The sequence below is a fragment of the Vicugna pacos genome, chromosome 27 (assembly GCF_048564905.1).
Source record: "Vicugna pacos chromosome 27, VicPac4, whole genome shotgun sequence".
In the NCBI taxonomy this organism is placed as follows: Eukaryota; Metazoa; Chordata; class Mammalia; order Artiodactyla; family Camelidae; genus Vicugna; species Vicugna pacos.
In genome coordinates this window covers 24,836,277-24,904,783 of record NC_133013.1, presented here as the reverse complement: position 1 = coordinate 24,904,783, position 68,507 = coordinate 24,836,277, and the positions used below count along the sequence as shown (strand labels likewise).

General features: G+C 57.7%; 3 protein-coding genes across 5 annotated transcripts in view; 2 read left to right on the top strand and 1 right to left on the bottom strand.

Annotated features, from left to right (window-relative positions):
* Positions 1 to 9,621, top strand: part of SNX33 (sorting nexin 33) — a 10,731-nt gene extending 1,110 nt beyond the window's left edge. The window contains exons 1-2 of the mRNA XM_006208763.4: positions 1 to 1,543; positions 7,488 to 9,621. The exon at positions 1 to 1,543 is cut by the window's left edge and continues 1,110 nt beyond it. Coding sequence (XP_006208825.1) covers positions 73 to 1,543; positions 7,488 to 7,741 — 1,725 coding nt within the window. The 5' untranslated portion in view covers positions 1 to 72 and the 3' untranslated portion in view covers positions 7,742 to 9,621. The remainder of the gene's footprint in view (positions 1,544 to 7,487) is intronic.
* A 12,970-nt stretch (positions 9,622 to 22,591) lies between these two features.
* On the bottom strand, positions 22,592 to 57,808 carry CSPG4 (chondroitin sulfate proteoglycan 4). Its single transcript, XM_015243207.3, has 10 exons — positions 57,544 to 57,808; positions 38,895 to 39,058; positions 33,759 to 37,286; positions 32,138 to 32,620; positions 31,630 to 31,806; positions 29,852 to 30,050; positions 29,639 to 29,773; positions 29,360 to 29,526; positions 25,842 to 26,025; positions 22,592 to 25,544 (listed from the first exon to the last, which is right to left on the bottom strand). Exons 1-10 carry the CDS (start codon positions 57,641 to 57,643, stop codon positions 23,710 to 23,712), a joined length of 6,972 nt encoding a protein of 2,323 aa, XP_015098693.2. The 5' UTR covers positions 57,644 to 57,808; the 3' UTR covers positions 22,592 to 23,709.
* A 9,714-nt stretch (positions 57,809 to 67,522) lies between these two features.
* The window catches only part of CIMAP1C (ciliary microtubule associated protein 1C), a 3,546-nt gene continuing 2,561 nt past the window's right edge, over positions 67,523 to 68,507 (top strand). For all 3 annotated transcript variants that reach the window (XM_072951194.1, XM_072951192.1, XM_072951191.1), the window contains exon 1: positions 67,523 to 67,888. In XM_072951194.1, coding sequence (XP_072807295.1) covers positions 67,768 to 67,888 — 121 coding nt within the window. In that variant the 5' untranslated portion in view covers positions 67,523 to 67,767. The remainder of the gene's footprint in view (positions 67,889 to 68,507) is intronic.

Sequence of the window (68,507 nt, the reverse complement as noted above, 5' to 3'; positions counted from 1 at the left end):
ATTCTTGGATACCCTAGCAAGTGTCTCTGGTTCTGGGCAAGACCCTCTTCTTTCTCTACCACTGGCCCAGCCATGGCACTGAAGGGCCGAGCCCTCTATGATTTCCGCAGCGAGAACAAGGAGGAAATCAGCATCCAGCAGGATGAGGACCTGGTCATCTTCAGCGAGACCTCGCTGGATGGCTGGCTGCAGGGCCAGAACAGCCGCGGTGAGACAGGGCTCTTCCCTGCTTCTTATGTGGAGATCCTCCGTTCTGGCACCAGCTCCAACCATACCGACTACTCCAGCAGCCTTGCAGGTTCTCTGGGCACCCAGGTAAGCTTGTATGACAGCTCCAGTGTGGCCAGCCCTTCCAGGAGTGGTGGAGGCAGTGGCTTCCTCTCAAACCAGGGCAGCTTCGAGGAGGACGATGATGATGACTGGGATGACTGGGATGATGGATGCACAGTGGTGGAGGAGCCACGGGCTGGCGGGCTGGGCACCAATGGGCACCCCCCACTCAACCTCTCCTACCCTGGTGCCTACCCCAGCCAACACATGGCCTTCCGGCCCAAGCCTCCCCTGGAGCGGCAGGACAGCCTGGCATCTGCCAAGCGAGGTAGCGTGGTGGGGCGCAACCTCAACCGCTTCTCCTGCTTCGTGCGCTCTGGTGTGGAGGCCTTCATCCTGGGTGATGTGCCCATGATGGCCAAGATTGCTGAGACGTACTCCATTGAAATGGGCCCTCGAGGTCCCCAGTGGAAGGCCAACCCCCACCCATTTGCTTGCTCAGTGGAGGACCCCACCAAACAGACCAAATTCAAGGGCATCAAAAGCTACATCTCCTACAAGCTCACACCCACCCATGCTGGCTCACCTGTCTACCGGCGCTACAAACACTTCGACTGGCTCTATAACCGCCTGCTGCACAAGTTCACTGTCATCTCGGTGCCCCACCTGCCAGAGAAGCAGGCCACAGGCCGTTTTGAGGAGGACTTCATTGAGAAGCGGAAGCGGCGGCTCATCCTCTGGATGGACCACATGACCAGTCACCCCGTGCTGTCCCAGTACGAGGGCTTCCAGCATTTCCTCAGCTGCCTGGATGCCAAGCAGTGGAAGATGGGCAAACGCCGGGCGGAGAAGGACGAGATGGTGGGCGCCAGCTTCCTGCTCACCTTCCAGATCCCCACAGAGCATCAGGACCTGCAGGATGTGGAGGACCGTGTGGACACCTTCAAAGCCTTCAGCAAGAAGATGGATGACAGCGTCCTGCAGCTCAGCACCGTGGCATCAGAGCTGGTGCGCAAGCATGTGGGGGGCTTCCGCAAGGAATTCCAGAAGCTGGGCAATGCTTTCCAGGCCATCAGTCATGCCTTCCAGATGGACCCTCCCTTTAGCTCCGAGGCCCTCAACAGCGCCATATCTCACACGGGCCGTACCTATGAAGCCGTCGGTGAGATGTTCGCTGAGCAGCCAAAGAACGACCTCTTCCAGATGCTCGACACGCTGTCTCTCTACCAGGGCCTGCTCTCCAACTTCCCCGACATCATCCACCTGCAGAAAGGTAAGAGCCAGAGCATGCTGGAGACGCTTGCAGGGTCTGCACTCTGCTAGGCACTGGGGGTATGAGGATGGCCTAGACAGCGCAGAGCAGCTGAGCTGGTCTTCTCGTCTCTCTTATTCGTTCATTCAACAAGTGTGGTAAGCACCATGTGGCAGGTGCTACTCTAGGTGCAGGGATATTATTATGGACAGGTCTGGTCCCTGTCCTCATGGAACTCACTGTTTACCTTCTTGTTATCCATCCATCCATCCATTCATTCGTTTTCTCTGTTTCTGTCTCATTTACTCATTTACTCATTATACACTGAGCCGTTCAAAGTATCAGTTCTGGGCACACGGAGATGACCAGGGCCCTGGCCTTGCCCTTGAGGAGCCCACAGGCTCATGGGGGACAGAGACACAGGCCCAGATAACAAGGGCACAGAGTGTAGCCTATCTTCCCACTCCTCACAAGCCTGCCTCCCTGCCTTGCAGTGTCAGAGTCTGTTCTCAGCGCTGCATATCCTGTGACCTCCCTATCTGTTTACGGGAGGGTGGCTGTCCCTGTTTTGCAGATTAAAAAGCCATGTCCACAGAAGGGTGGTTGCACAGGGAGTATGTGGCCCAGCTGGGACTGTCCCTTCCTCCTGCACCTCCCCAAGGACACATCCACGTTGGCCACCTCCCAAGTCCAGCCGTGTGTTCAGTTCTCACGGCCCCCTCCCTAGGAGAGGGACAGGATGGGTCCCTGTTACTATGGGGCTGTCAAGGAACTGCCAGGGAAGTGACTCATAGCCGGGTCACCTAGGGGCTCTCGGCCTGGGCTCGGGAAGGAACCAGGGGTCTGGGGCACTACCCCCATGGTCCATCCGACTCCCTCTTCCCGAGCCTGGCTTCTCTTCTTGCCTGAGCAGTGAGTCAGGGGCTGACCCTGAGTCGGGGGCTGAGCCGGCAGGTGGCTGAGTCCTGGGAGTACAGGCAGGGCAGGAGAGAGGCGTGGTCCTCCCCAGGGCTGCTTGGTAACTCAGGAAGAACGTCTGCAGGGCGTGGGGCTGGCTCCCAGGCCCCTAGGCCCTGAGGTCAGGCCTGGCTTGGTGGGGAGTTTTCCTCTGGGTGGGGCCAGGAGGCAGGGCTCTGGACTGAGCTGGAGGGACGGCAAACACCACCCTACCTTGGTCCCCAGGAGAATCTGGAGTAAACCAGCCTTGTTCTCCTTTACCAGAAGGTTAACTTCTAGAACGTCTCCAGTTCCCAGCCTCCTTTCTCCCCTCACTTTCTCTTCCTCCTTCTCTTCTCTGCCCTCTTTTCTCACCTCCACCTTCCTCTCTTCCTCCTTCCCTTCTTTCAGCTTCAGGAGACAGGAGGCCTGAGTTCTAGTCTCAGCTCTGCTCCCAATTTGCCGTGTGTCCTGGGGAAGTGCCTTCCCCTCTCTGGGCCTTAGTTTCCTGGTCTATAAAACAAGGGAGGGTGGACACAGTGAGCTCTTAGGCCTTCAAGGAGGTGGAGTTGGAGAGAGATTCCTGGGAGTATCTGGTCGAGGGCAGAGTGATGCCTGAGATCCCACTCTGAGCTCTGAGGCAGGGATAGGGCAGAGGTGGTGGCTGGGGCCGGCTGGGGCTGGCTTGGTCCCAGTGGGGCAGGTGTCTCCCGGTGCGGAAGTGGAACCACTGCGGCGGCGCTAGGGCCTGGGAAAGCTGGTTCAACCAGCTCCTCCGATGGCGTGTTCCTGTGTGGGCAGGAGGAGAGGGGACGCTGGGGCACAGTGATTAAACAGCTGCCCCTGTGCAGTGTCTGGGGACCCTCACCCAGGGGAGAGCTGGGGGCAGAAAGGCAACCCCATACTCAGGGCTCCCAGGCTCCCAGTGAAGCGGGAGGGAGGAAAGCCAGACTGGCCTTTCTGACTCTGGGGCAGGGAGACAGCAGAGAGAGTCCACTTCTGAGTTTCCACCGGAGGTGTTTCTCGGGTGAGGGGCCAACAGTCCTCTGAGGTGATATATTTAACCTCAGACCCTGCTTCTCTTATCCAGAGGACTCCTCCCCATTAGACCAAGTTCTTTGGGGCTTACTTTTCCTCTTTCTGGGCTTGGCACTGCCACTCCTAGGCCTGTGGTGGGGCAAGTCAGGGAGGCGGGCTTGGAGTCTGGTTGAGACAGAATTGGGCAGGCTGTGGGGGAACCACAGCCTGATGGGGGGAGGCGGGGGTCCCACACTGGCTCTGTGGATGGAGCCCTTTCACAGAGGAAGGAGCAGGAAAGTTGGGCCCTGGGTCCCCAAGATTCTGTCCAGCCTGTTTGTGCATCTGAAAAATGGCGAGCATGCGGGAGAGGCCCTGGAAGGTAGGAAATGGGAGGCCTAGGAGGGGTCAAGAGACCAGGATTTGGACAAACATCACTTTTGAGGTGACCGTGAGAGCATTTTCTCCCCTGAGAAAACTTAGTAAAATGGGACATGCAGTCTGGTTGGTGCTGAGATGAAGCCCCTCACCCTATCTGCCTGCTGGCGCAGCCCCTGAGCTCAGCTTAGGGGTCTCCTGGGAGAAGGGCAACCATACAATTTACCGTGCAAACCAGGGCAACCTTGGGGATGAGAGAGGACCCTTAATAATAGTTACCCCGGGACGACAAGGAAACAGTGGCTGTCCAGGGTCCCTGCCTGAGAACCAGCCATCGCAGGGCTCTGTCCTAAGACTCATCACCAGCCAGGGAGGTTGGTGTGGTCCTCTCCATTTTCAGACGAGGCGCAGTGAGGCGGAATGATAATCAGAGCAGCAGCTGGAGCTCACGTGTCTCTGCCTCCACAGCCAGGCTACTTCCCCTGTGCCAGACAGATGGGGGCGCTCCCTAAGGGGTGGTGCCTGGAAGGGGGAGGGGGAGGGAGGGGCTTGGGTGCTCTAGCATCGGCTCAGCGGGGATCCTCGGTGGGCTGGGGTCAGAGCACGTGCAGAGGGACCAGGGAGCTCACCAGTTGGCCAAGGCAAAGCAGCCCTTACAGGACCAGGTTCTTACCTGAGAGACGGGTGGGTCCAGCCTCTGTTTTGGGCTGTCACCTAGTTCTCCCTCTACCTCCCCACCAGGTTTCACGAGTCATATTGCCACCAGCCACCACCGGCTGGGTCTTGGCTGTGACTGAAAAGCAGTTGGCACATAACTGCACGTAGCATCTGGAGCTCTTACTCTGTCATGTGCCACCCTAAGTACTTTAAACGTATTAGTTCAATTAAACCTCAGCTATACTAGAGGGTGGGTACTACTGTTATCCCATTTTACTGATGTGGAAACTCTAAAGCACTCTACCGCTGTGAGCAGTTGTCAGCAGCATCACATCTAGTCCAACCTGTCACATTTGACAGTGGGGAGACCTGTAGCCCTTGTTAGAGGGGACCCCGTTGGGACTAGGACTCAGACCGCCTGCCCTCAACCAAGGGTGGACAGTAACTACCTCCAAGAGGTAGGGTCACGATGGATTCAGGTGGGCGATTAGGCAGTATGCCTGGGATCCTGGGGCTCTGAAGCTCCAACCCTCCTTTCCTTGTGCCTGGGACCCAGCCTAAGATACAGCTGCCAGGGTAGGAGGTGCCCGCGGGGCCTTGGCTCTCAGATGAGTCCTAAGTGGGATGTAGGGGGACTCAGGAAAGGCCCAAGCCCTGACTCCCAGCCTGTCTCTGGAGCGTGTTAGTGTTAGCTGGTCCCAGCCCTTCATCTGAGTCACAGGGTGGAGGGGTGACAGCAGGGTGGGCCCTCCCCTCCCTCTGCCCCCCAGAGCCTTTGCCCCCCCACCCCTGGCTCCCTGCCTGTCTGTGGATACCTAGCAACTGCAACAGATTCATTCCTATTATCTGGGCCTCAGTCTCCTCATCAACAGAGGGCTTTTCTTTCCTCCAAGGCTACAGGCAAGAGAAGCCCTCTTGACAGCAGGTCCACCCGCCCTGCACCCAGACTTTCTCAGGAAGATGGAATCCAGTCTAGTAGGTTCCATTTGCTGAAGCCTAACTGGTTTCTTTGTCCTACTGTTTTCTACCTTTCTTCTTATGGTTCTTCCTGCCCCTTGGGACCATCTCAGATTCCTGAGTCCATTGTCTGGGCGCCCTACGCCGATGCCTGGAGGACCTGGCCCAGGCTCCCTGCAGTAGAAGTGGTGTCCACCCCCGGCTGTGGCGGGGTACCTCTGGACCAGGCAGCCCCCACTCATGGGGCAGGAAGGAGGCTGGGAGCCCTTTGGCGAGTCCCCTCCCATCTAGTGGCGTGGAGGGTGGGGTGGGGGTAGCTGGCCGCCAGTGCCGCTCCAGCTCTGAAGTGTCTAATGGAGTCCTTATCCTGGGCCACAGGGTGATCCCTCTCCTGCCCAGGCCTGGATGATACGGATGGAGCCGGGGGAAGGAGGTGGTTCAAGGAAGGTAGTGGAAGGACTGAGTGGCTGGCAGCTGGGAACCGCAGAGTTCTCTTGGGTGCTGTGTGAGCAGCCCTGAGATGCTCCAAATTTGAGTCTGTCTGCCCAAAATGTCACTATTAACCAATTACCCACGAAATAGCCATCTAATATGGGTGCTGCTCCTTCTAAAGCATCCAGAATTATTTCCAACATATAGTAAATGCTCAGTAAATTCATTTTGAATGCACTGAACAACCTGAGAGTAAAAGGAATAAATTTCAAAGCCCCCCAACCCCCAGAGTTCTCCTTAAGGGAGAAGTGAGAAGCCCGGTGAATGAGCATGTTATTTATGTGCAGTGGGTGCTTTTGAGGCCCTCAGGGAGTGTGCTGTCCACCGAGCCAGCCCTTCCCATCTCCTTACTCTTCTTCCCACAGTGGAGTCCCTACAGTGCTGCAGGGAGTGCGTGCCAGGCAGAGGCAGACTGCCGCTCCCTTTCAGCAACTGCCCCCACCTGTCAAGTGCCTGTTAATTCAGAACGGAAATTCTTTCACCAATTACTTGTTGATTCAGTCAGATTCTTCCAAATTGGGTCCCTTCCCTGGATGCATCCCCAGCCCCCCATCTGTCACCTGGTTATTAACAATGGTCTCCTCCAGTCCCCTGGGGCCTGGATGAGGAGGGAGCAGGGCCTATATGTGAAGAGACACACAGGAGGATGCTCTGGGGAGAAGTGGCACCTGATCGGAGCTTTGAATTATGCATAAGGATCCAGAAGGCAGAGATAGGAAGGTAGGAAAGAGCAGGGTGAATTTGGTGAACATGGTTATCAGGATAGAATGGGTGCAGGGATCAACTCCCAGAAGGCCTCACAGGCCAGGAGAACGGGGACCCTTGATCTGCAGGCAGAGGGAAGCCAGGGGAGGCTTGGAGCTATGGGTGCCCAGCTTGGCTGCTCTTCAGGTGCTATGGAGAAGCTCTCAGAGGTTGGGGCTGAGGTGGGGAGACCCAGGGGGACCTGTTGTAGCAGTCCAGCATGGTTGAATCAGCTCAGCAGGCATGTATCAGGAACTGCTGTGGGTGCCAGAGATACTGAACTCACAGCCCAGAGGGAGGCAGGCAGAGAAACCTTAGGGTGGTAAGAGCTATGGTGGAGGGAAGCCTGGGACACCTGGGAGTACAGAGAGGCACCGTACTTATGCAGTGGGGATGCAGGGAAAGCTTCCTGGAGGAGGTGATATCTGAACTGAATGGGGAGCCAGGGTAAGAGATGATGAGGCCTGTGGTGGGTGGGTCAAGAAATCAATACAGCTCGTCCTGGAAATCAATACAGCTAGCAGGGCTGTGACTGGGCGGATGCGGGCTGCTGGCAGTGCCACAGGTTTGGAGGGAAGATGGTGCATGTGGTTTAGGATGTGCTGAAGGTGAGGGTTTGGGAGACATCCTGGTGGATGGACCATGGGTCTGGAGCCAGAAGCGAGGGCTGAGTTGAGCTGATGAGAGTATTGTCTGCCCTTGAGTGGTCTCATGGAGGAGTTAGGGAGCAAACTGGGGAGATTGGAGCCCTAACCTCCTTTGTTTTCCGCTCTGCCCACACCAGGCGCCTTCGCCAAGGTGAAGGAGAGCCAACGCATGAGCGACGAGGGCCGCATGGCGCAGGAAGAGGCAGATGGCATTCGCAGGCGCTGCCGCGTGGTGGGCTTCGCCCTGCAGGCTGAGATGAACCACTTCCACCAGCGCCGTGAGCTCGACTTCAAGCACATGATGCAGAACTATCTGCGCCAGCAGATCCTCTTCTACCAGCGGGTAGGCCAGCAGCTGGAGAAGACACTGCGCATGTACGACAACCTCTGACCACGTGTGCCTGGCCCTCTCCCTGCCCCCGGGCCTGTCACTGCAGTGCTCCCTGCCCTCCAGACCTCCCTGCACCAGCAGTGGCTGGAGGGTCAGGGGAGGGCCTTGGAGGAGTCGTGGGTGCCCCTGGGGAAGTCCCCCACCCCTTAGAGGTGGGGGCACAGCAAGGATCAGCATGGGTCCAGGAGCCCTCCGGGCCAGGGCCTGGGCTGCGGGTCAGTCACTCGAGGCCCGGCCCGGGTCTTGGCCCCACCCAAAGCCTGCAGCTCTCGCTCACCTGACCGCCACTCCCTCGTTCATTTAGCAGACATCAGGCCGGCTGTGGCCCTGGGTCAGACGCTGGGCACCCAGGGCTGCAACATGCCTGCTCTTGGGGAGTCCCTAGTTGAGGTGGGAGTCAGACACAGAAACAGGCAGGAGTGATACAGAATGACTGATGGTGAATAAGGGGTTCCTGGAAGCTCGCAGAAGGGACTGCTGATTCTGCCGGTCAGGGATGACTCCACGGAGTAGGTAACGTTCCAGTAGTGTCTTAAAGAATGACAAGGACCTGCCTGACAGTAAGTGGGGGCAGTAGATGGGGAGGGCATTCGGAGGAGAGAAATGGCTTGCGCAAAGCTGAGGAGGCATCAGAACCCTCCCTCTCCTCTCCCTTACCTTTCCCAAGCAAATGTGGTGCCCCCTGGGTGGGGGTTCTGGCTTGTGTGACAGAGGGGAGGGATCTGCCTTGCTCCCATGTCCCTGCTCCTGCACACACCCCCACCCCACTCCCTGCAGGAGGGACTGCAGGCCACCTCGCTCCTGACTCCTCTCCACCAGCTGAGCCCCCTCACCCCTTGGTTAGGGGGCCACGCAGCACCTTTTCCCTGAACTCGAGATGCTGAGATAAGCCTCAGACTCCAGGACCTTGGTGGCACCTTCCTGGAGGGGACACCCAAAAGTTACTAGATATTTGAGTTCACCACAATAGCCCCCACACTCCAAACAGGCTTGGGCCTTAGGCTCCCAGGGTCCTCAGCCCCTGGAAATCCTGGAGACCCCAGGGGAAAGCAACAGGGGCTGGCATACCCACTGCCCCATGGACCCTGGGCCTGCCTGCCCACGGCCAGCCTCACTGTGATGCCAGCCCAGGTCCTGGTGGGACTGTGCTGTCTCCTACCCATGTTTACATCCTCGAGGGGCTGCTCCCACCCCACAGGCCAGGGCGGTCCAGCAGCGGGTTGGGAGGAACTGACAGGTGCCACTGCTGGTCCCTGCAGAAGGTCATGGCTGTTCCTGGCTGCTGCTGCTTGAATCTTCTTTCTTTCCTGTTTTCTTGATAAACCTTTTACAAGTAAGATAACAAAAGCATGACTCCTTATTTGGATTCCAGGGGGATGAGGGTTGGGGAAGGATAGAACCCTAATTGCCCCTGGGAGCTACTGGACCAGATTCTGAGGTCATGATGGGCATATTTACCCCAGAACCTCAAAATTGGGGGGAGGATGGTTGCTGGTGGGAGGGGCTTGAGGTATCCACAGACCCCTGCTGGATTCATGCTTTCCTGGACGTCCCTCTTCTCATCTCTCAAGTGGGTGGAGTCTTGCCAGGAGTTTGGCTGTGCCGCTCTGTGATCCAGGACTGAGGCGCGCATGAGGAAGGGTCAGTCTAATGGACAGGAAGTTCCTCTTCCCAAGAGAGAATGTCCCAGACTTGCCCCCAGGAGAGCCCCAGTCCAGGGGAGGGTTGGGACTCAGAAACTATGTCCTTCCCCAAGCAGTCCAGGGTACCCAGCCCTGTAGTGGCTGCCCGGTTGGAAACTGAGGACCCCCAAGCCATGCCCAGTCAGGATGAACAAGACTGTTTGCACACGGGAAAGACTTTGCACACAGGAGTGCTGTGGGATCACAGCTCTCTCCTGGGGCAATGAGGACTGGGTGGGGGGCAGGGCTGCTGGGACTGGGCATCAGGGGAGGCTTTGGCTGGGCTGGGGGCGGGGTGGGGGGTGTGGGCAGGGCGGTGGGAGGAGGGGCAGCAAGACTCCCTGTTCAGGGCAGAGCGTCCTTAGAGGAACTTCTGGAATGGGCCCCTGGCCCTGGGTCAAAATTAGGTCAGATTTGGGACTTCCTGTGGAATTTTCCCCTCTCTCCTCCCTGCCCTCCTTCCTTCATTTTCCAACCCGTCGTCGAGGACCTTCCCGCCCTGAACCTCTTCCCAGCTTCAACCTGCAGGCGGCCTTCCGCGGCGGGAGGGCACCTTCCCAGTCTGCGCGTGGGTGGTGGGAGTGCTCCTGACACCCAGTGCCTGGAAAGGCCTGTTCAGGCTTCCTGCCCCGGGAATAGCACTGCCTTCTTGTGTCTCTTCCCTGAGAAGGGGGCCACCTCTCATGCCTTCCGTCCTCGGGGAGAGGGAGTTGGTCCTGACACATTTCTCAGGAGAGGCTTGGACCTAGGAAAAGCCTTAAAACGTGAAGTCTTGGATGGGCCCGGCCTCCTCCTGGCATCCTGAGGTCTCCAGGCTGGGACAGATGAGTGTGTGGCGGGAAGTGAGGATGTCGCAGTCTTTGTCTCTGGTTTCTTTGTATCTCTGTGTGGATTGGGGTGCTGGGGGATTCGGGATTGGTCTGGGCTGGCCAGAGCCTCATTCAGCAGTGGCCGGGGACCAGTGTGTGGTGTGGGTATCCTGCTGGTAGCAGGGCCTGCTGGCTGGCCACAGTCACACGCCAGGCAGATGTTCCAGACTGAGCTGGGCCCAGCTTCCTCCAGTTCCCTCCTTGAGGCGGGTGGGAAATGGGGCCTCTCCTTCTGCCCTGGGCAGCTGCCTGGGGAGGGTGGGGGACCCCTGATCCCCAGTCATAGCCCAGCCCAGGAAAGGAGTCGGCTTTGTGGCCACATGAGGGTTGGGGTTGGAGGTGGCCCTCAGACCCAGCATCCTGTTCCTTCCTGGGCACAGGAGGGCCATGAACCACTGTGCCACAGCTGTGCCACAGCTCCAGCAGAGCCAGGCCTGGAGGAGACAGGTGGCCCCGGGCCCAGCTCAGCACCGCCCCCTGCAATCCCGTGGCGCAGCCACACGGTCACAGACACAGTTGCCCGACCCAAAGCAGACACAGCGCACAACCTGGCCGCAGGCACACAGGCCACACTTGGCTCCACATGCATGTGTGCATGGTCATATGGTCATATAGCTGCACTCCCAGCCACAGTGCCATACACTGCCCCACATTTCCAGCCACATCCACATTAGCCCATGCCCACACACGTGCCATCTGCTCAGTGTCTCAGCTATGCCATAGTCCTGTGCAGTCATACCTTCACACAGTGACACACCCCCGCTCAGACACACATGGCCATGAAGCCACACAGGCACACGCAGGTGATCTTGGACTGCACCTGGACCACCTCCTGGGGGAGCCAGCTGGGATCATCCATCATCTACATCACCAAGTCCAATTCCTCATTGCACAGACAGGGGACTTGAGGACTAGTGAGGGGTGGCAGTTGGCTGCATCATCCAGTGGAGCCAGGGGATGCTCCAGGGCCAGAGCCCAGCTCCCGGTAGGCTCTGTGGCCTGGCCTTGCCCACCCCTGGGCCAGTCCCCAGGGCCAGGCTGCCTCCAAAGGCCCCTGGCTGAACTCGTCCAACAAAGCCCCAGGCATCTCCCATCTCCGGAGCCAGAGCGGAGGCTGCAGCGTCCACGAGAGCAGGAGCCAGGATGTGGTGGGCAGGGCCCAGGCCTGGGCGGGAGGAACATTCCTGCACCATCTCCTCCCCAACCCTGCGAGGACTGGCCCGCCCTGCCTGCCTGCCCGCTGACTCAGGCCTCCAGAAGCCAAGCCGGCTTGGCTCCCCCAACCACCCCCATCCACCCCAACCTGCTTCCCCAGCTCTTCGGCTCTGGTACCTCCCCCCGCTGGCTAGGGCAGGAGGAGATGGTAAGCCCTGGTAAAAAGACCATGGGGAAACAAAAATTCACCTCCCCCAGACATAGCTCGGAAGGGCTGATTGTGAAACCCTGCTCCAGGGTTCAACAAAGCTTTTTCCCTTTGGTTTGGTTTTGTTAGTCAAACCCCGATGCAGTCCAGTCTGTTTAAAAAGCAGTGTCTCACACAGCTGTGGCCTCCTCGGTCCGCACGGCAGCTCTAGTGGGCATCGCTGTTCCACTTCACAGACGCAGAGACCGAGACTTGGTCAGAGGGAGCACATGGTGGGGCCACCTCTCTGGCTTCACTCCCCAAAGTCACCTGGATTAGCTCATGTAGGTCTGGAGGAAGAGGGGGTGGCAGAGCTTCACTCCAGAGGTGTGAGAGAAAGGCTGGCACACCAGCTGCTGAAATGTGGGGGAGCTCTGAGCATAGGGTGGGTGCCCCCGGGCCCCCCAGGGATGAGGAGGCTGAAGGCAGCATTGCACAGTGGCGTCAGCAGTGACTCAGGACCGCTGTTTAGAGATGAATGTGTGCGAGGAGTATCGTTTTTCTGCAGCTGACCTGATTTTCTCTTTTGCTTTCTCATTAACCCACATGGTAGGAGGGTAATTTGAAGTCAATTTGGGGACCCCCTCCTTGGCCCAAGGAGGCATACGTTTTAGGGGATGGCCCATTTGAAGACCCTAGGTAGGCCCCTGGCACTTTGAATTTTAGAAGCTGAGTCCTCGGCCCTGTCACTCATGTGACCCAGTGCCCGTGCTGCACATTGAAGGCCACTCATGTGTGCCTGCTTGAGCTGGATTTGCTTAATTACTTGACAGTGTCTTTAGATATTTAATTAAACTATTCATTTTGTTTGCTTTTTCTGCTGGTGTTCTGCTACTTTTCCCCCCTTGGCTGCAAACGCTGTCATGGGTTCCTGCAGAGCTCCTGCACCCTGGCGCTGGGCCTGGGGCGCCCATCGTGGTCCTAGGTTAGCCTCGGACCCTTTGGTCATCTTCCCCCACCTCCTGCCTTCCCACCGCCTGCTCCTCTGATTCCCCACCCTGAAGCCTTTGTGGGTCTGGCCCTTTCTCAGTTTAGGGCACTCAAGGTTCCAGAAATTGCCCCTGAAACTTGTGGGTCTCAGGGAACCTCAGGAGGCTGGGACAAGTCCTTTCTGTGGCCTGTGGCCCCTCTGGGGCTCATAGTCATTATTCCGCAGCTCCCACCATGCGCTCCAGCACGAGGTGCTCCGGGAGGCTGCTTAGAGCCCAGTATATCCCTTTGTCTTCTGAGGTCTGGTTCTACCTGGGAAGGGGCCCAAGTCCCGGCTGCTCCTGGACCTCCCAACTTCTGGGGCTTCTACTCCCCCAGGGCAAGCGGCACGGTGGTGGACACTGGGTGGCCAGTATTTCACAGCCACCCTGTCTGCAAAAGATTATCAACATCAGACCAGGAAATGGGCCCAGTGAGGGAGGTGCGGAGTAACCGCCCACTGTGAGAGGGTACCCAGACCTGGGCCACCTGTGCTGGGAGACACACAGCTGGTACCTGAGGTGGGAGTTGGAGGCTGGCTGGAGCCTGGAGGCACCTGGAGCCTCTTCTGGGCTGACATGATTCCCCTTGCTGCCATTTTGGAAGGAGTGCTCTGGTCGGGGTAGAATGAGGCTTTCCTAGACAGCCCAGCTGCCCCTCGGACAGCAAACCCCTCTTGGTGCCTTTCCCCCCACCACCCTGAGGCAGGAGCTGAGTGGTTGAGCCTGAGTACCAGTCCTGCTCTACACATGCTTGTTTTAAGGATGTTTCTTAACTACTCCATGCTTCCATCTCTCCATTTATAACAGCAGTTCCAGACGGCTGTTACAAGGGTTATGTGAGCAAAACACGGGATCTGGACAGTGGCATGGCAAGTGCCCAGGAAGGAGAAGCTGGGATGACCAGCCCTGGAGAGAGGGAGGGCCAGGAGTACTATTACCCAACTTCAGGAGTGAGAAAACTGGCAAGCCCTTTAAGGCCACACAGTAGGTAGATGCCCCACGTGGCCACCCTGTCTTCTGGGGAGCAGACTCCTTGGGGCTTCCTGGCTGTCGTGGTATTTATCAGTTCAGGGCAGAGGCGTCTCTGGGCCAGTGATGGTCACATACATCATCACGCATAGGATAGCAAGGCCTACGAGTTAAGAGATGCAGGCCCACCGCTCAGGCCTTCCCCCGGGTAGGTTCATTGGGGGACTTTAGGCAAGGGCACCACTCGGCCTCAGTTTCCCCCAATATCACTCAAGTGATGGTCATCCCAGTTACACAGGGGCGCAGGTTCACGAACGTGGGCATGCTCACTGCTCTAGGTGTGCTGTGTCCTCAAAGCCACACAGACCAGCAAGGTGGGGATGGGTCTGAGTGCACAACAAGGACTACTGCATGGCTGCCACGTGCTGCTCTGCGCTGGGCATCGGGCTAAGTACCTCCCCGAGCTGCCTCATTGCCCACGACGGTCTGGAAAGTGAGAACTACTGCCAATATTTTCCAGCAGACAGAGGCTCAGAGGTACTGAATCACCTGTGGGAGGTCATGCAGCTGCTTGGTGATGGACAAGGCTGAGTTCTGCCTGCACACAGGGCTGTGCCCTCCCTGCTGCATCAGGCCACCCCTCCAAGACGGCCGGTCGGGCAGGGTGGGGGCAACTATCCTGTTGCAGAGCAATTGCAGGAGTGCTGGGAATTGAGGGGAATGGGAAGTAGGGGCAGGTGGCAGGGGCTGGGGAGAGGTGGCCATGTGTCATCAAGACAGTCGGTGGAAGGGCAGAGGGCTTGGCCCACAGAGAGCACCAAGCAAATATTGAATGAGTGACAATTTTCTGCAGGGCCTCAGGCTGGGGTGTGGGAGCGGGATCTGGCTATGGAGGAGGGGACTGGACAGATGAGGCCAAGTCCAGGGAGCTGGGGTCAGGGGCAGGATTCTGGTATCTGAGAAGAAAGTGAGTCAGGGGCCTCCTTGCTCAAAGGGCCAAAATGGGGCAGGCGCCGGGAGTGAGAGCTGGCAAGGATGCCAATACTGGGGGTCCGGTGAGGGCTGAGACTGTGCTGGGGAGGGCTTTGATGTGGGGCAAGGTGAGGCAGGCCGAGGTGGGGTGACAGGTCTGTGCCTGCGCCTTAGTTTTCTTCATGTTACTCATTATCAACTGCCAATCATACAGATGTATGTATTTAACTTTTTGCTCGGAACTAACGTCATGGATTCCTGTGTGTCCACACAACTGCCTCAACGATCGTCAGCCCTGGGCCTGTGTTTTACTTCCCGACATCCCTTGCTTCCAGGAAACTCCAGACATCACACAGTCTCCTCTGCAAATGCCCCAGCGCAGAAGTTAGAGTTTAAATGTGTCTGTGTGTTAGAGGGGGCTGGTGTCTGTCTTACTTGGTGCTGTGTTCCCAGTGCCCAGCACGGTGCCAGCTCACAGCCAGGGACTCGGGCTGTCGGTATGGCTGTGTCAGGTGTCTGGGGAGGGGGTGTGTGTGGGTTCTGGTTTGCACAGTTGGGCTGCTGTCCGTGAGTGCATCTGCACATGCCCGTGTGCACGGCCGCGTGTGGCGGTCCCTTGACTATGTGTGCGTGTGCACGTGTATGGGGCCACAGCAGCTGGTGGCTGAATGCGTGCTTCTTCCCTGATGTCATCTCCCACACCCCCGGGACCCAGTGACTTGCTCTGGGGAGTTACTTCCCTCTTTCTCAGCAAGGCATAGAGTGTGAAAGTGTGGGAGGCGGGTATGCACAGATCCTGCCCCCGCCTTCTGGAGGGCTGGGTTCGAGGCCAGGGTGGCCAGGAGAGCCCCTCCCTGTTCCTCTCCGGCTAGCAGGAGCCTGTGCCATTCCAGCTTCCAGCATTCGAGCCGGCAGGACCGCAGCCTCCTCCCTCCCTGGCACTGCAGCCCAGCCTGGTTGGGCTGGCATCAGCTAGAGGGTGTGTGGGGTATGTATGTATGAGGGTGGCGGTCTCCCATCCTGGCCAATTCTGAAGGCTCTTAGGGTGACTTCTGGGTAGTTGGGCAACAGAGACCACTCAAACTAGGGGGCAACTGGGTGCAGAGTTCTGGCCCAGGGCTCAGAGTCCCCCACTCCCCACCCCGGCTCAGCATCTTAATGGGTTGTCCCTGGCAGGTGGGCAGCGGGAAGAAGAGTCTCCAGCCGAGCATTGGGTTTACTCCGGCTTCCACAGGAGCGTCTCTCAGCCTGATCCCCAGAGTCCTGTCTGCTCCAGGCCCGTCTCCTCCTCGCTCAGGCTCTGCGTCATCTTCCCCCCTCCTCATGCTCTGCCTTTACCTCAGTGCTCCCTTCAGGGAGCAGGCGCCTTCTCCAGGAAGCCCTGGAGCTCTGCCTCCCTGAGCCCACCCCTCCTGTCCTGCCCTCCACCCCTGTGGGCAGGCAGGGTCTGGTGGGCCTCCTTCTACTTGGGTCCCTGGGGCCAAGCCTCCTCCAAGGGAGCCAGATGCGCCCCCCCCAACAACCTCAGGGAGGTCCTCTGAATCAATGGGGTGAGGGTGGAGGAAGGGAGGTCAGAGATGGGCTGACAGCTTCTCCTGCCCAGAATTTGACCCCTTGCTGCACACCTCACTCTGGCTGCCAAAGGCCAGCGAAGCAGAGTGCCTCTGAAAGGGCGCAGGACCCTGTGGCTCCCCCCAAGCCCTGCCTCTTGTTTGTAGAAAAGCTGAAGTCCCCAGGCCTCCCTGAGTCGTACAAGAGAAGCTCACACAACTGATTAGGACAAGCCTGCAGGCCCCGGGGGATGGCAACGACTCTGACCACCTATCTCAACGATTAACTGAGATTACTCCTTCATTTCTCTATAAAACTTTCATGGCTGAACAGAATCTTTGGAGATTTTTTTGGGGGGGATGCTGGGTCCACCGGATTGCAGGCATTCTGACTAAAAGCAACTTTCCTTTTTGTTACCAAGGCTGTTGCCCCCAGGATCATACCCCTGCCCCTCCCTCAACTAGAAACCAATTACTCTTACCTCAATCTCAGGAGGCAGCAGCAGAGAAGAAACAAGAACTGGTTAGAAACCGCCCAGTCCAAGATGGTGGAGGACTTGACTTCCAGTGGAACTTGAGCCTCATTATAGGCGCATTGTAATATATTAACATGCTAAATGACACACCTACCAGCGCCATGAGAGTTGACGATTGTCATGACAACAACTGGAAAAGCCCATACAAGGACTGAAAAACAAAGACTTACTGGCTCCATCACACCTGGAACGAGGACATGATGGTGGAAGCCTCTCATAAACGTCCACGCAGCCCGACCTGGGCCAGAGCCATCCCTCCACTCGTCTTGGCTGACGGCGCCCCACTCAAGCACCTCTTCCTTACTCTTGAGAGCTTTTCTTCTCTTCTCCCTGCTGGAGAACTTTCCTTCCATTTCCCCTTCTGAGCAATACAACGGCTGCTCACTTCGTCCCTCTGCCTCTGCTGTGCGAGCTCTTTCACAGCCGGCGGCAAGAACCCACATTTTGGTGGGCTTCCTAATTTAGGGGCCCCTCCACCTGCTGACACCTCCATGCCCCTCTTCTCCAGGTGGGGAACGCATGCATTTGGACTTCTGAGTATTTGTTCAGCACTACTAGGCACCAGGCACTGCGATGGCTATAATAAATTATAAAAATAACAATAATAATGCCAACTTTGAACTTTTGTGAGGCACCCACAACATGCCAGACACATGTGCTAGGCAATTCAATAACAACCACCCTTGTACAGCAACTAATCACAGTGGTCACGTTTATCGAGTGTTTGCTATGTGCCCAGTGCTGCTCTAAGAGCTTTGCCACAGTGGTGGCCCTTTGAAAAGAAGCCTTGATCAATTGCTCTGTTTTGATAGGTCCTAACTCTGGCAGAAGAGTGAGAGCTGGCCTGGGCCTCTGACTAGCTACATCCCATGGATGCTGTACGGACAGGAAATGGGCCAGAAATGAAGAAATTGGGCTCTAGGCAGAAAGCAGGCAGGCTGCTCCCCTAGGCCTGGCTCCATAGTCTCTGGGGTCAGTTATCCCATATGAGTTACAACAGGCGGATGGACTTGAACAAGGTCACTGGGCAGACACAGTCACCACCCCTGCCCTCCCTCCTTCAGTTTATGGGTTCTGTCCACAGATTCTTACGTTCTCAGAATAGATCATGGGGCAGAGGGGCTGAGGTCCTGGGGCCTGGAACCTTCTTGGAGTCCCCAGGCCCTGCCCTGGCCCACCTATCCAGGTGCCCCCCCCTCCACGAGGCAACGTTTTAGGAGGGCTGACTAAGGAGAGGACCTTCTGGCCTGAGTCACTGCCTTCCAGGAGTGCCCAGGCCCTGCCAGCCTCGCCCACCTGCCCGCTTGCTCAGCAGCCCTTTACAATAGGCTCCATCTTCCCCAACAAGACCCAGCAGAGTTCCTCCTGCCGCTCTCTGGCTCTTGGAGGTCTCTGCCCTGGCCAGCATGTCTGGCAGCCCTGGCCCACCCGCACTTGCCCTGGGGCCTCTCTGGGTGCCAGGAATCCCACTGCTGACAGAGGCATCCTTGGTATCTGGAGGGGTTTTGAGCCAGTGAATTGCTGTGTGATTGTGGTAAGTCACTCCTCTAAAGTTGGGACTCTGAGCCCCCGAGTTGAACGCAGGGTGTCCTGCGGGTGGGGTAGAGGGGGTCACCCTTGGCTCTGCTCTGCTCCTTGCTCTGAAGGTTGGGATCAGGTGAGCCCTTCAGTGGTTGCACCAGTTGGCACAGGAGGGTCTGAGGAGGTGCTGGAGAAGCAGGGGGAGGCTGAGTGTGAGGGGTTCTGGGTTTTCACCCCCTCCTGTCCTATTTAATAAACTTTGACTCTATCCGTGGTGGGGTCCTGCATTTGATTTGGTATAAGTGTTCTGCCCATGGAGTTCTGAGCTGATAGACTCCAGGTGTCTGGGTGGCAGGGAGCCATGGGTGAGTGTGGAGGGAGGGAGAGAGGTGAGCTCTGAAGAGTCTGGGAGGCACAGACCTGCTCCTTGAAACTCTAGGTCTGCCTGGGCTCTGGATGGGATGTGGGGCCAGAGCAGCAGTGAGGAGTCTAGCCAGCACCCCTGGGGGTTGAGGGAAGCCAGGGGAACCAGAGTGGGAACCCAGGAAAGGAGGTCTGGGTGGGCTTGGTGTTAAAGACCTCTCAGCCTGCGGGAAAGGAGGGGCTACGTTCTGACAGTAGATGTTTACCAGTCGTCTCTACATACCCAGCACTGGGCTGGCTGGACACTGCCCTGAGGGAGTGCACAGCGTTGAACTATGTTTACGACAAGGTGCAGAGGGCTGGGGCCTTCGCCCAGGCTGGGAGCCTCAGCAACCTGGGATGGGAGGAGAGTTAGGTGCCCCAAAGTCACTCCCAGCACCAGGGTAGCACACAGGCTGGGGGCCACAGCTGGCATTTGTTCTGGAGGCAGAAGGGAAGGTCAGAGTGGCAGCCTTGGTCCAGCGTCTCTTGTTCCCCATCCTCTGCAGGCTGGAGAGCTCTGGGAGGCCCATCCCTCCTTCCTGACCAGGCCTGGGTGGGTCCCAGACTCGCAGCTTCTTCCCCACCTCTGCTGGCTGCTGCTGCTGCTGCTGCTGCTGCTCTGCCCTGGGGGAGACCCTGAGGGTGACCCTCGCTGGACCTGTCCCTTAGTCCCTCCCTCTGCAGATGGGGAGGGGACAGGAAGGGAAGGACCAGTTGGACTGCAGAGGGCAGGGGGCTGCTACATGCTCCAGGGACCTGAGAGGTGAGGGTGGAGAGGGCTCCTCCCTGCAGACCCTCCCCTGGGATCAGAGCTGGCTGCTGGCCTTGCCTTCCTCTGCCTCGAGGACTTAGACGACCCATCTCATTTGGGCTTCAGGACCCAGACACTGGGTCACTTGAGCCCTTTTTGACCTCATAAGGCATCAGAAGGAAGCCTTGGATTGAGCTCCAGGCTCTGGGCTAACAGAGCTGGCAGTTCCCAGGCTGAGGGCTCGGGGAGCGCCTCCAGCTGAGGCTGTGTTTGGGTAGAAAAGTTCCTTCTTGGCCACTGGTTGATTTAACCAAGGGCTGCTTCTGCCTTTAGTGGCTCTTAGGACACAGCACAACCCACCAGTTACCCTGGTGGCCACAGAGGGCTCTCTGAGGAGCTGGCACCTTTTATGAGGACAGCAGCTGTCGGTAAAATATTGTCCCTCCATTGCCCTGAGAATGGAAACGTGACTGGAAGGTAAGCTGGGCATGCTCGGCATCAGCTGCTGCGTGGCTGCCCCGTCCATGGAAAGGCCTGACACTCCCTAAGGAGAGAAGGAAACAGCCAGAGCCAGCTGCCCTCCCACTCTGGGCTTCCCCTCACAGCTAGCTGACGCCACTGGATTAGGACACACATCATGGTGTGGCAGTTACCCACTGGCATGTCTGGGGCTCTTCAGGAAGGGCTGGGTAAATTTCTATCTGCATCTCCCACAGAATTTTTGGCACCAAATGCCCTTGCCAATGCCTGACTAATCCTAGCGGTAACTACCCAGGGATGGCATTAACTGAGAAGAACAAGGAGGGGATGGGGATGTGGAGACAGGGGTCCAACAGGTCTGGTCCCCGTCTCAGTTCCACTCATTTGCCAGGGCTCCCTCACATGTGACAGCCAGGAACAGGAAACCCAGCCAGAGAACCCTAGGGGGCTGCCCAGGTACCTCCATTTCTTTAAGGTCTGGAATCTTCAGGGCCCAGAGGAAGATGCCAGCACCCCTGGCAGTTCCCATTGGTCAGGAGAGGTTGGAAGGGGAAGGGGAGGCGGACCATTTCTCCTGATTCTTATTGGAGGATGATGGTTCCAGCTTTGTGGGTTCCACAGCTGCCGTAGCAACTCCACTTAAAGGGCCAGCTCCTGGAATCAGGAGAGGAGCTCAAAGGAAGCCCCTTCTTCAGTACCTAAGAGGCTAAACCATTGAGGTAGTGGGCAGGGCTTCCAGCTGGGGACCTGGGGATTTGGGCCCCTCTGGTGACCCCTACTCTGCTCCCCACACCCTCTCTACCACCCTTTCCAGCTCTGCTGTCAGCTTGGTTCTAGGGACGAGCAGGACATCCTGGCTCTTGGCTTAACATGGTCAGCTGTGGGGACTGTGAGAGGGCCACAGGCAAGGAGCCCTTAACTCTGAAGTTTGTGTGTGTGTGTGTGTGTGTATTACATAGGCAAGTATTCATCTCGTGTTGTTTCTGAAGGTCTGAGGTCTGAGAGGGCACAGCTGTGAGCACAAGTGCACATGGTGTGTGTGTGTGTGTGTGTGTGTGTGTGTGTGTGTGTGTGTAAGAGGGTCAGAAGCTTCTGGACATTCCCGAGCACTTGTATACAGGTTGGCTCCTATCGTCAGTGCCTGGGAGGAACTGGCTCCTTAAAGGAAGGAATGGTGAGTTATTTTGCAAGGTGGGAAGCAAACCCCTTAGGCCTCGGGTGCATGTGTATCTGAAATCTGCAAGGGATTGACCTCAATCGGGGCCCCACATTTAGAATGGGTCCCGAGGTTGGTGCGCCGGTGAAAGACCCCCCCCCAGGTCCTGGCAGGGCGGCTGGCACGCCGCCTGGCCCGCTGGCCAGCCCTGGCTTAGAGGAGCCGGAGCAGTGCCAGCCGGTGCCAGCGCACTGGGGGCAGGGCAGGCCAAGCTGTGCGGACAGAGAGGGTGTCGTCAGGCCTCCAGGGGAAACCCGAGCCGAGGCCAGATCCTGCCTGGCGGGTCTGTCCCTATGTCTCAGCTTACGCTCCCAGGGAAACTGGTTGCCCTGGATGGAGACTGGCCCCAGATATCAGGGCCCTGAGGATGCAGCCTGGAGCTCCCGGGAGAGGCAGGGCAGAGTGCGGAGTGCGGTGTGAAGACGCCCTTGGCAGGGCCCCTGGGTGAGGCTGGCCTGGGGGTGCTGGAGAGGCCAGGCTTGTGAAAAGAAGCTGGGGCCAGGACTGCAAGCTCTGGGTAGAGCGAGACCTCTGCAGGGCCCCCACCTCCGGGCTCCAGACCCCCTCCGTGAGGGGGAGGCGCTCAGTGTGGCAACAGGAATCGGCTGGGCCTTGGAGGTCTAGTCCACGGCCGTCTTGCTGTGCATGGCTCTGGACGACCCTCTTCTCTCTGACTCTCAGTCCCTTTAGGTCCTCTGGGGGCCCGTTCAGCAGTGATCTATCAGGATTCCAGGTCTCCTCCCAGACCTTCTGAGAGCAGGGAGGCTCTAGGAGGCCAGATGCTGACACATGAAGGGCATTGTCGGGACTGGTCCAGAGGCAGGACCGCAGGGAGGAAGGAATCTCCTCTCTTGCCCTAGTTCCCGGTTCAGATGTTACCGATGTCGAGGCACAGGGAACAGGTGATGCAGGTCAGCTGCCAAAGGCTGGCTGGGGCTCTCCACTCCCAATCCAGCTGTCCCCAGCCCCCCACCCCCAGATCTCACGACGGCTCTCACACTGCTTTTTTTCTAAGGACTTCAACCTACTCCCAAGGCCTGGGGTATCCCCTGGGACCCAGAATCTGTCTCCTCTGCCCTTGGCCCTGGGAGACCCTCCAAAGGCAAAGGGCCAGAGGGTGGTGTCTCCTTAGCAACTCACCGAGGGTCCTCTGAAGATGCTGTGTCTCAAACCCATCTCTGACCAAAGATGGGTTCTTGGGCCAAGTACAGGGGCAGCTGGCTTTTCGGAACTCTTGCTGCTTGTTCTGCCTTTGAGGAGCAACCTTGGTCCTCGTTGAAGGTTAGAGACCGGCAGAAATCTTCCTTGTGAAAATCTCCAGGGAGTTGAGGGGAGGCACTTATGGTGGTCTCCTGCCTCCCCATCAGTGCTATGTCCCAGCCTTGGGACCCCCCATGTCTCTCTTTCTCCTTACCTTTGCTAAGAGGTGGATGGAGAGGCACAGGGATGTGGAGGCCAAAACTCAGGCTAAGAAATCTGTGGCTGGGACTTTGACATCCCTCAGTTTCATTTTTTCCCCCCCTTTAAGCTCTTTGGAGAGAGCCTAGCCTATCTCTACTAAAGCAAAGGGTTTTGGTCCCATCCCACAAAGATTGGCCCACTTGCCCACACAGGTTGGGGCAGAGGAGATCTGAAAGGCTGCAGGAGGTAGAAATTCAGGCCCCATCTACCCTGGTGGCCTGCATCCGGGGAGTGAAGGCTGGTGTGGACGAGGGCCCCATGTGTGGTCAAACAAACAACACGCAGCTGTCCAGAACCTCTGAAGCACCGTTTATCCAGACCCCATGGGGTGAGTGCCCCTAGGTACCCACCCCCCCAGCCCTGCAGCAGCCCTTGGCCTGAGACCCTGCATGCTCCCCAGCCCAGTCCACTAGAGGGCCACAGACCCACGCTTGTTTAGCCGTCAGCCCATCAAGGTGGGGCCAAGGGAGCAAGCTGGCCTCAGCCCCCCTGCATCCCACACCTCAGGTCTCCATCGGTCTGGGCTAGTTCAGCACCGTGTTAAATAGCTCCCTTGCAGTCCCCTTAAATAGATGCATCCCACAGCGACCCACCCGCCTTGCACCTTGGATATATTATTCTACTGGCTTATGCCTTCCCAAGAGTGGAGGGGATCTCTCCTCCTGCCCTCTGCTCCAGGGAATACCATCTCCCAAAAACCCAGGGGGAAAGTTTTCCTCTCAACCCTGGAGCAGAGATGAGGGGAGGCCTGGCTTGGAATGGAAGAGCCAAGAACTCCCGTCTGTCCGTCCCTTCCCTTTCTTCTCCTTGCCCTCTTAGCAGCCTGGGTCAGATGTGACTTACCCAAGGTCACAGACCCAGGACCCAGCGTCCTGATCATCTATGAGGTGGCTCTGGTTTTGACAGCTCAAGCCAGCTCCAGGGCAGGGGACTGACCCCCAGCCTGCCTCCACCCTCGGCCCCTTGCAGTTTCCCCAGCTCGGAGTGAGCTCCGGAGATTTCAGCTCTTGACTCCACTCGGTCCTGGACCCCTGGAACTTCCTCTCAGCGTCCCCCATCCCTGATGTCCCCAGGGCTCTCTGGCTCTGGGGATACTCAGACAGCACCAGGGTGTGGGGACAATGGGGCTGGGGGCTGAGCAAGCCTGTCCCTGGCTCGATCAGCATCTGGGCCAGGCCAGGCCTCACACCCAGTACTGGCCGTTCTTGAGGGCAGGGTTGGATGTCCGGCAGAACTGTAGCAGCTCTGGATCAGGCTGGGCCCCCGGAGGGGCTGCCTGGCCGGGCACGGCTGTGAGCGGGATGGCCTGGCCTGGGTCCACTTTGCGAAAGGTCTCGGTGTCACCGGCCAGGCCGTTGCGAGGCTTGGCCGTCAGTACCTGGACGTCGTGTTTGCCTGTCTTGTTGCGTTTGCGGAGGTAGAAGAGCAGAGGCAAGATGAGCGCCAGGAGCAGGAGGACCAGGCACACGGGGATGATGACGCTGAACATGTTAGCTTCGAGGAAGCCCAGGAAGCCGCCCCGGGCAGTGGTGGGCGCAGGGCTGGAGGCCACCGGGTCTGGCTGGCCTGTGGAGGTGCTGCCCTCTGGCTGTCCTGCCTCTGTCCAAGCTGCCTCGGGCAGACTGAGCAGGGCCACTCTGTAGGGCCGGGCCGCGCTGTAAGGCTCAGTGGCAAAGTCCAGTGAGGCCACGGCAGGAGGGACACCCCTTGCCCGCAGCTCCAGAGTGAGCCTGTCGCCTGCAGGGCCGGGCGACACACCCTCTGGCCTGCCCACCTCCAGCCCCAGCCTCCCATCCTCAAGGTCCTGCTGGGTGAACTGCTCCACTAGCTGGCCTCCCCAGGGCTCTGTCCTGGCCCGGGGCACGCGGACCAAGCGACCGTGCTGGGGTCCCGCCAGAAGCCGGAAACGCGGCACACTGCCTGTGCGGTTGGCCAGCTCCCCTGCATCTAAGACGGTGGGGTCCAGGCGCAAGGTGGCACCCTGGGGCCATGGCCCACCCGTCCACATGTGCAGCAGAGCCCTCACGGTGATGTTCACTGTGGCGGATGTGTTGGCACCCCTGGCCAGTGCCAGAATGCTGAATTGGTCATGAGAGGAGGAGAAGTTGGTGAAAGCAAAGACCACTTCGCCCTGGTCCACCTGGAGCTGGCTGAAGGCTGTGGCGGGCTGCCCGCCCACCAGGAGATGCCCGTACTGGGGCCCCTGGATGAGGTGGTAGGCTGCATCTGGCTCTTCCCGATCAGAAACCACTTGGAGCTGCTGCCGGCTCAGGGAGGAGCGCCCTAGGGCTTGGGGCACCTCTAAGGGTGCCCGCAGCTGCACCTCGATGGCCGAGGGCAAGACGTCCACGGCCAGGGACACGGGCAGGGGCGGGCTGGCCCCATCAGACACGCTCAGCTGGAAGAAGCCTGCCACACTGCTGCCGTTGGCCACGAAGGCCAGCCGCCCTGCGTCCACGTCGGCCTGAGTGAAGCGGGTCCCAGGACCCAGGCTGGCCCCCGCCAGGCTCAGGAAGCCGTTGTGGGGTGCCCGCTGCACCTCGTACTCGATCTCCCCGGGAGCCGAGTCTGGGTCCACCACGCTCAACTGGGCCCGGGAGATGGGGCTGCGGGAGCCCCGGGTGAGCCGGAGCGGGACGGAGGCCTGTGGCTGAGGTGGCCGCTCATTCACGTCCCGCACCGTGATGGTGAAGGCCGCTGAGGTTTGGGGTCCCGCCACTGAGGCCCCTGCTGGTCCCTGGAGGTGGGCACGGAAGCGAAAGCCATCCTGCTGGGTGCCCCCGCCGCCGTGGGCGTACACCAGCTGCCCTGCGGCCAGCTCGGACTGCAGGAAGTGGGGCCGCCCGGTGTGCAGAGGCTCCTCGGACACCAATAGCTGGCCCCGCGTGGGGAACTGCGTGATCTGGAAGAGCACGTCGTGCTCTGCACGCTGGGGCGACGGAACGCTGGCCAGGAGGTTGGAGGCATCCAGGGCAGCTGTGGTGATCTCAGCCCGCTGGCCTTCAGAGACCCAGAGACCTGGGGGTGGGACACAGGCTATGAAGGCCTCCTCCACTGGGGGAGAGCCTCAGACCTGGGTCCCCAAGGCAAGGCTGTGCCTCCCCACTCAGACAAATGCCGCAGGTCAGGGCTCAGGGACCCAGGAGGCCAGGATTGTGATCTCTTGACCTCAAAGCCTCCCCACCTGCCCACCCGCAGTGTAAGTTACCAGGTCCTGGATGCTGACATGAGCAGCTGACCGTGGCCCTGTGTCCCCTCCTCTCTGGGCCTCTCCCAGTGTCTCCCCCAACTTTGCCAGCCCATCATGGTGTTCACCTTTGTTCTTCCAGAGGCGGCTGGGGCGCTGGGGACAGGCAGCCTCGAAAGACACAGACACATCCAGGGTGGCGGCCAGGTCGGGCGCAGGGGGTGAGGACAGCCGGAGCTCCAGGGTGTCGTGGGCCTCCCAGAAGGGCTCAGGGGGCATCTCGTGCTCATACAGAACATTCCCAGCATAGATCTGTGGGGAGACCCCACTGCTAGCACGAGAGGCAGGTCCTGCCTGTGGTGCCCAGGAGCCCCCTCCCAGGCTGGCACTCTCCCTGACCAGCCCTCAGTGCCCAGCCTCCCGAGAGGCTCTCCCCACTGGGCCTCGCTCCATGTCTGATGCCCGGGCTCTTCCTCACCAACTCAGTGGGTCACCATAAACAGCCACGTGGCAGTGAAGAGCCAGGCTCTGCAGCCTGTGTCAAAGCCCAGCTCTGCCACCTCGGGCAAATCACTCACTCCTCTGAGCCCCTGGGGAAGGCAGCGCTCGTCGGGGCTTCTCTCGACAGCAGGTCTCTCCTTTTTTGTGCGAAAACCCTGCCCTCTTCCCCGCTGAAGACGCCGCTTCGAACGTCTCCTGTCTTTCTCCCATGGCGTCAATCTCCCCACCGATGGGACACTTCGCACAACTACGCTATCCTTCCCCCTGGGAGAGAGAGCTTCTCTTGACCTCACTTTTCCCACCAACATTTGCTCCCACCTCCTCCTTTTTTTTTTCCTTGCTCTTCTTTGTAGCAAAACTCTGAAACCAGTCTGTACTCTCCCCTAGGCTGTCCTGAGCGCATGCCCCCCAGGCACCCGCTCCTGCTGTCACAAGGGCATAACGGCCTCCGGGTTGCTGGACCCAGGGGTCCTCAGGCCTCCTCTCACTCACGTGCTCAGCGGCACCAGACACAACTGCGCCCACCCACTGGCTGCAGGAGGCTCTGCTCTCTCGGTTTTCCTCCAGCCTCACTGGTTGCTTTTGGCCAGTCCCTCCCCTTCCCCCCAGTGTCTGCAGCTTGGCCTTGAGATTCTGTCTACAGGCACTGCCCACGTGCTCTGGGGGGGGGGGTCTGACGTCCTCAAATGCAAGCCGGGAGACAACCCCCTTATTTGTATCTCCAGCCCAGGCTGCGCACTCCTGAACTCCAGGCATATATCCGCCTGCTCCCTGGCAGCTCTGTGGGGCTGTCTGAGGGACATCTCAAACTCAGCAGGTCCTAGACGGACCCCTGCCCTGCCCTGCCGCCTCCAGGCTTCCCACTGCAGATGGCACAGCTCTGGCTTTCCGGTGGCTCAGGCCCCAAACCTTGAGTCCCCCCGACTCCTCTCCTCCTCACACACAATTGTTCCCGCCTGGATTATTGCCAGAGCCTCCTAACTGTGCCCTGGCTTTGGCCCCTGCTCCATATCCCTCTACAGTTTCTTGTAACACTGAAGTCAGAGTGAGTCTTTAAAAATGTAAGTCAGGTCATGTCACTCTTGCTCAGACCTTGCCACTATTTGACCTCAGAGACCCCGTGTGACCCCGTTACCCATGACCTCACCTCCTCCCACTCCTCCCATGGCAAGTCCACGCCAGCCACACCCGCCGTCCTCCAGGGCCTCTGTGTTAAACACCGAGGGATATTCTTCACTCCCACCAAGAAACCCGTTCCCTCCCCCTTCGAATCCCAGTGTGTCCTCTTGGCTTATCTTTTGTTTTCCCCTTTCAGGAGACACAGGGAACTATTTTCCTTCTCTCAGAAAAACAGGACTTGCGCAAGAGTGAGATGGAAACTGACTGGGGTCACACTGTGCAGGAGAGTCTAGGAGCACCAGGGCGGTGGGGAACTGGGGAGCCCTGCCCAGTCAGAGGGCAAGCAGGGCCCAGTCAGAAGGGTCGCTGCTCAGCTGATGGTCCTGAGAGGGAACACAGGCAGTTTAAGAAACTGGAAATCAGCGTGTGTGTGTGTGTGTGTGTGTGTGTGTGTGTGTGTGTGTAAATGCATGTGCAGGCCAGATAAAACACATCTGTGGGCCAGATGTGGCCCGCAAGGGCTGCGAGCTGTAACCTCTGGTCCAGGCTGATGGGTGGGCAGGAAGGAAATGGAGAACCCTGGGAGTGGGGGTGGGGGCATCTGGTTGGGGATGAGCTAAGTCACAGGTGAGGTGTGGAGGGCTCCCGGAGCTCTGGGGACCAGCAGTGCCCTTGGGTGAAAGAAAACTTGGACTCACAGTCTGAAGGCATAGTACTGGTTTCACTCAGCTATGGGCTCTGAATAAAGTCACTTGACCTCTGCTAGTCTCAGTTTCCTTATCTGTAAAATGGGGGCAGCTGACCCCTGCCCCACCTAGCTCAGTATAGTGGGACAGTGGCTGCTGTCAGACACTACCCAGTCCTGCCCTGCTCTCTTTGCCAAGGGGGGAGGATGTGCCTGCCACGCAGCCTCCTCCCAACTTCCCTGGGTGGCATTGCCAGCCTGGCCCCCTGGTGGCCATTTAGTCTAGCCCTTCAGATTGCTGGTGTGAGGAAGCACTGCAGGGTGGGGGAGGGGTGTGGCAGCCTTGTCCTGATCCCTCCCCATTCCTGGGCATCCAATGACAAAGGCTCCCAGGGATTCAGGGTGCACAGCTGTTGCAGCCACCAGCCTGCAGAAGATTTCATTGCGGGAGGGCAGAAAGAGGGCCATAGCAGAAGGCAGGAGAGCAGAGAACCCAGGCCTGGGGTTGCTGATGTGAGAGACCTGAGAACTCTTCCCACCCTCGTTAAAGTTACTTCCTTCCCTGCCTGCAAGCCCCGCCCTGCTCTGCCTTCGGGGAGAACCAAGGCTGCCCTGGTACACTGGGTACCTCCCACACTTAGAAGGGACCATAATTTAAGTGATGGCTGCTGGCCCCACTGACAGAGGCTCTGTGATTCCAGCAGCCTAGCAGTCTGCCTATTCTCATGGCTGAAAGTTTTAGTTTTCACTGGTGGCCTCTGGTGTGCTCTAGGACAGCTGTGTCCTGAAGCTGCCGTGATGGATGGATGGATGCATGGCAGCTTCACTCCCAGCTTGTCCTACTCAGTTGCTTCTGTCCACTTATCTGCTTTCAGGGCCCACTCTGCTCCTTGCTGGCTCTTGACCTGAGCCCCAGCCTCACACCTTTGTCCACAAGCCCAACAGCCGCCTTCATCCCAAACTCCATTCCCCCGAACCAAGCAATGCCCCTCACCAGCCACTGAGGTGTCTCATGTCCCCCACGCAGGAGAACTTTCCCAGTCCCTAGGGTCCAACTGCAGCTCCTGGAAGCCAAGCCCCAGACCCCGATCCTGCTGTGGGCCCATACAGCCCTGACGGCTGGCATCCTTCCTCCCCCAGGAACACAAAACCCCATTTGCCCTACCAGCCTGGTGGCTCCTGGAGGTGGGGCACGCAGGGCCTGGACCACGGGGGATCCAGGGAGTGTCTGCTGCCAATGATCCTGAAGTTGTACCCGTGTCCATGTGTGTGTCCAGGGGCAGAGCAGGCCACATAAGGCTGGGTGGAGTCTAAGTGGTGGCTGTAGAGATGGGTCCTTACCTCTGCCTGAGTGAAGTTCACCAGGGCCTCCCCGGCGCTGCCCCGCTGGGTGTGGAACAGCCGGCCAAGCTGGGGGCCCCGAACCACATGGTAGAGCAGGTGGTGGGGGTCGGTGCCTGCACTGGAACTGGCTCTCAGGCTCTGGCTGCTGAGTGGCTGGGTGGAACCTACGAGAGGCAAGAGGGGACTGTCAGCCTCTGACCAGGAGCCAGGGCACGGCCTGTGACCGCTGGAGAGGCAGCATGACCCTGGTGTGCCACCCATGCTTGGCACACTAACCTGGGCAGATGGTCAGCGTCCGGCTGCCCTCCAGCGAGAGGAGCAGCTGCTTCTGGGCCGTCACCCGGAAGAAGTGTCCAGGGGAAGTGTGCTCGCCATCAGACAGGCTGAAGCGGAAGCCTCCGTCCAGGACTCCTAGGACAGGGGTGGATGTGGGTCTCGCTGGCCCATGCTGGCGCCATCCGCAGGGCATCCCCACCTCTCAGCACCCACCTCTGTGTGAGAACAGCACGAGCCCACTGTCTAGCTGGGCCTGGGTGAAGCTGTAGACCTTGGTGCCCGGCGCCGTCCGCAGCACTACCTGTCCGTTGCTGGGCTGCTCGAGGGTGTAGACCAGGTCCTCGGGTCCTGAGTCGCTGTCTGTGGCCCTAATGGCCTCCGCAGGGATGGGCACAGTGGCCCCCTCCCACATCTGGGGATACAAGCCTGTGAGGGTTCTGCCCCCATCAAGCTCACCCACCTCGTTCCTCCCAGGCACCGGGGCCCGTGCCACTCTGGGCTCCTCTGCACAAAGGGTCCTCCTCCACCCCATTCACTTTCCCCTGTTAGCCCAGGGCCCTCACACCCAGGCTCCCTACTCTCCACCTGCCCTAATCTCGCTTGTCCCTGAAGGCTAGCTCAGGCACCCCTACCCCAGGTAGCCCCCCGCTCTCACCCCTCAGAGACCCCCAACCCTGGCTCACAGCACTGTTTAAATGTGGCTCACTGGGAGGGCAGGGGTCTCCCTTCTGACCCTCCACGGTTAGTCTGCGCAGGGGCTGGCACACTGCGGGAATGGTGGTTTTTGTTTTCCGAGAGACTTAGAAATGGTGAGGGAAGGGGCGGGGGGCTTGGCAAGCTGGAGGGGCTGATGCTTAGCGGCAAGGCGGCTCTGTGACGGGAGCCCAGGTGTTTCCAGTGTCGTCACGAGCCCTTGCCTACTGCACTCACAAGCAGAGGGGTAAAGGCTTCCTGGGTGTCGGCAGCCCCTCCCCATGCTCAGAGTGAAGGGGAGCCCCCTCAAGCCTCCCACCTGCCGGCAGGGCAGGATCCTGTTCCCACGGTCCTGTTACATGTTCAGCTGGGTCAGCAGTTTATAAGCAATATTGGGGAGGGGCTCCCATAACTGGAAAACAGCCCTCTGGTATTCCCTCCCCTCGCCCAGGGCTGAGCTCAGCCAGAGCTCTGGAAGAAGGGCCACAAAGTAGAGACAACGAACGGGCTTTAGCGCAGGGCTCCTGGCACAAACGTGGTGGACAGCACCACCTGGTGGCTGAGCTGCCACACAGCACCATCTGACTGTGGTCCTAGGGCAGCCCATAGCCTGCACCTGACCCTCTGCCGGCCTCTCCACCACAGCGCTTCTTCCCACAGGCACATCCTATACCTCCAAAGATTTCCAGTGCCCCATGTCGCAGCGAGTCAGCCCTCTTTTGAAGCCTTCCATGGCTCCTGCTGACCTGGAGTCCACACCCTAGGAATCAGCATTCTAGGCCCCACTCCTTTGCTGTCCTGCTGTATGGCTTTGGTCAAGTCACGTCCTCTCCGTCCCACCAGTAACTACTTTTGTGACCCTGGAGAAGTTCTACCATGTGTTTGGGCCTCAACTTCCACCTCTGCTGGATGGGGAGCCAGGCTGCGCCCTCTGCTTCCTGGGGGCGAAAGTTGGGGGCAGTTGAAGTTCACCCCTAAGGGCTTGAAAGAACTTTCTTCAGGAGTTCTGGTCACATGTCACAGAAAAAGCTTCCTGCTGAGGTTGAGTCCAGGGAACAGCAGGGCCAAGCATGTCCATTCACAAGGCTGTTTACTGCACTTGGAAGTGTCCAATGATAAAGCCTCACACCTGTGTTCCATTTTCACTGCAATAACTCTTGCCTCTTCCCAACAACCTAGTGAGGCATGTGGCGGTGTCCCCACGTACAGAGGTGGAAACTGAGGCTCAGAGAGGGGGAGCTGTATGCGAGACCTCTCTCTGGGAGAGGAGGTAGGAGATGGTCCTAGAATGCTCTTACCTGCAGGCCTGTGTTTGTGGTAAGGACAGGAGGTTGGTCGTTGACAGGCAGGATGGTGACGGAGAAGGTCACGGGATAGCTCTGGCGGTCCATCTCTGAGGCGTTGGCTACTAGAACGAAGCTGTCTGCCAGCGTCTCGCTCCCGTCGTGCACATAGTGGATCAACTGCTGTTCCACCTGCGGGCAGAACCAGGGCTGGAGGTCAGATGCACAGTGGGTGTCAGGCCCAGCACCCACCATGCCCTGCCTTTGGGTGCGGGAGGAGATTGACTCCTTCAGAGCTTCAGTTTCTGCAGGTGGAAATGAGGACAATTATTTCTCCCAGAGTGAAGGAATGAAGGAGGGGAGGAGCTGGGGACAATAAATACTCTCTGCCAGTGAGGAAGGATGAGATAAGGTACATAAAGCAGAGGTGCTCTGTAAATGTGGGCCGCCTGCCTCCTCTGTATGTCTCGCTAGACTCTGCCCCTAAAGCTGCGCTGCACCTGGGCCTCCCTGACAGCCGTACCTCTCTCCAGGAGAAGGTGCTGAGGGTCCTGTCTTGAGGTCCTTCTTCTCTCCGCAGGGTCCCGTGCCGGGGTGGCTCCAGCACTAGCAGGTTGAGGCCTGGCAGTGTGGGGAAGTAGGGCCCGGTGATGCGGAGCAGTGGAGGGGCCAGGGTGCGGGTGCCGCCCTCAGGGACGCTGAAGTTCTCTGCCTTCAGTGGGATGGTGGTGGGCAGCACCTCCAGCTCCATGCGGATGCCCTCAAGGGGAGCACCCAGGCCCGAGGACACATCCAGGGAGAAGGCATCACTCCAGGCCTCAGGGCGGGAGTGCAGGTACAGGACCCTGCCTGCATCCACTGCCTCCTGGGAGAAGCTGTGCACGGGGTCCAGGCTCGGCGGCTTGGCAGCCGTGGCGCCGTGGGACAGCATCACCAGGTAGCCAGCGCTTGGTGGGGTCTTCACTGAGAACACAATGTCTGCTGGTGGCACTGCCTCTTGGGCTGCCTGGTTAACAGAGAGGTCACAGAGGGAGGCCACTGAGGACTCTGAGAGATGTGCACAATCACACATCCTCAGATTCAGTAACATGGACATATAATCTTACCACACGCAGATGTGTGGACAGAGACACACACATATGTCCCATGCGTATGTACAATGTACACACACACACACACTCTGCCCCTGCCCTGCTATCGCTACCCTTTGCCACCAGAGGGCACCACACCCTCCTCTGCAACACAGACTCTAATACATTTCGGGTCCTTTGCAGCTTGCAGACCGTAGTCCAGTCCAAGGGCCTGGAGGGAGGATGCTCCCTCATCTGATGGTCCCAGCAGAAGAGGCTACACACCATCCCCAAACTCACATTCCTGATTCTGTCCCTCTGCCTGGAATACTGTCCCCCTGTTTCCTGCTGTTAAACCCCAGACTCTACAAAGCCTGGTTCAAATGCTGCCTTTTTCAGTGGCAGACTTCCTGATACCAGACATGTATGGTCACCGTCTGCCCACAAGTCCAGACAGCCAGCACCACAAGAGGTTCAGAAATTGAGAGTCTAGGAGAATAAGGCCCAGAGAGGGCAAGTGGCTGGCGTGAGGTCACGCAGCAAGGCAGTGGGCCTGCTGGATGGGCCGTGGTTGCTCTGTGAGGTTCCTGGGTGGTCAGTAGTTCTCTCCAGACCCTGAGGCCTGGTCTGAAGTCTGGGAAAAAGCTGAGGACACAGGAGCTGTGGAGGCAGCCAAGCCTGTTTCCAAGGCTTATAGTCCGCAAAGTCTGTACCCATGAAAACTCTCCAGAGAACTTACTGTTATTACAATGCAGATTCTCAGGCTCCATATCAGAGATCCTGTAGTCTGAGTGGGGCCCAGGAATCGGCATGGTTGGCCACAGCATGTACACATGTGCACATGACACGTAGAGGCACACACAAATCACAGGCAGCCGTATGAACAATAAATTCCACAGAAAACCTCAGGCACACAACAGGTACATGTACAGGCGTGCACCCAAGGCACATACACACACCTGCTCAGGAGCCACAGGCACATCCCAAAGCATACAAACGCACCCAGCATGAAGGCCGCATGGCAGGGCCTCCTGTACATGGCCCGTACCCCTGCTCATGCCCCCAGCCTTTTACCTCCAGCTGGTCTCTTCTGATCTCAGCTGCTTCCCCCTGGAAGACATAGATCTTCTTGTGCTGGACCAGGTGCAGTGGGGCCAGTGGCCCCTCGAGGGCAATGGTCACCTGGAGGGTGGCATCCGTGTGCACAGGCCCTGCCTCCACAGAGAAGGCCAGGGTATCACGGGGGCTGAGGCTGCCGTTGTGGCTGTAGAGAATGGCCCCATCCAGCAGGTCCTGCTGGGAGAAGGCTGTGGCTGGCTGGCCGGCCCGGAGCAGCTGCCCCCAGCGTGGGCCGGCAGTGACACGGTAGTGAACCTCATCCCCACTGCGGATATCTAGGTTGGTGTCCAGGTGGAGCACAGCTGTGTCGATGGTGCCCTGGCCGCCTTGAGGGACCACGAGGCTGGAGCCATTGGCCACATGGAGGTAGGGCTCCGAGGCCTGCACTTCGAGCAGCGCGGTGGCCTGGTGCTGCCCGTCAGACACCTGCAGCTGGATCCAGCCACGGTCGGCCCCCGAGTGCACGAACAAGACTCGCCTCTTCCTGAGGTCCTCCTGGGTGAAGCGATAGATGGGCCTCGTGGGCTCATCCACAGCCACGATACTGCCGAAGAGGAGGTCCTTGCGGGTCAGTACCAGCTGAGCGTCAGCAAAGCCGGAGTCGGCGTCGCTGAAGGCCACGTCGTCTGTAGTCAGCAGCCGCTGCCCACCCCGGGCCACGTGGAAGACGCGGCTGACGGTCTGCACAGGGGCGCGGTTGTTCACGGGTTGGATGGCCACGCGGAAGACTCCACGTACCTCCTCCCCGGCCAGGCCCCCGCTGCCCTCGCCCTGGCGGGCAGCCACAAACGGGATGTCATCTTCTGTGGTCTCGGAGCCGTCGTGCTGGTAGACCAGCCGGCCATGCAGCAGGTCCTCGTTGGTGAAGGATGTCACCATGGTGGTCTTGTCCTGCGCCCCACGCCATGCCAACCTGCCATGGCGGGGCCGCTCCATGACCTCATAGAGGTAGCTGGCACTGTTGAGACTCTTGACGAAGAGGTGGTCAGCAGAGAGGACGCCCTCGCCGCCCTCGGGCACCGACAGGAGGACGTTGGTGAGGACAGGGGCGTCGGGATCACCGCTGATGTGGATGGGGAAGGTGTAGAGCGGGGAGAAGTGTGGCGGGGCCGTGACCCGGAATCGGAAGACGTCCTCCACTGCCTCTGAGGCTCGCGCTGTGGCCCCGTAGGTCACTCGGCCGGCCTGCAGGTCATCCTGGGTGAAGCCCTGACCGTCTGACAGTCGTGTGCCCTGGAGCCGAAGATTACCCTTCCTGGGGGCCTGCACTAGCTCATAGTGGAAGGTGGTGGGGTTTGGGCCCGCATCCTCCATGGCAGCTTCCAGGTGGGCTGTGGTGAGGGCCTCCTGCCGGGTGTTCTGGGTGTGCAGAGGCTCCAGCCGCAGCAGCCACACTGTGGCTCTCTGGACAGTCACTGGGAAGGACAGGTTGCTCAGGGTCTCCTGGCCCACCTGCACCTCCAGGGCTACATTCTCCACGGTGTCCTCGGCACGGTGCTGCGGGTCGGTGCTCAGGTACCTCACGCGGCCCTGCTCCACGTCCCGTTGATGGAACGCCTGTGTGGCCCGCCACTCGGCACCCTCCGCCCCACCTGCCCCCTGTTTCTGCAGCTCCCCAAATTGCAGGGCCCCAGTGACTCGGAACAGCACGCTCACATCCTGCCCCACGGCATTCGTCTCCACTGACAGGTTGGCGGGCAGCACAGGTGCGGTGGAGCCCTGGGCCAGGTGCAGGCCTGTGTTGTGGCGGACCTGAATGGCTGGCCGGATGGCCACCACCTTCAGCGTGGCAGGGGGGCTGGCTTGGAGCCCATCGCTGACCCGGAACGTCAGGTCCTGGGCGGGCCCACTACGGTGGATGTAGACTAGGTTGCCTGCCTCCAGCTCCCGGCAGGAGAACTCGGTGGCTGGCTCCCCAGGCTGGTCTCGGCGCTCCACGGGGAGGCTGGTGGGGACACCAAGGAGCTGGAAGGTGAGGCCCTCGCAGGCAGAGTCTGGATCGTAGGCGTGGAAGACCTCGGGCCCCAGAGGCTTCTGAGTGTGTTCCAAGATCACCATGAGGCTGCCGTGTGGGAAGATGACGCGGGGTGGGTCGTTGACAGGGTTTATCTGAATGGGCAGGATGTAAGTCTGGCCCCTCCGAAGGCAGGAGGGCATGGGCCCCCGAGCTGTCACTGACACCTCCAGCACTAGCTGGTCGGAGGTGTCCTCGGAGCCATCGTGGACGAAGCGGGCCTTGCGGTTCACCACGTCCAGGAGGGTGAACATTTTCCGCGCTTGGGCACCCGGGATGTCCAGCTCCAGCTCGCCATGCCGGGCGCCGCGGGTCACGCTGAACAATACTTGGGATTTGCGCAGCTCGGCCTCGCTCAGGTCCAGTGTGGGCTGCATATGCCGCCACTCCAGCCAGGCCGTGCCGCCCTCGGCCACCACCAGAGGGCTGATGGTCAGCAGTTGAGTGAAATTGGCAAAGACAGGGGGCAGCCCCGGCTCAGGCACGCAGGGCTCAGGCAGCTGCATGGCCGGCCAAGCCTCAGGGGCTAGGGTGGAGAGAGCTTCGTATGGGCCATAGGCGTCCTCCTCATACTCGTCCTCCTCAAGACGGCAGCCGGCCGCCATGTTGCGAGTCAGCAAGGCTTCCCGGAGCCCCAGCCTCTGGCCATTGACGCTGAGATCCTCCAAGCAGCCCAGCAGGGAGATGTTGACAGCCAGGCCTAGGCGGTGTTCCTGGAGATGGCGAGAGGCCTCTGCATCCAGCCCTCCGAGGAGGAGACTGCCACGTGGCTCCAGGTGGCTGAGGACCCCACGGTTGGAAGTGCGTGTTGGGTACTGGTCCACGGAGATTTCCAGCCGGTGAGCATCCATGTGGACACTGACCTCGTGGGGCTGCCCATCAGCCACAGGCACACTGTTGTGGAGCAGTATCGTGCCCTGGCCCTTCTCCACCACAGCCCGCAGGTGGCCGTCAAATATGTCCACGTAGATGAAGTCCCCGTGCCGGCCCCCTGCCTGGAAGGCCAGGGGAGCCTGCTGGCTCCGTGTGGTGAGTGTAAACTCCAGGGTGCCTTCATCCTGAGTGCCCCAGGCCGGGAAGGCAGCCAGCGACTGGGGCCCAGAGAAGCCCAGGGCCACATCGTCACCAGCAGAAAATTCCTCAGCACAGCCCTCGGGCACGTCCGGGGTCAGTGGCCGGAGAAGGCTGCGACCATTGAGGACGGCTGTGTAGAGGCAACCCCGGAGGGGTCGGCTGGCACCCCCCAGGTAGGGCAGGCCAAGGCTCCCAGTGCCCCCAAGGGAGAGTCCATAGGGGACCTCCAGGCTGGCTCCCTGGACAGGGGCTGAGGCGTTCAGGAGCCCGTCGACTGACAGCAAAGCCCAGCTGTCTGACACAGTCAGCCCCACGGTGTGGGGGACGGAGTCGCTCAGCAGTGTCTCTGCCGGGGTCTGCAGCCTCACCTCCTCCTTGCCCAGGATCAGTCTGACCTGAGGAGAGACGGGGGTGTGGGGGATGGGGGAAGCGCACTGAATCCATCACTTGTGTGGTAAAAGCATAGGTGCCCCTGCACGTGGGGTCCCCAGAGCAGACGGCCAAGGGCAAGGGCTTCTTGTGCCACCCTTCTCTCTCTCCTGCCCTTATTTCCTCATTCCCCAAATACTCACCGAAGTGATCTCTGTGCCAGGCCCAGATGGGCTTGGGGGACCCCGATGTGAATCAGATGTGGTCCTTGCCCACAAAGAACTGTCATAAAGCAAGACAGATTTCCTAGAAGTTCAACCTAAATTTGTATTCTTCCTTCTTTCTTTGGATGAGAGGTGCCAGAAAAAATCACCTTGGAAGATGAAAGGTGCCACTCCCGGAATAAGGGGCACCTGGAAATCTCTGGATGAGTCCCCCCAAGTAGAGTAAAAGACATTGGGGTCACTGAGGCAGCCAGGCTCACTGTGTAGGGATAGGGAGCCAATCAGATGCTCTGTGTTTTGAAGGGTGAGTAAGAAAAACCTCCCTGGCTTGGAGTGAGGGGCGATCCTTGGGGACAGAAGAAGGACGTGGTCTGTCTCCATGACGTTGACACCAGAACCAGCTCTGGTGCAGGGCTCCCACAACCAGATGGTAAATGGGTGGTGGCAGAGTATGGAAACTGAAAAAGCAGAACACTAAGAACTTATGGCCTTGGGACTTCAGGTATGGAGCACCTTTCTAGGTGTGTGGCATCAATGTACCTGGCAGAGAGGAAGACCTGGCCTCAGTGCCAGGCCAGGCCAGGTGTCAACAGTGACACCTTGTGGCAGTGAGAAGCAATGGCCGCAGCAGATGGACTGATGGATGACCAGGGCATAGTGCTCTCCCTACAGTGTGTGGAAGCAGACAGCTCCCCCAAATTTGGACTAAGACCTCAGGTTCTCAGACTTATCATGGTTAGAGGGAAGCCTCAAGAGAGAGCTAGAAGTCTCTTTGCTAATGACGCCTATGGTGACTTGAAGGATGAAACAGAAAAATGAGGAAGCTGTGGCAGTGCTCGCTGTTCCATCATCAACAGACAATGGTGATACAGGGCGATTGGTGCTGTGCCAGAGGGATGCTCAGGGGTGCCGGAGCCTGAGAGAGGGGCCCAGCCCAAGAGAGGAAAGGATGTCCATGCTGAGACTTCAAGGAGAGGCTGGAGTTAGGCAGGTGCGGGGAATGAGTGAGGCATGCCCAGGCAGAGGGATCCTTTGCTCCCTGGGGGACTCAGGCCAACAAGCTGCTACCCTCAACCCCAAAGATAGCTGGGAACATGGCCCCAGAGACAAGCAGGGTTGGGCCAGACCCTAGCCATGGCAGGGCATGGCAGCAAGAGACCCCAAGATGGCATGGAACTGAAAGCAGTCAGTGTGGTCAGAACACAAAAGACCAGCTAGGGGTCATGGTGAGAAACATGGCTAGAGAGCAGGAGGGCCCAGCCAGTTCATGGGGAGTCACACCTTCTGGGACACTACTGTCCATCTCACACTGGGGACCTTGAGACCCCAAGGTCAAAGTGACTTGCAAAAGGTCACACAGATGGTTGGCTCAAAGCTAGAGAAGGAGACGAGCAGGGAGAAGCCACTGACCTGCAGGCGTCCAGAGTAGAGCTGCAGGAGGAGGTGGTCAGCCGGGCCTGCCGCCAGGAGGAGCAGGGCTTCGGGCTGGGACGTGGAAAACTCCAGCTGTAGGTCTATGTCGGTCAGAGCCGTGGCCACAGGCACCTCCAGGTGGTTCTCTCCGAAGAAAGAGGCTGTGTGACAGAGGGAGCTGTGGTCAAGGCTCAGCGCCTGGCCGGGAGGAGGGGGGGCGTTGCAGGGCGGCTGGGTGGGCTGCAAGGAGGGCGCCTCTGGCTGGCGCTCCCTCTCGGTTCTCCCACGTGGCACTGTCCCGTGACCTTAGCTGATCCCAGCACCTGCTTGGTCCCGGCACCAGAAGGCACGGCCTTGCTTTGGGTCCAGCCCAGACCCTGGCTCTGAAGGAGCACAGACCCAACACTTTCGACAGTCCTTAGGTTCCTCCTCAGAGGCTTCTGGGACCAGAGGCCCTGCCCGCTCTGGCTCTCTTCTCCTGGGGCCCAGAGGAATTTCCACCCTGGGTCTGGCCCCTCCCAGGCTCAAAGGGAAACTGTCACTGGCCTGATCACCTGGCCCAATTGTCACAGTCCCCAGGAACAATCCCCTGTTCTAGGAGATCACATCTACCCAAACAGAGCCTATTCCTTCTCCTAAGCACCTATGTGGTTTTGGCACCTGGGCAACGCTTTCCGTGCCATGCCCTGCAGATTGGCTGGGGCCATGGCTGGGGTCTGGCCCATTCTCTCTGGCGCCATGTTCCCAGCTGTCTTTGGAGCTGGGGGTGGCAGCTTGTTGGCCTGAGTCCCCCAAGGAGCAAAGGCTCTGAGGCCAGATGGAGACCATGTGCAGTGCCAGACCCAAAATGGGCCAAAACTTCCTCCATCATCCTGTATTGCTTCCTGCTGTGAAGCTATAAATGGTCCCTGGGGAGCGGTCAGATCCGGCCCCATCATTTCCATCATGGCCAGGAAGCCAGGGATGACTACAGCTGAGTTCTCCAAGCCTAGGTCTGAGGCTGAAGACAAGGCCTGGGAGGCGCTGAGGGCCTGATGGACAGTCCAGAAGGCCCCTCAAGGCAGGAGGTCATATTTAGGGCTCCCTCAGGTTAGTGGTCACTGTGTAGGGCCCCTTTTGTCCCAGACTGGGAAACTTCCTCTTTTTAAGTTGTCACCCCCTCCAGGCAGTTTCCCCAGATTAGCCTCCCGTGACCTCCAACCTGCTGCCACAATTTCTGGCCCATTCCTTTTGTGAAGATTAATGCCAAATATAATTTTGACTCTGCCCCCTTGATGTCCAGGGCTGAGGTTGGGGGGAGACAGGAATAGGTTAAAAAGATGATTAATCCCTTTTGGGCTTCTCTTAAATCCTGTGTGAATGAGTAAAGATCGATAGGGATGATCTGGCACCAGCCACACACAGCCTGAGCCAGCTGACATGCACCTGAGGAAGGAGCCACTGCAGGAGTCCTAGACTTGGCAGCCAACACGGCCTGGAGGGATAGAGGGGTGTCCAAGAAAGACGATGGTCTTCCCCTCGGGCTGAGCTGAAATCCCTTCTACTTATCTCCTCTTGCCAGCCCTTGCAGGCAACACCAGAACCTTGTCTGGGAAGCTTAAGGATTCAAAGGAGAATTGCAAAGCCACTCAGGGGGGAACACAGCCCAGGAGGCCCAGCCCACCTCAGTGCCAGTGAGGCACAGACCAGGGAACTCAGGGGCGCCTTATCTGCAAGGATATTGATTCTTAAGGACAAAACTCAGCACACTAAACTGAGGGCAGCCATAGTGCAGAGGGTGGGGGCAGGTGGCCTCTGCAGGATGGAGCCACCACCCTGGCAGACAGGAGCTCAGAGCAGCTGGCAAGAACTGAATGCTACATTTTGAGGAGTTTACAAGCCAGGTGATGTTGCCCAGTGAGAATACTTGTACCATGGAAAGAGGCAAACACTACGAGCCAGGGCTCCCACTCTCCCAGAGAGCTTGTTGCTAAATATGTACCTGCCTACCACGCGTGGGATGGGGGGGGCCCCTCTGCCTCCCCTGTGTGGAGCTGAGCCCCCCCATCCACAGTCTATTTTGCTAAAGGTGGATGTCGACCTACCAAGGCAAAGTCGGGCTCAGGACTGGGCAGGACCTGAAGTAGCTGGCTGGCTCTAACCACTGAACCACCTGCCTCCAGCGCCCTCCCAGCAGAGGAGAGTGGCAGCCTGTTCGGCCTGGATCTCCAGGCCAGAGTGGGAGGGCGGCAGGAAGCAGAGGTACTTTCCAGAGAGCTAGGGGCTGAATGGGCCCATTGAGGGGCTGGGCCCTGCTGTTTCCTGTGGGGCCAGGCGGGAAAGGGCTCACACAAGCTGCCTTGTGCTGCTGGGAGCGCACAGGCCGGCCAGGCAGCCCCCTCGCCCTGACAGAGGCCTCGGAGGCCTTGCTGGCCCAGATTTTGGAAACTCTGACAACGCCACTGCCCCCACCTCCTGGTCCCCTTCTTCTGCCTCTTACTGTCTCTGATGGGCTGCAGCTGTAAGAACCCAGAATCCCTGTCCCGGGAGGGCAGTTAGAGAGGGTCTTCGAGTGGAGAGGGGATACAGGATAAAGAAATGATGAGCTAGGAGTCAATCCCAGAGGAATTCCTGGCGGAGGTGAAGATGGTATCGAGAAGCAGAGAGGGACGGAAATGGGCACTCTCAGAGGGGAGCAAGGCCAAGGGATTGGCAGGGATATATAGATTCTGGAAATGTTGAAGACAGAGAAATAGAGAGAAAAGTAGCATGGGTCATGCCAGGCTCAGCAGCCTGACAGGGGTGCCAGGGTGGTGATGGGGAGGATAGGGGGCATCAGTGCTGCCTAGAGACCTGTCCTTGACTCTCCTGGGTCAAGAAAACCCATGATTCATCAGAATACCAGTTCAGGCCTGCACCAGCTATGGGGGCTGCCCCCTGGGCCAGGAGAAGGGGCCCGATTCAGGCCTCAGCATCACCACTCTGTAAAATGGGCACTCCTTTCCACTCTTCCCTCCTGTCTGTGAGGATTAGTCCTAGAGCTCCCTTTCTGGTCTGGGGGCTGCTCTCAAGTGTGAGTGTGCAGAGGGTCAATGTTGTGTGCTGCTTGGTGGGTGCAGGAGGCCCCATGGGGCCTGGGGGACAAGTAGGGGGGGGGCAGGAAGAGTGGCACAGGTATGGGTTTCTCTGCCTGGAGGAAGGTACAGAGGTGAGTGTCCAGGGCTGCGTAGATGTGTATTTGCACATGTGTGCAAGAGCGTGGGCGGCTGCTGGGAGTGTATTTTGGGTTTGCGTAAGGCTGTGTGTTTGTGCGTGTGCGTGCGTGTGGGCCAGGAGCTGCCAGGACAGAGCACTGATTGTGCCCAGGCCCGTCCTGCCCCTCGGTGCCGCCCGCCCTGACTTGGGTGCGCCTGTCTCCGTGAAAGGGGCAGTGTGTTCCTGGAGGGCTGCCGCCCCTCCCACCCGGCACCCATCCATCCGAGAGGTTTGCTGAAGGTGGAGAATCCCACAGCTTCCCACCCTTCCGGCCCACAAACAGGGCGCTGCTGTCTGGGCCCAGGGCGGGGCGCCTCCATCCCTCTTCCTGAGATGAGGGCTGGGGGCACAGGAGAGCCTGTGTCCTTCCCCACCAAGCCCCTTCGCGCACAGGGAGATGAAGTCTAGGCTAAGGTCTCCCGACAAGCCACCCTCCGGCAGGGCACGGGTTGTGTGGCACCCCCTGGCTCCCCGCGGCACTCCTAGGATGTTTATGGATGGGGACCCGATCCCTGTCCCTGGGGGACCCCGAACATGAGGCTAACTTCCGTCACGATGCTCAGTCCTCTGCCTGTCAGCAGGATTTTGGCCTCTCAGTCTCTCTCAGTCTCCCCTCCCTCTCCCAGGCTGGTTAGGGGCAGGGTCTCAAGCATAGGCGCCTTTTCCAGTCTGAGACCCTGCTCGTTCTGGGTTCTCAGAACCCCTGGGGCTGGCCAGATGGTCTCTCTCCGTCTCTGTCCCACGTCTCCCTTGTCTCTGCCTCTGCTTTCCCTCCTCTCTCCCTATCTTTGTCTTTGGCCCCCTCTTCCCTCTGTCCCATCCAGGCTGTAACTGGGAGCACCACCCTTGCCCCAGGACACTCCAGAGCACCAGGCCTGCCTCCCCAGCCCTGGGACCTCCACTCCTTGGTAAGGGGTTCCACAATATCAGAGTTCTCTGTGGCCCTTGCCTGCAGTAGGGTGCTTGGCTTCCACTTACCAGACAGACAAACTGAGGCTCCAGAGGAGAAGCGATCTGACAGAGAGAAGCAGAAAGCCTGTAGCTTTCAGCCTTGCCGCTTGTCCGAGCCCTGCCCCTGGGCACCCCCAACCCACCCACCCCACCCCACCCCACCCCCCGAAATCAATCTCTGTGTACCCCGCTCCCACCACATTCCTGGTCGCCTGGGGGGAGCCAGGCAGCCCTACAGCTGGATGCGTCACCGTCACGGGCAGTGGCAGCATTCCTGGGTGTCTGCTGCCGCCTGACTTTATAAGGGAGAAAGTCTGGGAGCCCAGAGCTGCTGGGCAGGATGGCCAGTGGGGAGTGCCTGGCCTGATAGTCAAGGATGGGTGGTGGGAGACATGGACATTTGGATGTGGGGGAGGTTCACCCAGTGGTACAAAGACGGAGCAGGAGGTGAGAGATGGATGGGAAGGGAAGTGGGAACCCATATTCATTCATTCATTCACAAATACAATAATATAGCAATAGCGATGAAAAGGAGAACTAACCTGGGAGACACAGAAAGTCTGAAAAAGATAAATAACACTGAGATCAAAACTGAGAATGAGGAATAAAGACCCCCTCCTCCACAAAGACTGAACTCAAGGATCCAGATGGAGGCCTGAGGAGGGAGATGGAGGAGGAAAAACCAAGACAGAGAAGGCAGGATGTTGGCAGTGGGCCTGCTGCTGTGGACTGGAGGAGGAGGCTGAGGAGGGGGCACCCTGCCAGCCAGTTGGGGAGGGAGAGGGTCCTACTCTGGGGCAAAGCTGGGCTTCTCCACCATAGCCTCTTGGGGTTTGAAGCCAGGGGTGACAGGTCCTGGTTCCAGATCCAGATCCAGATCCAGATCCTGGGTAGGCAGCAGTGAGGCTGGGAGAGTCCCCCAGAGGAAGTCTGAGAGGGGGCTGTGGGTTGGGGTGTTCTAGGAGGGCCAAGGCTGGGATGAAGGGCTCTCTGTCTCCCCTTCTGGGTGTGTGTGCGGGTGGCCCACCTGGGGGCTGAATGCCGGCCCTGTGTGAGAGCAGGGATGGGCCTGGGGCCTCTAGACCCAGGCCTGGTCCCCTTCTCTCATGCCTCCAAGGGACTCGCTTTTTCTCTACCAGAGCTCTGCCCACAAGCCAGGGGACCTCTGAGGAGGCTGGGGTGGGGTGGAAAACGCCCTCTGATTTAGAACCAGAGCTTCAGCCCCCGGGATTGCCGGTGGGGCTGGTGCTCCCTACACTGCTCCCCTCCTCCCCATTTCAAAGCTGGGGAAGCAAACACGCTGATAGGAGAACTCAGCCCCACAGACCCCCGCATGGCTTCAGTGCGCTGCACGTGGCGTGAGTGTGACTGCAAGCAGGTCAGCACTGTGCATCATGGCAGGTCGAGGTGAGTGCGGGCAGGTGAGGATCTGGGGATGTCTTGCTCTGGGTACTGGACCATGACTCCCTGGCTCCCCGGCAAGGGGAAGCTATCACTGCGTCTATTCAGGTGTTGCCCCTCCCTCAGCATGTCCCAAAGCACCGCCAAGGCTCACCCTCCCAAGCTGAGCCTGTTACTGCTGAAGGTAACAAGGGGGGAAGTTACAGGGATGACTCCAGGTCAGACCAAAGGGACAACATAACCCGCCGTGGTGGTGACACCAGGGCCACGGAGCCTGGGCTGGATGGCTCACCGCCTGCCAGGGCTGGCTGCCTGGGAGATGCTCACCCACGTGCAGGCCCACGGTGCCCACTGCTCTGGCTCCCTACCCCCATTGCAGACTGAGCAATAACCAGAGCATCCCAGTGGCCTGCCAACCACCTGCTACTCTCCTGCCCCGCAAGACACGGCCACAGGAGCAACGGCAGGTTAGTCCAAAGTCACGTGGACTTTAAAAAGTAGCCTTTCCTCTTGGGAGACAACAGCCATCTGAGCAGAGAGCAGGAATGTCAGGCCCTGCCTGGCCTTGCTGGGGTCACGATGGCTCCACCCCTCCTCGCTCCAAGAACCCTTTTCACTTTCGTTTGTTGTCTTTTTGGTGGGGGAGGTGGTTAGGTTTGCTTACGTGTTCACTTTTAGAGGCGGTGCTGGAGACTGAACCCAGGACCCTGTGTGAGCTGAGTATGTGCTCCACCTCCTGAGCTATACCCTCCTCCCGACCTTTGACAAGAACTCTCGAGTCATGAGACTCGCTCCCGGGGTATTGACCTCTTTGGTCGCCTTTCTGGTTTCTTGCAAGGCCAAGGAGGCCAGGGCAGGACAACAGTGTCCTCAGCTATTGGCTGAGCCCTGACCCTGGTCATCGGCCTCAGCTACTGGTCCTCTAACCTCAGCCCCAAGCTGAGGGGCTTAGACTGGGAAATATTTCCAATTCAGGGACCCCCTCTGGAAAGTGAGCACCCTGGTGGGGTGGGAGACGCTGAGCTTGGGCCACAGGGGCAGGGTTGGTGACCGGTGCTCCCAGCCATGTGTTCCAACCCGAGGGTCACGTGGGGCACAGAGGAAGCGGGAGGGAAAATGAAAGGTTTCGCTGGAAGCAGCAGCCCAGAGTCCACCCAGGCTGGAGGGCTGGGGCGGGGACGAGGCGGGGCCCACAATGGAGCCTCTGTAGAGGCCCGGCTGCTCCCCAGGGTGGGGCTGCTGCGGCATGGAGCAGTTCCGAGAGGCTTTTCCTTGCCTTATAATTTTCCTCCTTCGAGGGGAGACGGGTGGATTTCTACGCCTTTTCTACATCCCCTTCCCCTCTGGGCTTTCTGGGCCCCAGAAACATGGTGGGATCCTCATGTCAGTGGGCCCAGGCCAAGGTTGGGGTTCTGGCAGGGAAGAAACAGAGGGAAGGACCCTCGCCTGGCACTGGGCCTGCAGTCCCCCACCCCGCAGGGTCCTTGTGAGGTAGCTCCCATTTACAGGTGAGGAAACTGAGGCTCAAAGACAGCAGTGGCCTGTGTTACGGCCTCGAGATGAGCAGGGGCAGTGCTGGGACTCAAGCTCCTGTGGGTGCGGCTCCAGAGCTGGGTGCTATGGCCTCAGGGCCGTGTGCACACAGAACTGGGGGCATGAGGGGTTTGGGTGCTGCCTGTGAATCGGAAGTGGAGCATCTGCCGCTGGCCCCAGCGGGAGGAGGGTGTGAGAGCTGGCTCCCTGCCTGGGGAAGACACACTCTTTCCCTTCCTGTCCTAGGGGGCTCCCTCTCTCAGGGTCAGGGGTGGAGGGGGCAGGGAGTGAGGAAGGGAAGGGAGAGCATCTGCTTTCCATGGGTGGTTTGGCAGCCGGCCTCTCCCAGTGTGGCTGGAAGGGGTCTGATTTGGGGCTGGCCGGACTGGGGAGGGACCTTCTTCAAGGCTGCCTGAAGAGGGCACGTTCCAGAAACCAGTGATAAGTGCCACTCATGCCCACTGGAGTCTTGGAGGTCAGAGCAAAGAGTGGAGAGGCGGGGGTGTGGGCTCTGGCCAGGGAGAGAAGCCTGCCCTCAGGGGACTGACGGGCTAGCCCCTCTCTCGGGCAGAATCCAGAGCCGGGACGCCTACTACTCATCTCGAGCCTGCCCTCCACTCTGGGATGAGAACCGCTAAGGGCAGGGCTTCCCCCAGCCTGGCAGGCTGGCTTTGGAGATGATGAGTGTGTGAGCTGGGATGGGGGATAGTGGAAGCGATGACTGTGGGTTTGGACGGAGGCCTGGACCAATTTGGCCCAGATTGTGCTCAACAGGCTGAGTGCCCTGGAGAAGCCACTGACATCTGAGCCTCAGTTCCCCCACCCGAAATATAGGAAAGAGGAGTGAGATGACCCCACAGACAGAAGCCCCACGTCCAGGAGACCGGGGAAGCAGAGGTTTGGGTCAGGGACCACACCCGGCCCCTGGCCAGCCCAGCCCAGCGGGAAGTGGCTGGTGAGAGGTGTGGTCACTCCAGCAATTACAGCAGAGCCACCTCTGGCCTGAGGGGCCATGGTACTGGCTACACTGGAGGCTCCTGAGGACAGGACCCAGGGCCTGTATCCCCTGGCCAGCGCATCTGCCATCCAGGAGGCCCAGACACACGTACCAACGGAGGAAGCATCAGTACCTAAGGAATGCAAGGATTGGATGGAGGTGGCATTTGGCCTGTAGGACGGATGCCAGCGGGAGTGTGTGGCCTTGAAGCGTGGACCAGGAAACCTAATGTCCCTGCTATTGGCCTCTGTGGTTCCACCAGAGATCCCCAGACTAAGACCCCCACCCTCCCACTGCTGGGCAGGCCTGACTCCCCCTGGAATAGCTCCTTGCATGGCACCCCCACCTGCCAACTCTGCAGACCCCTTCAGCCTGTCAGCACCACCCCTGCCACACCCTCTCCAGCCCATCTCTTCTCTTCTGGCCTCAGGCACTGCTTCTTTGCTATGGTGTCCACATCTCTGTCTCTAGCACCAACTCTCCAGGGCTCTGGGCCCACCTGCCGATGCCCTCTAGACACCTACACCAGGAACACCTGTAGGAACCCCCAAACCAACCCCACCTGTTCAAGCCAGACTTAGTATCATCTCTCCTCCAAACTGCTCACCACCCAGTGAAGGCCCCACCCCCTCCCATTGCTGAGCAGGAATCTGAAAGTCACTTTGACCCTCTCCCTCCTCCTGTGTTCCACCCATTTAGTCCCTAAATTGCCCTTCAAGTTTGTCTCCCCCTCCTGTTCCTCTGTGCCATCCCAAAAGATAGATGGCCACCACCTTTTGCCTGGCTTAACGAATTTCTGCCTCCCTTTGCTAACTGCAGCCACAGTTAACCTAAACTGAAAGCCACTCCATCATCCTCCCTTGCCTGGATGCCTTCGATGGCTCCCCATTGCCTCACCATCAAACGGCACTGAAGGTGCTGGCTGACCTTGCCCCTGCCCCGCCAGGCTCTCCTGTTCACTCCTTTGAACACCCCACGTGCCAGCCTCAGCAGACCTTGGGCTGTTTCCCATCCACACCTCACAGGTCTCCACTCCAGCCTTTGCTCAGCCTGGGCCTGCTGCCCGGCAAGCTCCTCTCTCCCTTTTGCCTGTGAACTGCCCTCGTGCTCCTTCAAGAAAGAGGTCCTTCCCTCCCTTGCCAACAACCCATAGCCTCTACTCCACATCTGGGATACAAAGAGGCTCAGCCCTGGCTTGGGGAGTTGTGTTACCACCACCTCTGTGTTAACTCTCCTGGACAAGACTGTCGCTGCTTGGGGATGGGAGATGGGAAGAAGGGAGGGAGGGCCCAACAGGGCAGGAGGGGTGCCACGTTCCCCGGCTGGCCTGGCAGGGAGGGGCTCCACGTGGGGGCTTTCCCCAGCTCTGCCCTATTTTGTCTCACCTCCAGGCTTCTTTCCAGTCCTTCTCTGCCCTCCAGGGCCCCAGGGAGTGCAGGCAGGGGGCTGGACACAATAGCTGGGGCAGAGTGGGGCACTGCCCCAGCCAGGGTGTGCTTTTCTGGGCCTGTGGTGACAGTCTGGTGCTTGTTTTTAAAGAAAATAGAATCAGAGCCCCTATTTATAGCTGGAGGCCACAGCCACAGACAGGAGATGGATGGGGTTGAGGCCGTGCAGGCTCCTGCTCAAGCAGGGGCTCGGAGGTGGGGCCATTCCCAGGCCCCCTGTCCCCCTTTCTCAGCCTCCAAGGAAGTGCCTGTGGGATCTTGACATTCCCTGGGACAGGATGTAGCCTGAGCTTGGGGGCAGGGGAAGGAGGGGACTTGGGTGAGGGGGTGGAAATTTTCTCTCAGAGCCTTTTGTGGGAATGGGTGGAGGTGAGTGTGGGGGGAGCCAGAGAAGGACCTGTCGGGGGGTGGGGGTGCCAGTTGCCACCGGACAGGGTAAAGGAAAGGGCCAGAGTGATGGGGCAGACAGAGAGAGAGACAGGGATGGGGAGAGAGAGATGGAGAGGAGACAGAGACAGGGGCGGCAGAAGAGAGATCTGCAGCCCAGATGACACCGTGAATAGAAGAGGAGATGGAGGAAGCAAGGGAAGATCTGAAGTGGGCGTTCTGTCCCACAGAAAGTCTTCACGGTGTTCTGGGAAGTCTGAGTTGGGTCCAGGTGAGGAAAGGCAGGAATTAGGCATCTCTGCAGCCTGTATCCCAGAAGGCCAGGGCTTCCCCACTCCTACCAGCCCCAGGGCCCAGCGCCTGGAGATCCTCTGTTCCTGGCAATCTAATGCTGGGAGGCCCAGGTCCATCTAGAAGCAAAGAAAAGTTCTGGGGGCAGAGCTGATGCAGATGGGTTTTGTCACTAAGATTCCTGAAGAACTGTCCTGGACAGAGGGGACAGGGTAGTTCCAGGACAGCTGAGGACAGGCCTGGGCTCCGGCTTGCTGGGAGGTGAACTGCCCAGGTCTGGAGAGGTTACAAGCTGAGGCTATGGCCTGGGCTCACACCTGCCGCCAGCCTCTACTCAGACCCCTCCCGTGGTTGTGCCGTTGGGGGCTGTGGGGTGGCTGCAGCCTGGGGCACGTGTCATGGAGCCATAGCCACAACCAGTGACTCAGACAGTTAAAAAAAGGAGCAGCTTTGAGCAGTGACTCAACTGGCTCTGAAGGGGCTGGCTGGGTCTGGCTGGTACGAGATGGGGTGGTCTGGGTTTATTTTTGGAAGGGCGGGGCTGGGGCCAGGGGGTGGAAGATGGGAACCAGCGGTGGAGAGGAGCCGCTGCTCTCATTGCAGGAGAGCCCCAGGGCTCCAGGCCAACTTAGGAAAGCGGTTTCTCCATGCCAGGGAGCTCTGGCAGGCTGGGCTGCCCCTCAGCCCTGTTCAGACACCGGCCTGCCTTGCTGTGTGGACCCGGACAAGCAGCCAGCTCTCTCTGGATAGAAGCAGAGACCCCTGTCCTGTTCCCAAGAGGCTTGAGCCCAGAATTTTATAGCTGACCTTGGAGAATAAAGATCCTACTTAGAGGCCCAGAGAGGGACAGAAGTCTGCCCAAGGCCACACAGCAGGGCCAGGTATCCCAAGGGCTGCCATTACACATTTGCCTCAGGTCCCTACAACACCTCTCCTGCCCTAGGGCCGTCAATAGTTGGAGGGATAGGCCCCCATCTGAATACTTACACCTGGAAAGGCTCAGCTAGGCTCCAGATGAGTGTCCGGAAACACACAGGCACCAGATGCCCAGAGATGGAGCCTGAGCCGGGGCAGGAGCCTGGATTCTATTAACATACATCCGGGGAGTTGGTCAGTCTCTGCCCAGTGGTCTGTTCAGAAGAGCTACCTCTATGAGGGTGAAGGCAGAGGATACCCACACACTGGGACTCGCCTAGGGGACCTGGGCTCAGACCAGCCTCTTTATCCAGAATGTCCCTCCAGCTGGCACTCCCCTAGGCTGCTCAAATCACTCTGTAGCCATTTCCCAAGACTCACTTCCCCTCACCTCCACCAACTCTGATCTCATACATACATGGACTCAGGCACCACCTGTGACGGTCCAAGTAGCCCAGGGCAGAGAGGGTCCCTTGTTCCCTCAGTCTGGATTCTGCTCCTCATGATGCAGCCACTACTGCTTAATGAGTGGTGGTTAATAGCCAAAGGGGGCTCCATGGGAGCCATTCACATCACCGGGTCCTGGGCTCCCACCCCTACCTCCAGAGGAGCCCCCAAAGGGTGTGCAGAGAGCAGAAAAAAGAGGTTTCTCAGCTCGCCATCTAATTAAAGGTTCTGATGCCTGCTCCTTCTCTCCATCCCTACCCATCTGCTCTTGGGCCAGGGTCTGAGTTTCATTTGGTCATTTTTCCAACAGATTGATTGTGCTGCCTCTCGGCTCAACAATCTCTATCCAAGGGGCTATCAGGCTTTGGGTGGGGATGGGTGGGGCTAGGAGGGGATGCCCTGCTTCTCCTCATGCGGGAGAGATGTGTGGGCCTCTGCCCAGGGAGTCAGTCAGATGCAGGGCCTCCCATCCCCCCTTCGGAAGGGTTCTGGGCTGGCGGGTGGAGGCTGCCTGATAGCTCCCTTGGGCCCACCTCCCTTTTCTCAAGTCACTTCATCCCATACACTCTCTCCCTGGGCCAGTGCACCCAATCCCCTGCCTTGGAAACATCATCAGAGATTTCCAAGCAGGAGCCCCGCTATTGCTGGGCCTGCCCCACGCCAGAAGAAGACGGTCCTAACAGAACAGCAGCAACCTCAGGAGCAGGCGCCTACTGAGCATTTACTCCAGGCAAAGGGCGTTCATCCTCAATACACACAGGGGGAAGGAATTACTTATCCCCATTTCAGAGAGGAGAAAACTGAGGCTCAGAAAGGCCAAGTCACTTGCCCAAGGTCATATATGAAGTAGTAGGGCTGGAATGAAATCCTAATTTCTCTAACACCATGCATGTCCTTTACCACTGTGAGCCTGGCCTGCTGCCTTCCCCAGCCTTGTAGAGCTTCCGGAGCTGAGGACTCAGAGGAGGGAGAGGTGGGGCCTGAGTCAGGACTGAGGCGCGGGAGGGGAGCTTGCTCTTAGCTGCTCCAAGACGCCCAAAAAGGGTGATTCGTTCCTTCTCTCACCACAGTAGGATGTGTGTGTGTGTGTGTGTGTGTGTGTGTGTGTGTGTGTGTGTGTGTGTGTGTGTGTGTGTGTGTGTGTGTGTGTGTGTGTGTGTGTGCCTGACGCCTGGCTGGCTGGTCTCCAGCTGCAGGAGAGACGGGCTGGCCCCAGTTGCTGTGTATAAGGGAAGGGGCAGGGAAGGGCTAGTGTCGTGGGAATTAGCATCCTGGGCCCACTGATATTTATAGCTGCCCCCTCCTGAAATGTGGGTGGGGGAGGGGTTGCTTAGGTGGGAACGGAAGTTGGTCTCCACTCCTCAGCCTCCTCTATCTCCCCAGAGAGCAGGCTGGCCCGGGCTAGACGCCCTGTCCGGTGTCAGAACTGGGGCTGTGTGTTCTGAGCTGGGGGTTTCCCCTAGGCTGCTGGCTTAGGGGTTGGACACTCTCCTTGTTAGGCCCAGAGCCAGGCTGCTGAGCATACTGATTGTGGGTGCATGAGTGTGTGTGCATGCATGCATGTACATGCACATCTACTGGGTCTTACACTGATGGAGGTCATGGAATGGGGGCAGAGGACAGGTGAAGGTTGGGGGTGGGAAAGCCTTTAATCCCACAGTGATGGAGGGCAGGGTGCCAGAAGGGGGGCAGACCAGGCTGTGCGCCTCAGTAATCAATGGTTGGAAAAGGCTCCCAGGGGTGGTACTGCTGGTGCTGGACCGTGAAGGATAGGGAGAAAAAGAAAGGACCAGTTGCAGGTAATGGCTTGGACAAAGGTAGAAGGGTTTCAGAGATTATGGATTACTATCCGATGGTCTAGTTTATCAGCCAGCCTGTGGGACACAGCATCGCCTTGGATGTGAAGGCTGATACATAGGGGGAAAGAGGGCTCAGCACAGCCATGGTGTCTTTAGGCCTGCAGGCAGGTAGCACCATGAGGCTCCTGCCTACCTGGATGCTCAGGAATGTCCCATTGGTCCTAGGAAGGATGCTCGGGCAGGAGAGGGCAGGTCCCCAGGGTTGGCTGGAGGAAGCTGGGATTATATTCTGCTCCTTGCCTTCAGGCACCCAGATTTTGCTCCACTTAGGGAAGAACATCTTCCAGGAGCCATTGGTATCAATCTTTATTTGGATTCTTTGAAAGCCAGGAAGTCCTTTCTTGTATTTGACCTGAGTCTCCCTTGTTCTCAGTATGTTTCAGCTCAAAGTAATTAGTTGGCTTTCTAGCCTTTTTTTTTTTTAAGCCATAGAATGCCTTAACAAAACCATATCTTACACAAAACCCCAATCTATAAATATATGTTCATGGGACTGCTACATATGAATCAAGGTGGGGCAAGCATCTTGTATTCCTAGAAAAGGGAATGAAAAGCCCCGAGCACCCTGGACACAGTCTGAAAACCCCTGGTTGGCTCAGTGATCTCTATGCCCCTTGTGAGCCCAGTCTGTGTGCAATAAGATAGTGGAAACCTTTGAGAAAAGCAGATGGGAGGTCTGCCCTCGGGGAGCTGCTGGTCCTGTGGGGAAGGCCATACCCAAACCAGCGTACAAGGACAAAGAGCAGAGAGGCCTGGCTCCCACCCTGCTAAGGACTTGCTGTGTGACTCTGAGAATGCAGCTGCCCCTCTCTGGGCCCTGGTTTCCCTATGAAACATGGAGAGCTCGCCTGGGGTGGGGAGTCTCTGCAGTAAGGTCTGGGTGGGGAGGCAGCCTCATTGACCCACCATGACAGTTAAACCACAAGCAAAACACACTGAAACAGTTTAGCATGAGCAGTGGAGGGAGGCCTGGCTAATGCACACCAGAGCTGGCAGAGCTGGCTCTTCTGCAGGCTGGGAGCGGCAGGGGCGTGGGCAGGAGCTGAGCAGGAGGAGGGAATGGTCAATGGGAGAGGCACTGTCCAGAACATGGGTGAGCCATGCCACCAAGTCACCTTGAGGCAGCCTCCTGAGTCACTACCCTAAATCTGAGGCTTCATTTGCTACCCAGCTGTCGGAGGAAGGGTAGCAGGCTTTCTTGAAGAGGATTTGTTTATGCTGTGAGGAAGTAGGGAGGGTTTAGAGAAGTAGGGGGCACTTGCTGGAGGGGTCTGTGGAGATGGGAATAGAGATCTGGGGTCCTCAAGGAGCTGTCTCTCCTGAAGACCTGTCTCTCTCCTGATGGGAATCTGAGTCCACTGGTGTGTGGCTGCCCACCTGGCCTGATCTGAGAAAGTAGGCTGTTGTTGGGGGTGAGTGAGAATACCATGGCCCGTGTGCCCGAAGAGTGGCCTGAGGCCACTCCCTGCTATTCTCAGAGCCTCAGTTTCCTCAACTGTAAAATAGGAATGTTTCTTGACGTTTGGGGCTGTTGTAAGACTGCAGGACAACATGGTTAGTGCCCCTGACAGGGTGTCTCTGGAGGGAGGAGCTCTGTTACAAAAGAGCTTCATTTTTTCCACTGTTTGGAGTTATGGACCCTCCTGAGAAGCAGAAAGAGCTAGGAGCCCCTACCCCAGGGAGAAACCAAGTACATAACTGTTCATACAAATTCAGTTCATTAAAAAATTAGTCATACATATTAAGTAATAATGGCCAGATAGTATTTTTGAAACACACCCCAAGCCTGCACCTGGAGGAGTCTTAATTCTAGAAGCCTCCACAGACTGGACACAGACTGGATCGGGGGCATGTTGGAGGCAAAAGGGGAGCTGGATGGGGCCACCAGTTGGGAGAGAGGCAGTAAAGGAGCAGGGGGACCCGGAAGGGAGCAGGCTTGAGCCCCAGACCCAAAGGCCCCCTTGTTCATTTGCTCTTGGCACTGAACCAGAGGCACAGCATGGCACAGCACCCCTGCCCCATCTTGTCCTCACCTCCTTCCCCGAAGGCACCACCCAGCCCAGGTCTGTGAGCATGGCTAGTGTGTGCACAGTTGTGTGTGCTCATGTGTGCACCCACATCCGTGTGCACCAGTGAGTGTGTACGTCAGGGTTACTTCCAACTCCCCCTCCCCTGCCCACTCCCTCCTGGGCAGCACGCCCAGTTCCCTACACACTTCCTCTGAGCACTCCACACACACCCACAGCCCCTCCGCCTTCCTCGTCAGCCCCGGGCCCACCTGGCGCAGCCCGCTTCTTGGGCCCCCCAGGCGGGCAGCGCTGAAAGGCTCTTCTTGTCCTGCCTGGGCAGGCGGGCAAATGTTGGGAGGGGGGCTCAGTTATACTTGGTTCTGGAACAGCTTTTTCAGAGTCTGGGTGGGCTGGGCCAAGGGCCCTGGCCCCTGTCCTGCTCTAGAGGGCTGGGGCAGTGTACGCACACACACACACACACACACACACAGACAAGGCTCAGAGGCTGTCTCCAGCACCGCTGATCTTTCCAAACCATCTTTAGAGGCCACAGACTCTACCCTGGTTCAATTCCTTGCACCTGATGTCTCCCCGTCCTCACCCCAGCCCTGCCCTCAAGAAACCCTATCAGTGCAAAGCCCCCAGGCAGGTTACACAGGAACCCTCTCTGCCAGGTACTCCCGCCTGAGTCCCACTTCAGCCCCTCACCTCTGCCTTTCACAGTCAGCTATGCCAGGCTGGAGAAGAGGTGTGGGAGCCACCGCCCTACATGCACTGCGCTTACTCTGACCTCCTGGTTTTGCTCATGCTGTTCCCCTGCCTGTAGCCGCATCAGCTCAGACTCAACCTCCTCAATGCCAGTGGTTCTTCTGGGCCTCCGACAGGACTCAGAAGGTGCTGGACAGCACTCTTATCCACACTGGCACAGTGGCCTAAGCATCGCCCCTATGCAGGTGGGGAGCTCCCACAAAGCAGGACTGGGGGCTCTTGCTGGGCAGCGGGCTTCTCTGTAGGACTCAGAGCACTTTGCCTCCTCCGTGGGTCCTCAGTTTCCCTGTCTGTACAGCTGGAAGGTTGGCCCAGATGGTCTCCAAGGGTGCTTGACTCGCAGGTCCCATGACCTGGATGCTCTGGAATGTTGATGAGTGCGGGAAAAACATCCCAGCGTGCCTTACTCTGATACCTGCGACTTGAGGGCCTCTGGGGCTAGTGGTGTCCAGGAGGGGTGGGAGGACCCCTTCCTCGGGTAGGGGCTGCCCCTATCCCAGGGCAGGGAGCTAAGCCAGCCACGGTGGCAGAAGTGGGCTGTTGGAGGGGAGCTCCGCCTGGGAGGGGGGAGCATACTAGCTTGCCCACTCCCTCCCCATTTCCAAATCCCTCCTACAGGTAGGGGTCGGCTTGGTGTTATAAAACCTCATGGGCTCCATGCTGCTCTCCTTTCTAAAACCTTCGCTCGTTCCCCATTGCCAGCAGGGCACAGGCTACGGGCTGCATTTTACCATTTCAGGTTTCTGTGCCCCAGCCCAACGGCTCTTCCTGGCTTGTGCTCAAAATACATAAGCCTTACAGCCAGGCCATTGGCCTCCTTATCTCAGTCTCCCTCTGCTCATACCCGCTTCAGAGCCTTTGCACATCAAGCTCCCAGCTGAAGTTCTGACCCTCTTCCCATTCTCCTAGGCTTGGCTCAGGGATCACCCTCTGCCCCACCCCAGTTTGCCTCTGAATTTCTCTTCACTAGTCTCCTCACCTGGCTCTCTACAGACACGATAGGAACTGCTGTTTGAGCTTTAATTTGCTTTTCAGTCTCTTGAATGAGTCCAAGACTAGGCATTTCTGTGCACTGCTGACTGCCCAGGACAATATCTGCCCACTGTTGATGCTGAGAAGGTAAGGGAAATGGCTCTCAGTTGAAGCTCAAGGTGGTAGGGGTGCTGGGGTCCCTCCCTTGGCTGGAGGCTGGATGAGTCAAACTCTCTAGTCAGCTCAGATGCCCCCTTCCATCTCTCAGGCCCTAAGACCTTAGAGGATGGGGTCCCTGGGGACAGAAACAGAGAGCCTGGGGATCCAGCTCTGAATCACCCCAGTGCGGGGTCCTCCCCTGACTCATTTCCCTTTTGGGTACCTCGTGATGACTGTCCATTCGAGCTGGCTTCCCCATCTGATGGGGAGAGGGGTGTGGCCTAGGTCCCTGGAAGGGAGACTCAGGCCCTTCTACTGCTCAAAGTTGCTCTTGGGAATGGTCCCAAAAGATGTAGGCTGAAGCGCTGATTCACACATTCATGGGTAGTAACGAGTGATGGGCCCTGAGGCCCCAGTTCTTATGACTTTGCCTTAACTAAGGAAGAATGCTGTAATGGTAGGATTTCTGGCACTGTAACAGAAATGGGCACATCCTAGCACCTCTCAGACGGCATTCAGTCTCTGCTGGGGTCAAGCACCAAAGCCTGGGACAGGGAGGTGTGGCAGGGGGTGGCCCAGGGCTATCTGGGGGGCACCACCCCTTGCCTCTAGGAAGCTGAAGAGTGGGTGGTTCTGTCACCAACCAGGCCTTCTTGGTGAGGAGAGAGGAGAGAGAAAACAAGAGGGGTAGGCAGAGGACAGGAGGGAGGTGGTGGTGAAGAGGCCAGACAGAAAATGCCTGGGAACAAGGAGAGCAGCAGCAGAGCTGAGAAGAGCTAAGAAGCCGCTGGAGGAGGCCAGGGGTAGCTGGAGGAGGTGGAGGCTGGGGTGCTTGTGGGGCAGGATGGCTCCCTCCCCATTTCACACCTTGAAGCACGCCCCCTTCCTGGCCTGGGTGTCTGAGGCGGGTATTCGCTTCTTGCTGTCACTAGGTGCCCTTTGGGCACCAACTCTGTCACAGAAAGCCTGCTGGACGCAGGGAGCCCAGTCGGCACTGGGGCGGCCCTACTGGGCATAGAGGACAGTCCTGCGCGGAGCCACGCCCTAGGCAAGCGACCCTGGGGCCGACCTCAGATAACCAGAGCCCACATGACCCCTCAGATACAGAGCTACGGCTGGGGGTCCTGCCTCCCTGGGCATGGGGTCAAACTGCCAGAGACCCCAGCCTGGGGTGGCAAAAGTGCAGCTCCCTTGCTTCTGGGTCTCGGGGCCACTTCGGGGTCCTCCGTCCTTTCTCCTGCCAGCCTAGGTCGGGGTCTCAGGCCCCCTACTCACCTGTGGAAGCTGGTCCAGCCAACACAGCGAAGGCCAGAGCCAGGGCCAGCGCCAGGGCCGGGGCCGGGGCCGGAAGCGGGAGCCGCGCGCCCGAGCGCATCGCGGCGGCGGGCTGGGCAGCGCGACCTGCGAGCAGCGGAGTCCCGGGCCTGGAGCTTGGACACCGGAGCGCCGAGTGGAGAGAACTGGCGCGCGGGCTGGGGCTCCGGGCGGCCGCCGCCTACTTAAGGCCGGGGCGGGGCAGCGCCGACCCGCGCTCCGGTTTCAGGCGGGGGCTCTCCCGGCAGGTCGGCCCCCCACCCGCAGCCTTCTTAAAGGGCCCGTGCTGGGCTGCTCCGCCCTCCACCCCGTGCACTTGGTCAGACCCAGGCTCCACCTTAGAGATTTGGGACAAAATCCCAGAGGAGCCCGGACCTCCTGAGCTCTGACTCTAGGGCTCCCTGAGAGCTACTTCGGGAGAAGATGTGAGCTGGGCTGGTCCCCTCACCTCAGTCTTCTGCTCCTGCAACAGTTGTGGGTGGGGGCGCCCTCATGCCAGTCCTAGGAGGAAGGACAGGAGCCTTCCACCCCACAGATGCTTTCGGGTTGCTTTGCCTCTGAGGTTTCTTCAGGGCTCCCTTTGGGCAGAGAAGCACCAGTCTGAGGTTCTGCACAGCTCTGTTGTGCCCACTGGCATTGCAAACTTGACCTTTTCTGCTCCGCGGGTCCTCAGTGTCCCAGTTGTCAAGGAGAGATGGTCTAGATTCTCTTAAAAGGCAGGAGAGATTCTCAACTCCAAGGTATCATTTGCCTCAAAATAACCCTGCCAGGTGGGTGACAACCACTCCTTCCCCTATTTTATGGAGGAGGAAACTGGCTCAGAGCTGGAAGTGGTTCTGGCAAGGCCCCCAGATGGAGAGGAGGTCCCTGGCTATATGGGAGCAGGACCCCAGGCCTTCTGACTCCTGAATCTGGGTGTTTCAACTTCCTGGGGCTGCCTCCTGGAAATCTGGCCCTGGATTTAGCTTCTACCTAACAGCTTCAGGCTGGGGCCCTGCTCCTCTTGGCTCCCTCCCAGGCAACAACATCAGCCTTGTCCCAAACAGGAGAAAGGGCAATATTATTGCAGAGCTTCTGGTGCCTAAAGGCTCTGCGTGCTCTCTACCTAGCCCCAGCATCAGTGTTGCCTGGCCTCGGTTTCTCTGTCCAGAGAATAGGTGAAAGTGTACCCCTGGAGTGTTTCCCCCTCCCTCTTCCATCAGAATCTCTCTGTCACACTTGGCTGCTTCAGCCCACCCGCAACCTCATCCCACCACTCATGGTCTCCTCAGGGCCTCCCCTTGCCCAGTGCCAGTCCTACCATGTGTATAGCCCTTCAGAGTTTGCAACAAAACTGAGGCCCATTTTGCAAATGAAGAAACTGAGGCTGAGGGAGATTAAGGGACTTGAGCAAGTCTACACAGCTGCTGAGAGGTGGAGCTGGGTTCTTTGACTCCAAGACCAGAGCTCTTACCACTACAGCACAGTGGTAACTCAGGCTCTGGGTTCGAATCCCAGCCCTCTTGCTTAGCTGTCCAACCTTGAGCAAGTCACTTCACCTCTCTGTAGTTCAGTTTCCTCATTTGTAAAATTGGCTGTGAGGATTCGATGCTTTAATGTACCTCACGTGCCTAGCCCAGGTGCCATAGCAGGTGCTCAACACATGCTTGTCCTTCCTCCTCTTTGCCCTGTAGTCCTGCTGCACATCCTCCCAGTTCACATGTAGCTTCCAGAGGCAGCTGCACACAGTAGTGCTCAATAAATGCATGCTGGGGTTGACAAGGAAGCCAGTTACTGCTCTTCTGTGGGGATTTTGGCAAACTCCCATCCAGTTCACTCTAGGAGGCCTGAGGCAGGGCTGTGCTCAGCCGGTCTCAGTGGCAGCAAAGCCATTGACTCCACACTTGTCCCTTGTTTTTCCTTCTTCCCAAGTCAGCCACGCACCTGGTCCTTGTTAGGGGCTAATTACTGGCCAAGTGTGGGCCCAGCCTTGCGGGGACTGCTGAGAAGACGACGTTTGGAGAAGAGCGTTCTTTTTAGGAATGAAGAAAGAAAGGAGAAGACTTTTGCTTTTTTATGAATCAAAAATGTGGGTGGAGATTTCCACCCTCCCCATCTTCTCCCCTCTCCTCCCCTGATCCCCACCCACACACATTTACCCACCACTACCAGAAGTCGTTGGTCTGTCTGTGGAGCCTCCAGACGGAGGTCCCGCCCACAGCTGAGATTCAAGTCAGGATTAGCTCGCAGCCTCCCCCCGCCCCCAGCCCGCCTTGTTGCTAGCTGGGGAGAGAAACACAGGCCTGGAAAAATAAAGGCAACTGGCAGGCAGTAATAACCCACACTCGCTTCTCTGCTGGGGCTTCTCAGTTTACAAAACATTCACCTGGTCTCTTGACAACCCTGGGAAATGTGTGTGTTGGGGGACAGTGTTCCCTTTTCACTGATGAGAAAACTGAGGCTCTAGTAGGAGAGGAATGCTGGGGCTCCAGCGCACACAGGCCTGGCCTTTGTTCAGCCTGTCTCCTAGGACTTGAATCTCGGACGTGCGCTTTGGAACTAATCCCTGACTGCCTCTTACTGACTCAGAGCTAAGGCCGTTGGACTGGGCAGTGCCTGCTCCTCAATTGTCCCCTCCCCAGCCTCCTTGGCATGTCCTCCCTGAGGTCCCCGAATCCCCATCCTGAGTAGAGCTGACCGAGTCCTCCCTGGTATCCTCAGGGCTTCTTCCTGTGCCTTCTGACCTTTGCCATGACTTTCTCTGGCTTGGATTGACCAGGTATTCTTAGTGACAATCCATGAGTGCCCCTGCCTCCTTGGCCATATCTCCCCTTCCTCCAGGAAGCCCTCCCAGCCTTCCTTCCCATCACTGACCTCCCTTTCTACAGACTCCCTTGAGTACTGCTCTCTGTATTCTCCTAGGGCCCCCCAGAGTGCGCCTAATTGGGTCAGGAGGTGTGAATCAATGCCTCTTGGGCTCTGAGATAGATTTCTTTCTAGTAAAGCACAGGACTGGGTACCTGGGGCAGAGGAGAGGGAGACTCAGAACATACTTGAAGAACGAAGGGCACTCACAGTCCAGGGCTAAAGGAGGGTTCAAAATTTTCTGAAGCTACAGTGACCTGTGGAATGTGCTGCCTCCGTTCCCCCAAATGATCTGCCTCTGGGAGACCAAGACAACAGAGAGCCCCGCATCACCCACTTCTCTGCCAGCAGAGTTCAGCCACGCGTGCTGGCCGGGCCCTCCTGGTCACTCTTACCCTCAGTGCCTCTTGGACTAAGAGTGCCTGCTCTGGCAGTAGCTGTGGCTCGGTCCCGCCTTTGGCCAGGGCCTGGCACTCTGAGCGCTTCTGTGTTTTGCACCCTGACTGCCTGGGCCCCACCCAGGGGGCCTGCAGCCAAAGCCAGCTTGCTGGTAAATGGCAGGAACTTGTGCCCTAGATGGTGGTAGTACCTCAGCTGGGCATCTCTCATCAGCCAGATCCTTACCTCAGGGAGTTGGCCTTCCGCCATGAAGGACACAGAACCCAGGCCACTACTGTGCAGAGGTACACGGGCCTTTGACCCCAGTTCCGTGGCCCTGCAGTCTCATGGCCAGGAGCTCCACAGCAGCGGGCCCCAGGCCTGGGCCTCTGACCTGGGGCCTCTGCTAGGAGTGGTCTTGCTCCTGCTTCTGGCTGGAGGTATGGCTGGGGCTCCTCCAAGTGCAGGCTGCCAGGATCAGGAGGGGCGGGGGCAGCTATTCCCAACAATTACACAATTCAGGAGCTAGCTAGAAAGTTATGCTTGCTGCCCTCAGGAGCTGGCTGTGGGCTGTGGATGGGAGGTGGGTGGCAGGGCTTTCCCTGGCCAGGGGCAGGCTCTGAGCCATGCCCAAGCTGTGCTGGGGAGATGGGGGGCTGGGGGTGGTAGAGGACCCTCTCGGAACCTCTGTTCCCTGGAGCAGGCACTCATCTTCCACACCATGTCCGCAAAGGCTTGTGGCTTCAGTGGCTGTGACCAGCTGGCCACAGCTGACTCTTCCTGAGGTTTTGCTATTTCTAAATATTGGTTCATGCTGTTAACCCCTGCTTTGCTCCGCCAGTGGGTATTCAACTGGCTGCAGAGAGAACTTCTGGGAAGGGGAATGAATAATCTTCGGTTGGATGGAAAATTTGTGAACATACTTGCTCAGGGTCTAGCACAGGGAAGGTACTTTGTGGGCTGGGGTGGGGCTCCCAAAAGAAGGATGAGAAATACCTGCTCAGGACGGGGAATGAAGCTTCAGTGGGCATTAGGAGACATGGGTCTGAGCTGGCAGCTGGGCAGGGCAGTGGAAAGAATGTGAGGTTAGGAGCCAGAGGTCTGGTTCTGCCAAGCCTTTTCTATGTGGCCTCAGGCGAGTCACTTTACCTCTCAGCACCTTTTCCCTCATTTGTAAATTGTAGAACCATGATGCTTGCATGAGGCCCTCCAACAGAGGCTCTGAAGCTTATAAACTGTGAAGGGCACTGCCTGGTTATCATGGGGGCAACTGTGATGCCAGGGTCATGTTCTCTGCATGACTCCCAGGAATCCTTTGAAACAGAGGCAAGCCTGTCAACCAAGAGTCAATTGGAACAATGTGGCAGGGCTGTCTTCAGCCTGTGTGGGGTTTAGCGGGTTTGCCACTTTATCCAATCACATATATCTTGGACATCAGCCTCTATTGGCCCCATTGGCAAGTGTCCTTGTATAGTGAAAAACCTATGATAGCCAGTCTCCAACATGGCCCTCAATGGTCCTCACCTGCTGGCATTCATGACCTTGTGTAGTCATCTCCCACACTGAATAGGGCTGACCCGTATGGCCAATAGGGCATTGCAGAAATGGTGGAGCATGATTTCCAAGATCAGGTCACAAAGGACGTGACAGCTTATGCCTGTGCTCTTCTGATTGCTTGCTCTAGAGGAAACACTGAGGACAGTTAAGCAGACTGTGGAAGGCCTGTGTGGAGAGAACTGAGGCCTCTTGTCAACAGCTAGCACCAACTCACCATTCACATGAGTGAGCCATCTTGGAAGTGGGTCTGCCAGCCCCAGTCACACTTTCAGGTGGCTGCAGCTCCTACTGATATCTTGACTGCCAGAGAGACCTGAAGCCAGAACAATTTACCTAAGCCACTTCTAAATTCTTGACCCACAGAAATTGTGTGCAATAATAAATGTGTGTTGCTATTTTGGGCTCTTAGACTTTGAGGCTAATTTTTTTTTAGACTGATTTGTTCCACAGCAAGAGTTAACTGATACAAATCTACACAACTGTGAATGGTAGTCCAGTCACCCAGACGGGGTACATGTCTGGGTTCAGAAAGTAGGACTCTGCTCCCATGGGGAGGAGTGATGTTTCCTTGATTGATCAACAATCCTTCATTCATTTCACAAATATTTCTTAAAGACTTAGCATATTTTAGGATACTGTGCTGGGGGCTGGGGACATAGGGTAAGTGATAGATTCTCTGCCTTTGAGAGCTCATGGGCTCCCCAAGTGACTTGGTCATTGTTGGATTTGGGGAGTAAGGACAAGGGAGTTGTCCAGGACAAACCCAGATTTTCCATCTGCACACCTGAATGGGTGGTGGCATCATTCACTGAGATAAATGGGGGATGGGGAACATCTCATGAGAAAAGCTCTGGATATGTTGATTTTGAGGCATTTGTGAAAATCCCAAGTGACACTGTGCAGGCTGTCAGATATGTGGGTCTCAACTCCTAAGAAGGTCTGAGCCAGAGACAAATATATTTGGGAACTGTTGAGGTTGAAGCCACAAGAGGAGAGAAGACTTCCCAGGGAGAGGAGGGTGGTGGGAAAGGAGAGGAAAGTCCAGGACTGAACTCAGAGACACCAACATTCTTTTAATATTTGAAAAATTTTAAATTTTTTTAAAAAAATGAAAGTATCAGAGATTGAACCCAGGACTTCACGCATGTTAAGCACACGCTTTACCGCTAAGCTATACCCCTATCCCTGCCTAATTTTTTTTACATAATTTCAGACTTATAGAAAAGAAGCAAGACCATTATTTACTTCCCACATACTCTTAATGTGCTAGATTTTCCAAGTGCTAAAATTTTATTACATTTTAAATTCTTTTCTATGTATATACATATTTTTGGCCTGTAAGGATTTTTTGAGGGTAAGTTACAGACATAATGTTCCTTTATCCTTAAATATTTCAGTGTGTATTTCTGAAGAACAAGGGCCTTCTTTTTCAGAACCAAAGTGCAATGATCAAAATCAGGAAATTAACTTTGGTAAAATACTTTTAACTAGCCACAGAATCCCCCCCTCAATTTTGCCAGTTTTCCCAGTAATATCCTTGTTAGCAAAGGAAAATCCTGACTCCTACATTGCATTTCGTTGTCCTATCTCTTGAGTTGCTATTAATCTGGAGAAGCTTTTCGGTGTTTGTCTTTCATGATATTGCCATTTTGGGGCAAGTACAGACCAGTTAGTTTGTAATGTGACTCTTGGTTTGAGTTTGTCTGGTTCCTTTGTGATTTGATTCAGGTTATGCCTCTTTGATGGGAACAGCCCAGAAGTGATGCTGTATCTTTCTCAGTGCATCCTCTTGGGAGGTACACAGCATCCATCTACCCCATTGTCGATGATGTTAACTTACATCACTTGGTTGAGGTGGTGCCTGCCAGGATTATCCCTGTAAAGTTGCTGTTTTTCCTTTTGTAATTAATAAGCATATGCCAGCACTGAAAGGTCAGGCTGAGGAAGAAGAGCCAGGAAGAAAGCTTGTGAAGGGCCAGTGGGGACATGGGAAGAAGACCAGAGCATCTTGGAACCAGAAAGAGGTACTGCAAGAAGGAGGGAGTGGCCGACCATTGTGGTCCAGTGATGCTGAAAGGTCCATCCTGCAAGGGTGAGAAGTGGACGTTGGCTGCGGCTTCCACGTACAGGTCATAGTTTAGGTGAAGCGAGGGGCTGAAGGCAGCCTGCGGAGAGTCAGAGTGTGAAAGGGAGGCGAGAATAGAGACAGCAGGGAAAACGCCTCCTTTGGGAGGTCTGCCTGTGGACCAGGGAGAGGGGTCCAGGCAGTGACGGAGAGGTGTGCACGGCCAAGCAGATGGCTTTTTATAGATGGAAGGGATGTAGAGAGTATATAGAAGTGATAAGAAGGGGCCAGATGACGGGTTAAAGCAAAGCGGGGGGACAATGGACAATGAAAGGTTCTCAAAGGCAAAGGAGATGGGAGAAGGTCTTGGTGGGTCCTCCCAAGCCCTGGGAGGGAAGTGGGAACAGATGACAGTGGAAGCCAAGCCGATGCTTCTGACATCGCGGTAGGGAGGATTTGATCAAGTCTAGTCTGATGGCCTCTGTTTTCTCTGTGAGGGGGAGGTGGAGCAGGGGGCTGGAGGGAGGGCCAGGCACACAGAGGGGAATGAGCCACATTTGAAATGATCTCTGGGGAGAGGGAGAAAGCAGGCTGACCAGAGTGGAGGTGGGCAGGTGGGTGGCCTGGAGACAAGTCCAGGGTTCGGGGGCCGTAGGTCTAACTAGGTTTTTTTCTTTTAACTGAAGTATAGTCAGTTACAGTGTGTCAATCTCTGGTGTTCAGCACAAGGTCCCAGTCATGTGTATACACTCATATATTTATTTTCATATTCTTTTTCATTAAAGGTTATTACAAGATGTTCAATATAGTTCCCTGGGCTATACAGAAGAAATTTGTTTTTTAAAATCTGTTTTTATATATAGTGGCTATCATTTGCAAATCTCAAACTCCTAAATTTATCCCTAGAAGCTTTTAGCTTCCTGGTGCAGGTGTGCAAGCACACCTGGTGACTCAGGGCTGGGATTTAGCAGGAAAGAAACTGGACAAGGAGGGCTGTAAAGGCAGGAGGGGACTGAGGGTGGTGAGGAGGTGCAGGGTCACTGATGGGGTCTCAGGGATGGTGGGCCATCTGTGCACTAAAAGAAGTAGAAGGGCAGAGGGTGGTGTTCCTGGGAGGAGGGTGAGGAGCCCAGGATGTGCTGGGGAGGGTGGCTGAGAGGCCGTGGAGGGGAGGTATTTGGAGATGGGGAGGTCTGGAAACGGGGAGGCCAAGGGATTGGTGGGTGGTCCCTGGGGAGGCCTAAGTCACCAGGGTAATGGCAGGAGTCGGGGGATGGGATAGAAGACAACGAGCCAGGGCCACCAGGTTTACAAGGCAGGACAGATGGCAGCCCTGAGAAGATGAGGAGGGGCACCCTCGATGCTGGAACACTTGGGGAGCAGTGCTCTTGACAAGGAAGGGACACTGCCTGGTGGGTGCCAAGACCAGAGACCTGCTCCACCTTGGGCTCTGAGGGATGAGGGTGTGAGAGACAGAGATGCAGCTTTAGAGAGGATCAAGGGCTGTCTGCAAGAGTGAGCTCAAGGGAAGGGAGCATTGGGAGCAGAAGTGGGTGGCTTGTGACCTACTGGGGTATTAAGTGGCTCAATTTCCCCAAGACAGCGTGCACAGGGGTGACAGACAGGAACAGTATGTGTGTGTGGTGGTGTCAGGAAGGTTTTCTGGGTCTGAAATACTTGGAGACGACCCCTGTCCCCCCGCAACCCCAGCCCAGAAAAGTGAAGGTCCCAGCCCTACATCTGGCCCCTGTCAGCATGAGGGGACCATCAAGATCTGGGCCCAGCAGGCCCGCATCTTCCTCCAGGAAAAGCTGACAAGGGTGTGAGCAGAGGCCGCACTGCCCATAGCCTGAGGCCAACTGAGGCTGGGCCAATCCCAGCCTTGCCCAGCCCTCCCTCTCCGGAAATCAGAGGTGTAGCTGCCCCACTGATGTGAGAGGCACAGGGAGGGTCTGCTGCTGCTGAGGTGGGCCCCTGCCCTCTGTTCTGAGCCTTTCAGTTCCAGAAGGGACTTCTGGAGTAGCCAGCACACCTGGCTAGTCTACTTTGAGTCCTCACTGTGCCTGCTGGTTGGAATGGGTTCAGAGCATGGTCTGGTTTCCAATAGATCAGAAGTTATGATCGAAAGAGAGCCCTGGGGTTTGTGTTCTGGTTCCGTCTCTGTTACTAATGTAGTGGAGATTTGGGCAAGTCTTTGCCCCTTTTGGGGCCTCAGTTTCCTTATCTGTGTACCGGGGCTGTGACAGACACCCTCTCTAAAGGCAGCAGTCATCTGTTCCCAAAATGAGAACCCCTCTTACGTGGTACAGATCAACTCCCTCGTCTGAACTATGAACTGGTAGGTGCAAGCAGGCCCCCGGGCTGAGCCTCCTGGATATTTAGGGGTGAAGGGGTCTCTAGCATTTCCTCAGCTCCAGGGCTCATCCATCAATCACAGGGCAACTGAGTATCCTCCCTACCCCTCAATGTTTTTTCTCAGGCTCCTGCCCGCCCCCCCTGGGGTGCTCTTGACCACAGGCACAGGAAGTGGCTTCTTGAGGCCTCAGCACCACTCCTCCATCTTCTGTTATTTGCTCCTCATTCCCTGCCTAAAATGCCAGCAGCAGGAAAGTTTTCCTCAAGCTAGACATGGATCTCTAAAGACACCGTGCCCTGGGATAGGAGTCTGGGCAACCATCAGGCAGTCACACTTTAGTGTGAAATGATTGACTTGACACTTTCCCAAGAAAAAACAGATGTTGATAGAAGGGAGGGCATGTCCAGAATCTAGGGGGATAGGTGGGAGGGGCAGGGAGTAGAAGACCACCCAGGGGGCTGTTCAGGTGGCAAGAACCCTTCACCCATGACCCGTCCACTCTTTCACCAACCTTCACCCACCGGGAGGGAAGAGCTGGATCTGTCACTCCATGTCTCCCTTTTCCTTTCCTGACCCATGGTCCTGGAGACCCTCAGGCTATTTCACCAGAGTGGGGACAGGACAGTGGGGCCAAGTTCTCAGGGTTCCACAATTGAGCTGCCAGCATAGAATTTCTACGCCACAGTTCAGGCGCCACGGCAACTGGGGGAAATAAACACTCTAGGTTTCACAGTCCAAGTTCTGCGGTGAGGTCATCCCCAGCTCAAGCCTGCCGGGCCCTGCAGCTGGCTGCACCTCAGACAGCCTCAGCAGCTTGAGCTGGAGGACTGTCTTCCTTCCCAGCCTCCAAGCAGCCTCTGGTGTGGAGGAGAGAGAGTGGAGACAGGGGCTTGTGCAGGGGGCCAGGAACAGGCCCTACCCAGGCCCAGCCCCTTGCCTGCCGTTAGACCTCTCAGAAGCTGTTGCCCCCTCCTCACCCCCAAACATGAAACTGCCCAAGGGGGCCAGAAGCCCTGTGTTCTATGGGAAGCACCCAGAGAAGAAGGTACAGGTGTCCTCAGGGCAGGAGGTAAAGCAGACCCCTGTGGTCATGGCGATGATCAAAGGTGAGAGTAGCCCCCATGCTACCCGCCTCTACCAGGCTTGGGCTCATTCCTCTCTCTGCAGGGATGTTGAAGGTGTCTCACCCTTCCAGCTCTGACTCCTGCAGAGCCTCTTCAGACTCTCCTTGAAGCCACAGAAGAGCTACGCTTCCAAGCTGAACTTCACAAGCAGTATTAGCTGCTGGGAATTTTCGACAGTGGGGTGGGGAAAGGATGGAGCAAGGGGTGTGAAGTGAGGCCAGTTTTGGCAAAAGATGGGGATTTAGTGGCATCTTTAGCCCAGCTTTAGCTTTCCTCACTTTCCTTGAATCTTACTCTCAACTGAAAGCGGACAAACTAATTCTTACTACATTGCTAATGACTGATTGTTGCTCTACGTGGGAGGCGATTTAGTATGTGATTACATGTTTGGGCTCTATTGGCTGATGTCTCAGAATTTTCACACTCCCTGCTTGTGTAACTTTGGGCAAGTTGGTATTTCTAAGCCTCAATTTTCTCATCTGTAAAATGGGAAAAATAAGAGTTATCTATCTTACACAGTTGTTGAGAGGCTTAACTAAAATAACCCAGAGAAAATGCTTAGCATAGTACTTGGCACAGAATAAGTTCTCAGTTACTCATA

Bases quoted from the DNA above. Each gene is read 5' to 3' on its own strand.
- CSPG4 (XM_015243207.3), bottom strand. From the start codon at position 57,643: ATGCGCTCGGGCGCGCGGCTCCCGCTTCCGGCCCCGGCCCCGGCCCTG. The intron at 37,287-38,894 runs GTCAGTGGCTTC...GTCTCTCCTCAG, and splicing joins TCTACTCTGGACGCCTGCAG to GTCAGACTGATCCTGGGCAA. The intron at 32,621-33,758 runs GTAAAAGGCTGG...TCTGTTAACCAG, and splicing joins TCAGAAGAGACCAGCTGGAG to GCAGCCCAAGAGGCAGTGCC.